Below are 72,089 nucleotides of genomic sequence, written 5' to 3' on the forward strand. Positions count from 1 at the left end.
ACACCCCTACAAATATTTCTACATAGCTATCATGTCTCCACTCAACTTTTTCTTCTGCAGGCTAAACATACCCAGTTCTCAGAGCCGTCCCTAGGCAATTTTCAAGAGTAGGCGAAGAGAATTTTTAGTAAAACTGGGGGGGGGAGCATGGGCGATGGACCTGTCAGCCTTCCTTTGGCATGGCGGCACCGTGCGCACACGGGGGCACCTCGACTGCATCCCCATTGTGTTGTGCCACAGGCAACTACCTAATTCACCTCGCTGGTGGACCACCTCTGCCAGTTCTTTAAGACTCTCTTCATAGGGCATGGTGTCCAGACCTTTGATTATTTTAATCACCCTTCCAGCTTGTCAATATGTCTTTTGAACTCTGGTGCCCAGAGTTGACACAGTACTCCAGGTGAGGTCTAGCCAAAGCAGAATAGAGAGGCACTATGACTTCCCTCCATCAACACTGTACTCTCATTTATGCAGGCCAAAATCCCATTGGCGTTTTTAATTGCTTCATCACACTGTTGGCTCATGTTCAACAACTCCCTCCCTAAGGAGATCAGGCTGGCACCTTCTCTGTCCATTTTTCGTAAGGACCTCAAAACATGGCTATTTCAAAATGCTTTTGACTGAATAGTCCCAGTTAGAGATGTAGTTGTCACAGCCTTCGCACCTTATCAATATTCCTCTTGTTGATTTTATTTTTAAATGAGATTACTCTTCCTGATCGCCCTATATTTTATCCTGAGCCTTACATTGAGCCTGTATAATTTTTGCCTCTCTCTCTCTCTCTCTCTCTCTCTCTCTCTCTATACATATATATATATATATATATATATATATATATATATATATGTATATTGCACTATGATCAGACTCATTGTTCTGATGTGATGTTTTATCCTGTTTTATGCTATTATATGGTTTTATTGTTTATATTGTTTATATTGGTTTTATTGTATGACTGTTTATTATATGTGACATTGGGCTTGTTCTCCATGTGAGCCGCCCCGAGTCCCCTTGTGGGAGATGGGAGCGGGATATAAAAATAAAGTATTAGTAGTAGTAGTAGTAGTAGTAGTAATAGTAGTAGTAGTATTGTCCATGAAGACTTCAATATCTTTTCTCATGGACTGTTGTCAAGTTAGGCATCACCCATTCTGTGTCTTTGCATTTTATTATTTCTAAGTGGAGTATCTTACATTTGTCCTTGTTGAAATTCATTTTGTTAGTTTTGGTCCAGCTCTCTAATCTGTTAAGATCATTTTGAATTCTGCTCCTGTCTTCTGGAGTATAGGCTATCCCTCCTAATTGGGTGTCATCTACAAACTTGATGATCATACCTTCTAACCCTTCATCTAAGTCAATAATAAAGATGTTAAACAGAACTGGGCCCAGGATGGAACCTTGCAGCACTCCACTCGTCACTTCTTTCCAGGATGAAGAGAAAGCATTGGTAAACACCCTCTGGGTTTGTTCACTTAACCAATTACAGATCCACCTAACCGTAGTTTTTCCTAGCCCACATTTGACTAGTTTCCTTGCAAGAAGATCATAGGGGACTTTGTTGAAGGTCACACTAAAATCAAGATTTGATATATCCACAGCATTCCCTGCATCTACCAAGCTTGTAACTCTATCAAAAAAAGAGATAAGATTAGTCTGGTATTACTTGTTTTTGAGAAATCCATGTTGACTTTTAGTAATCCCAGCATTCTTTTCTAAGTGATTGCAGACTATCTCCTTAATGATCTGCTCCAGAATCTTTCCTGGTATTGATGCCAGGCTAACTGGACGGTAATTGTTTGGGCTTTCTTTTTTCCCTTCTTGAAGATAGGGACAACATTTGCCCTCTTCCAGTCTGCTGGGACTTCTCCTGTTCTCCAAGAATTCTCAAAGTTTATTGCCAGTGGTTCTGAAATTACTTCTGCTAGTTCCTTCAATATTCTTGGATGTAATTACAATCTATCTGAATTAAGTGATATTTAGAATGGTTCATTTCTATCGGCTGTATCTTTGCCACCTAGAAGTAAATGAATAAGCAAACACAAAGATTCCTCATCTTGCAAAGACATTTCTTAGTATGGAAATCAACATATTAGGTCAGCAACTCCACTGCTGGGAGAGAGTTGGCAATAGAAGGAGAAGAAGGTTGTTTTTAGAAGACCTCACATTGCCTTAAATGAGAAACAGTCTGCTGCAAGCACCTTATACTGAACTATTGGCTCATTTAGTTTAGGATTGGCCAATAGCTGGAATCCTCCAGGCTTCCAGGTAAGGTTCTTCTCTGTATTGAGATACCAAGGATTAAACTTGGGTCCTATTTCATGCAAAGCAGATGTCCTGCTACTACACTGTGGCCCTTCCCAATTTACAGTATAGAGGATGGGGATTTTAGAAGTTCTGGTCCCCAAAAAAGTAATACTCCCAAGCTCAAGCCATATGGCATAGTATCTGAGCAGACCACAGGCCAAAAGCCACCATGGATGTGGTTTTTGTGGCCACAGAGATTATCAGCAATTTGGTTGATGGACATAAGAACAATAGTTAGACTTGGGACTGTTCAAGAACACTGAAATCAGTGGACAGAATTTTCAGTGCATGTTTCAGATCACCCGGGGCTGCTCTTTGATCAGCAACTATTTGAAGTAGCAGGAAATGCATTACCTCAACTGGCACAGCATAAGTGTGTCAGTTGGGGAGGCAGGTGTGTAAGTTTGCTCAGAGGCTTTTTTCTGTTGCTCCCCTCCACACTGTCATTGATTCAGGTAAGCACAGGCCAGGTTGGCCAAAGATGTTCTGTTGCCTGTGGCAAAGGACAAGATGTTAATATATATCAGTTTCACATACGGCTGACAGCTGAATTTTACTTCACACTGGGGACAGGAAAGGATTGTGCATTGTATCTGCTGCTAGGTCGTAGATCACCAGCCAGATTGCATGATACACAACAGATTGCACAGTACACAACACTGTGTCTTCCAACACCTTGCCACTGTTCTGCAATCCATCATTTGATGTCTGAGGAACTTGCCCTACTCTGTCTTATGGCTAGCACTGATCGTGAATATAACCATAATTCTAAAACTGCTCCAAGCGATTGGAAAGCAAGAAAAATCGCCAATCCAATTTAGGATTTCATTCACAAGTTACGTATTTTCTTCCTACCTCCCCCTTTCCCTTTTTGTTGGCATTTTGCTTTGACCGCTGTGTGCCTCTCCAAGCTCCCTTCTGTAGGGAAAGGTGATTGAGAATGCCACAAAGGAAATAAATAATGTCTCTGGTCAAAAAGAGGAAATGTGAAGATTGCAGGTGGCTTTTAAAGCCTCACAACCCCACCTGTCAGCACAAGCATCCGCTCTGCTACAGCACCAGAGAAATGTGTTGATTGACATTCTCAGAGTTCGATAATGGTGTGTGACCGAGGCTGTTTGTGTGGGTGCCTTGTGGGCAGAATTGCAGACACAACCTCCCTCTTCCGCAACGATTTCCTATTGACATTCAGTCTGCATTTCAGCAGATACTATGCTATGCCTAGCTAAAGCCACCTAGTCCAGTTTCTCTGTCTAATCATTGGCAAGGACAAAGCCTTTTGAAAGTCAGTAAGTGGCTTTTCAATTTCATGGCCAGAGGTTGTCAAGACAGTTTAGGAAAACCTGCCAATTATTTCTCTTGGACAAGTGGTTTTACCATTGATGTGGTAAGAAGGGATTCCAAAACGCATTTCCTTGTGTTTCAATAATAATAGTTATAGTATCTTATTCTTGTAAAATAAAATATAAATAAATAGATAACATCTTTAACAAGAAAATTTCCTCCATGCAGTTTCAATTAACTTGCTTAAAAAACAACAAACACAATGCCATACACTGGAGAAACCACATAGAAATTTAGAAATTAGAGAGGTGTTTTCTCTGGGGGGAAAAGGTGGATTGTGTTTATTTTTTTCTACTTTTGAGGGAGTCCTGTGCTCCTAATCCCAGAAAATGTGGATGACTGAATGTATAGTGTGGTTGGGAAGTGTAGAGACACACAAACGCACAGAAAGAAAGATATGGGACAGGGTGGCCCGATAACAGTAGTTGTGAGTGACAAGCTGTGTGATTCATAGGAAGAAAATGGAATATAAGTGGTTGCAAGCCATCCCTCCCTTTGAATTCCTTCTACAAAGTTGTTCAGCCATTCCACCTGTTATTTACTACACAACAAGTTGCAATAATATCAATATCATTCATGCTTTAATTACAGATGACAAATTCAACTTGTTTTGTGTCACGGAAACCATGGTGGGTCACCAGGATGGCATTGTTCTGGCGCAAATGGACCCATCTAGGAACTTAAGACAGCACCAATATAGGCAAGAGGGTGGGCAGTCAGGTGTGTACATGGATATGTCTTGGTGTGTGAGTAGCATTTCATAATCCATAGAGATACCACCTTCCTTACCAAAAATATTTTCTGTTCTAGATAGAGCATGCTTTGGTGGCCAGTACCATTGGCTTGATGGAAAAGGAAATCTGGGATTGCTCGGTATACCACCTAAATTACTGCTTCATATCATCCCCGTTTGAACTAGATGAAGTTGTTCCAACATAGCCAAGTCAAATGTTAGAGAACACTTGTACTGAAGCCAACTTGGGATTCTCTAGGCCAGTGGTTCTCAACTCACGGGTCCCCAGGTGTTTTGGCTTCAACTCCTAGAAATCCCAGCCAGTTTACCAGCTGTTAGGATTTCTGGGAGTTGAAAGGCAAAACATTTGTGCTAGGCCAATTCCAGTCTGGATTCATGCCTTTTTGGTCACTCCAATGGATGAGCTTTCTGGAGGGTTGAAAGAGATAGAAGAAGTACAACTGTTACTCTTACTCAGCTTTAAGAAGCTTTTGATATAATTAACTTGTGGTAACTTCCTGGATCGACACTATGGATTAGAATTTGATACTTTTTATTCTTTTTGCAGTATTTTTGGTCCTATCTATAAACTAAGGCCCCTTCTACACTGCCAGATAAAATCCAGATGATCTGCATTGAATTGGAATATCTAGCAGTATAGACTCATATAATCCAGTTCAAAGCAGATAATGTGGATTATCTGCTTTGATAATCTGGATGATATGGCAGTATAGAAGGGACCATAGCTTCTAGCATTCAAGGACTACATATTACTTTCACCACAGTCCCCAAGGCAGTCATGCTGAGGAGTACCTCAAGCTACCATCTTATGTCCAATTTTATTTAACATCCATATGAAACCAGGAATTTGGACATTTTAAGCCATGAATGGTAGAATCTATATATGTACAATCTCTAGATACAAAGGGCCAACTGTATGCTGGGTCTTTTCATCTGAATAATGTGAATTGTCAATGTAAATAGACTTTTTACTAAGGCCAAATTCAATGCTTTCCCCGGTATTGTTCCATTATCCAGGCGAAGGCCAAAAGGGAATGCTAAGCAGAGAAGGGCAGTCCATTTTAATGGGCGGGGGAGTTGAAGGAGGAAAACCATTTCCCCCATTTTCGCTGGTTATTCTCCCTTCCCACTTCCCATTTCATAAATGAGGGTTGTTTCCATGAAGACAACATGGGTGGGGGGAAGCACAGGAAAACAGGGAGAAATGGTTTTCCCTTCCTTCTACACTCCCCCCATCCTGTAAAATGGACTATCTTTCTCTGTCTAGAGCCCGTTTTTGGCCTCCGCCTGGATAATAGTACAGTACCCTTTCCCCTTTTAAATGCTCCAAAGTAGATTTTCTGGTGTCTTTTATACCACAAAGTTATGTTCCTGAAATAACCAGGAAGAAGAATCCATGAAGCACATTCCTTTGTTTTGTAGATTCTATAAGCAGGTTCAACAACACAGGATTAATCCATTAATGATGAATCAACCAGGAAGGTCAGCCCAACTTTATGGCAAGTCTTATCAAAAGACAAGAATCCCAGTGTGACTTTTGTCTGAGTGAGGGAGTCAGAACAAACCATTAACTTCTGGCAGAAGTTGGTCATATAATTGCTTCTGAGGCTGACAGAGTTCTCTAGACATGTTCTAGTTCCTCCAGGTCCTTCCATGATATTTACTAAAGCTTGGTATAGATAAAACCACATTAAATGAGTTGACATAATAAGTGGGCCTACTGTACTTAAAACAATAAAAATTAAAGACAATACAAAAACATTAATAAAAGTTTAGACATAGCATTTAAATTAAACCATTTATAAAGTTAAAACATTAATTTTTTTGAAATGCATTAAAGGCTATATACAAACCTTACAAACAGCATGGCACAGCATTAGGGTCAATGAAGTGGTACCCTTGCAGTGGGATAGTCCTGTCTCTGTGATTCTGTGTTGCTTACCCCCAGCCCTGAACTGTTTTAAATTCTCTCATATATTATAATATTGGCTTTTTATTAGGTTATTTTATGATGCTAGTGTGCAGGTGAGAAGCAATACAGAAACGAAATATAAATCAGAAAATAAAGTAAATAATAAATAATGAAATGCAGCAATACACCTCCCTTGTCACATTAAAGTAAACTTTGCTTTTAGATCAACCCACCTCTTCTTTTTTGTAGCATATAGGTTTATGTCTTGAAGCATGGGTATAATTTCCCCTCGTCTTTGCCAGATGGCATTGGGTAGGTTGCCCTGCTTCTCAGGGCAGCTGAATTTTAATCAGGCACTGAGAACTGTGCTTGCATGCAGAATTTTGTCTCTTGCCACCTGCTTCCATCCTCAGAAGAGATGCTACTCCTATAATTAAATGAATGCATTTGGACTAATGGTCTATCAGTCACAAGCAGAAATGGACATGGCTCCCCCAAAGAGCTTAGTCTAGCATTCCAGGGTGCTTGTTCTTGAATAGTGGTATTCTGGCCACCGTAATGAAAACTATTATCAACACAGGTACAAATGCATAGCTATAAGCACACAGTATAAAATAGAAATGACCCCTGCAGTTACAGTAGGAAATTGCATTGGCATGATAGCAGGAATTGCCACCAAGGAGCTGTGATGCTGTCCACAGACTGTTCTACATGATCCACCTGAATGAGCCCTGGGAAGAGCATCTCATGTGGGGAAATGTTTTGAATTCCTGAGCTGGCCCACAGGGAGTACAGATGGCACAAGTCAGACAATGCAACAACTCTTCTAGCTTGTCTTGTGAAATTCTGGAAAAATGTAACTATGGCAATACACACATGTTGTCTTAATTCTGTTTGCAACACTGCGTGCAATGGTGCATCAGCAGGTGAACATAACCTCCAACTGCAAAGTCTGTTCAAATTCTAAAAGTAGACTGAACTCAACTCAACTGGTAGGAAGGCGTTGAAAGGAGAAAGGGCATAATCCGGCCCTTTTTGGAAGGTTGAAACAAAAGGCAATTGCTGGAGCTTCTCCTGATTTGTATTTTCTTCCCTATAACTAATGTTTGCCATCTTGAACGCACTCTGAAGTTGCTTGGCCACACGGTTCCAGTTTGGACCACGTGGAGGCATGGGGAGAATCCATTCCCCAATAAACCAAAGTTCATAGCAACCAATGTTGACCAAGTTATTTTGGTACCTGAAGGAGAACAGTATCTGACATAAGATATGTATAAACAAACTTTTTCTTGTCTTTCGTTACTTAATGGTAGAACTGGCAATGATGGCATTGACTCCCTAGCAACTTATTTTGTAATAGATTTGGTTTTATTTAACCCAGGTTTTGGGCTAGCCAAACTGCTAGTCCTTGGTTCGTATCTTATATAAAAAAACCTTAACGGGAAGAAGCACCTAGTTGAATTAACTTTAGCACTGCAACTGTGATTTGTGTCTCCAAATTAATGGCATCATTCCAAGCCACTCCTAGTCCTATGTTTTAACCTAGAAACATCAGAGCTTGGGCAATTCTTAACCGACAACCCTAGCTCTCCCATATTCTTTGATAATATTCATTTTGTATCTTATGGTGGCCCATCATCTCTATCATGTCCTTTTCCCATCTGCTCCCCCCACAAATATTCCTAAAACGTTAGCAGTACATTAAAAACTCTCTTCTATTCTGCCAATCTTTTAATAGTAGTATATTATTACACATTAAAAAGTTCTTGATGAATTTGCAAGGTAAGAACCTTTACAGTTAGTTTTAAATGTGATGCCAGGAAGATGGAATGAATGCAGACATCCACTATAATAAAGGGAGAACCAGTGGAAGGCTAAAGCCCACATTAGTCTCTCAGTAGGCCTTGAAGGGCTACACACCCCAATGTAATAAGTAACTATATGTTTTAAGCTTGACTGTTGTATTTTATGGATTATTGTTAATGATTTTAGATGTGTTGCTGTTTTTATTGATTTGTTTGGCATTGAATTTTGCCAGTTGTTGTAAGCCGCCCTGAGTCCCCTTGGGTGAGAGCGGCGGGGTAGAAATGTTGCAAATAAATAAAAATGTTGCTTCCAAATACCTTCTAAGAAATATGGGAGCATTCTTGCATTATTGGGGGGGGGGGGGTCTTTGTCATATTCCATGCAGCTCACACCTGATATCCAGGCAGAGTTTAATGAAGCAAACACAGGATGAGCCAAAACCAGATTTACTAAAATGGAGAACTAATAGCTTGAGTCTTTTAAAGTCTGGGTAACAAAACAGAAATACAGCAAACAGCCGGGGTAACACAAATCAAGGTCAAACATCCAATTAACATCAAGAGTACTATAAAGCCAGATCAGGAGCAAGAACAATCTGTAGCCATGTTTGCAGTCCAAAAGTCAGGTGTTAAGAGTGCACTTAGAACAACATCCCAGAGTTCAAGTGTATAAAACCAGTCAGAACTCCAAATTCGAGCCAGACCATCAAGGGTCAAAGTAAAGTCCAAGTCTAAGTCCATAAGTCAAAGCCAGCAAGGTAGTCCAAGATTCAAATTTCAGGGTTCAGGAAACAAGATGGTCCAAAACAAGGTTACAAGAAAAGCAGAGTCTGTAACAGGCTTGCAAAAACAAGAGTTCTAACCCAGGCATAACAGTCAAGGTCTAAGACATTAGTACAAAGGTACAATGTTATCTGTTACAAGAGCTATCTTTTCCAGACCCCTTATTTATCCAAAGATTCTAGCTGCTACTCCTTTCTTGAAGCCTGTACAGATCATTACAGAAGCCTATGGTGCATTGTTCAAGGGGAAAGGTCAGCTTGACCCTTTCTAAGCAGTCCAGTCATATTAAGCCCTTCTAAGCACCTAGCAGCAGCCAAGCCAATCCAGACAAACTGCTGACCATGATAGTCTTCCTGGACCCTTACTAGACATTTTCATTAATTCTACAATGTTGATGTACCCTAAATAGTAAATACCTCTAATTGTAAATCACAGAATTCCATAGGATGAAGCAATAGCAATTAAAGTGATATGAAGCTGCTACACCTAATAACTAAATTTGCCATAAATTAATAAGTGCATCATTTGTTGGGAAATCCCATGTTCCCATTTTGCATTGTTTCAGTGTCTCATTCCAGGATGAATAATGGGTAGATTGTGCTCATGAGGTCATGCTTGAACTTTGCTTTGAAAGAAACCATCTGATTCAGTGGTTCTACAATACAGGCATGCCAGTTTTGTAAACTCAACATGTAACTTAGTCATATTATTTCCAGAAAACTTTATTGGCCATGAAGAAGCAGGGTGGCGTGAATGACAGAGAAGTTATTTTCAGATTATCATTTTATTGGGCTTTCAAACAGAATTAAATGCTCAAAGAACCAAATTTAAGAATGGTGAGATTGGATAGCCTTCTGTTTTAGACCTCTATCATGCCCTCCATAGGTTTTTATTTATAAATCCTCACTAAATCTCTGGCAGAAGTGTGCCACAGGATCAGGGGAAGTCAGTGTCCATTTTTACTGCATGGTGGTTCAGCTAAATGTTTCCATTTTAGGTCTCTTGTTCCTGCAGATTTGGAGGATTTGTTCTCATAGATTAGTTGCCATGCAACAAGTGCACATTCACATGACTGTCACGATCATCTGAGTATCCCTGTGATAATTGTGTATACTGCAGCCCAAAAGGCACAGTCAGGAGCAAATTGGCTTAATATTCTGTCAACATCAATTGATTGACTAATTGATTGTATTTCTGTATTGTTTCCCATCTCACAAAGGCTCCTGAGGAAAGGAGCAAATTAAAACATTACTAAGATAAAACATTTAAAAGCACATTAAAATATTATTTTTAAACCCCTTAAAGTAGTCTAAGAAAAACCCTATAATCTAATTTTGAAACAGCAGTTTCCAAACACTGGATGCCATGAAGAACAGCACTGCTTTTGCTGCCAGCCGGAAGCTTTAAAAAATTAAGTCAACTTTACGTCATTGAAGAGGGAGTTCACAGTGCTACAGAGATAGACCTGTTACTTGTACACACCATCCTAACTTCTGGAGATTTTAGGACACACAACAGAACCTTCTCCAAAGATCTGAAATTTCTGGCAGGCTCATATGAGAGTACGTGGTCTTTAGATCAGTCATCTAGGGCTTTGTACGTCAACACCAGCACCTTGAAAACTGTCCCTATTAATTGCTTACCTTAAGGATGCCAGATAATGCACACAATCAAATTTCAATATTTTTGAACCAATTCAAAAGGGCAGTTCAAAATAATCTTGATTCTCCTTTTTTCTTTCTTTCAACAGAATGGCACCCATTTATATCATAGGTTTACACTACCCTCTCCTGGTCAGTTTACATATTACACTTTGTGACTGATGCATATTGAAGTTAATCTTTGACATCTGCTAAGTTCCAAGTAGTGCTTGAGCTTATTTGAATTTTGCTTGGTATCAAAATGTATGTATGTGTACATTGTCATTACTCAAAGCTTATAAGTTAGAAGTGGATACATTAGGAATTTAAAGCGAGCCTTTTAAAACCAACTCACTTTAAAAGGAACCCATTTCACATGGGAGGCTGACAGGGATGAAGCTACAATGTGGATAAAATGAGGGTACTGCCCAACCAGTAATAATTCTGACCTCGAATTAATTTGTATTTCATCTGAAAATTTCAAGCATTTGGGGGGAGTGAGGAGTTTATCACATCAATCCTTTACTCTGCAACAGTTGTTAGGGTAGATAATGGATATATGCTGTGTTGAACACCTTTGATGCACCTCTCTGTAGTAGTGCAACTGTTAATCCGTGGTCCTACAATCAGACTTCTGCACACCATAATAATAATAACAACAATCACCAATTCTTTCTTTTCCATTTCTAAATTCAACTTTGTGGCATCCATTAATAATGCTACTCACAGAGGCGAGACTTATAATTGTAAGGAATTGGAAGATAGTAACCAATCTCACACTGGAAGCATGGTATGGGGAGGTATGGAATGTAGCCTTAAATGATAAATTATCAATGGAAATGAGGGTGTTCAGGAGGGAAACTAATAGATCTGATTTTGATTTATACTGGTCAGTTTTTATTAAATGTGTTCTAGAAAGTGAAAAAGGAAAACAATACAACCTTGTAATCCTTATTTATGCTGGGCTTGGTCCCCATGTAAGCTGCCCCGAGTCCCTTCGGGGAGATGGTGGCGGGACATAAGAAAAAAGGTGTTGCTGTTGTTATTATTATTGTTTTTAATATATAAATTAATTTTATTGCATACATTAACAACTTACAGTGAAACAGAACACAAAACAACGAACATTTTACAAACACATAACCTCGTCACCAAGGCCTGAGCAAGTATCATTTCCTTTACCATAAGATATATAAGTCAACCATTAAACAAATGTCATATCCAAAATTCCTGACCAACAAGTTTGTATTGTTTTGTAAAACACAATTAAAAACATATAACAAATAAACAATATAATTAAAACAATTAAAACCAGAAAAGTAAAAATATCATAAAAAATACATAATCTAGTGACATAACCATGTTTCCTTCCACTACTCCCTACCCAGTTTATCTTGTAGTTAATTTATATTATTATTATTATTAGATTTAACACAATGCAAATTTAAAATAAAAAGGCAAAGATATATACAAAGTAAAAACAAAGCAACTGCCTTGGGAATTGCAGTGTGGAGGAGGGGAGGAGGTGAATCCTGCCTTCTGACATCACATTACTGTTGGCAGGCCAGCACAGAAATGGAAGAGGACCATTGCACTAAGGTAGGCAATGAGAACATGCTGGGGTATCACCCGAGTATTTTAAATTGTTGATACACGTTGCATCTTCTGCCTATATTGCCTTAGCAATGTTAATAATTCATGTTTATCTTGTTTATTTCCCATGCTTTTTGAATTAGTAGTCATATCTAAGTTCATGGGCTATTCCCCCAAGCTGTTTATTTAAGGTTACTTTCACTCCCACTGTTGGGTTCTTGTACTATTCATCTGTTCTTCTCTATAGCAGATGGGCTATTATCTCCAGCACCAGATGACCATCTGTAATCAGAAAGATGATCTCCCTCCCCACCATAGCTCAATGCAAAGCCCTCCAGATCAGGTTTGTGAGTCTTTTGGTAAAAATGTTCCTGCAAGCTGCTATGATGTGCAACCCATTACTTGCCAGATGTCTACCTTCATAAAACTGCAGATCATGGTCCAAGAAGACACAGTCTGTGGAGCGAGCTTTTCGCCTTCAGTACTCTTCTCTTCCTGCTGGGCTCTGTCCTTCAACAGGGACAAGAGATTAAAGGACAACCTGTGCATCAAGGTCCTTCAGCTTGCTGACCAGAGCCTCATAATCCTATGCGACATCCTGAAGGCTATGCTTTGCAATGTCCTACATGGACCAAAAGAAGGGACAAGGCTTTGTGAGTATTGTCAACCTCTCTGTTACGTTACAGACTTTTGCCCAAAGGAGACAGCACACTTCTTGAGCTATCCTGTCAGGACCGCAAACCACTGCTCCTGTTCCCATCAGTAGGGAGTCCCAAACCATCAACACCACACATGTAGTTTGGAGATTAGCAAGAGCTATTCCATGTACTGACCTGCACATTCTCTGATGAGTGACACTGTTGCTCTTGTTGCTATTATTCATCATCCCTGATAAGGAAGAGAGCACACATCAATTCTGTAGCTCCAAATTGATTGAATGATCCCTGTTTTCCTTTTTCTGGGTCACATTGTTCCAAATGTTTATTTCCTGCATTTGGGAAGTGACCTCCTCAGTTCCTGTGAGTTCCTTATCCAGGCCAGTCTGCTCCACTCTATTCAAGAAAATACCATGCTTCCTAATATGCTGAAGACGAAATACACATGCCTCAATTTGCTGGACTAACTTGCATTTGCTGCAGATGTAGTGACCCATATTCTCTGGCAGGAAGTCCAACATACCACTGGTTTTGCAGGTGACCACAGCAGCTCCCTTGTCATCCATACAGAGTTGTCTTGAGTAAGTACTGAATCTAAGTTATATATTCTTACATGGCTGTGAGCCACACATAATATTCCTTCCAGTTGCTGCAGCCATAACTGGAAGATCTCTTTTATAATATGGGACAAAACACACCCAATTCAAAGAGACAGAAAGAACAGGGATACAGCTGGTAACACCACCTCTCTGCAATATTGTATCAAAAAGTACTGCCTACAGTACAGCCTGCTGAAAAACAAACTGTTTGCTGCGAATGTTCATTTATTTGACATCAGCATTCCCTGCGCTGTTTTAAGATACTATTTGTTCTAATGTTGAGAAATATTAGAAAACAGTATTGCCTGATAATGCATCAATGGTTCTTAGCCTTTTTTCCTGGAAAAAAATCTGAAATAATTTTCAGGTCTCAGAGACCTCTGCATAACAATTATATATGCAGCTCAGAAAGGTTTTCTCCTCCTTTTTCCTTTTTGAGTCATGAACTCTTGTGGAACCTCTATCAAGCCTCAAGGAACTGTAGGGCTCCAGGGAAACCTGATTGAGAAACTCTAGTTTAAAATATGATTCTATATTTGTAGTGTGAGGTTGACCATGCACAGCAAAATAGCAAGCCCTGGCAGGGTAACCTTAACAATGCAGCCATAGCTCGATTTGTACTTCTTGGGTTATTTAATGGGGAAGAGCAGCAATTCCCCTGCTATCGTGCATAAGGGACTATTAAGGTAGTTTTGCCTATTAGCTAGAATTGCTTTTCTTTTCTGGAATCCAGCAGCAGATGACTCAGGGAATGGTACTGTTCTGTATATTTGTTGCTGTGCCTTCAAGTCATTTTTGACTGATTGAAAGTTGTTGGTTCGAATCCACAAGACAGGGTGAGCTCCTGTCTGTCAGCTTTAGCTTGCAGGAACATGAGAGAAGCCTCCCAGCAGGATGGTAACACATCTGGCCGTCCCCTGGGCAACATCTCTGTAGACGGCCAATCCTCTCAGACCAGAAGTAACTTGCAATATGTTCTCAAGTCGCTTCTGACACGATAAAAATTGACTAATAAGACCTCAAAAGCAAATCTATCACAGGGTTTTCTGTAAGTGGCATGCTACCCTTCCCCCCCTCTGAGGCTGAGAGTGTGACTTGCTGAAGATTCCCACTGAGTTTCCATGGCTAAGAGAGGAATCAAACCCTTTTCTCCAGTCATAATCCAATGCTCAGAATCCACACTGGCCCTCACTCTATATGTACACAAAGGTAACATTGACTCCACACTGTGAACTAGCTTCAAGCTTAATTCTGTATAGTAGCCATTCCAACTGGGCAATCTCCAGATGTTTTATTCCAGGGGCCCGTAAACTTTAAGTTTAGGGATGTCCTCAGTCTGAGGCCCCTTCTACACTGACAGATAAAAACCAGATTATCTGTTTTAAACTGGATTATATAGCAGTGGTTTTTTTTATATTCATTCACTCGCTTCCGACTCTTCGTGACCTCATGGACTAGCCCATGCCAGAGCTCCCTGTCGGCCGTGGCCACCCCAGCTCCTTCAAGGTCAAACCAATCACTTCAAGGATACCATCCATCTTGCCCTTGGTTGGCCCCTCTTCCTTTTTCCTTCCATTTTCCCCAGCATCATTCTTTTCACCTATCTTTCCTGTCTTCTCATGATGTGGCCAAAGTACCTCATCTTTGCCTCTAATACCCTTTCCTCCAGTGAGCAGCCAGGCTTTATTTCCTGGAGTACAGACTGGTTGGATCTTCTTGTAGTCCAAAGCACTCTCAGGATTTTCCTCCAACGGCATCATTCAAAGGCGTCTATCTTCCTTCGCTCAGCCTTCATATGGCAGTGCAGACTCCAGTTCAAAGCCAATAATCTGGATTTTATCTGGCAGTGTAGATGGGGCCAGAAACAACTTGGAAGGCACATAACAACAATAATCCTAATGAACTTGACTATCTCGGCAGCCAAAAGCAGACCCACACTTCCTATTGAAATACTGATACGTTTGGCTTGAAACGGGTCTGGGCAAGGTTGGGCCCAGGTGTTTTGGACTTCAACTCCCGCTTATGCTTATGCGGCTGAGGGGGAAAAGGAAAGGGCCTGAGGCTGTTAGGAATGGCGGGAGTTGAAGTCCAAAACTCCTGGAGGGAAGGCCCAACTTGGCTGACTTAAAATGACTCGTTATTGCACTTGAACTCGGTTTCCCAGCATGCAGCGGGGAGGAATGACGCAAATTTACCGCGACTGCCACTTCCGCGCCGCCATCGCCGCCTCTTCCTCTTTCCCCGCTGCTCCCGGGGGCCTTCGCCCTCTTCCCCAGGGATGGCGGAGCCTGGCGGCAGCGGTGGTGGCGGCGGCTCGTCTTCCTCCTCCTCGTCGTCGTCCGCCACGGGCCTCGGGGGAGGCGGAGGCGGCGGCCCTGGCCCTGGCCCTGGCGGCTCGGACCCGGCCTCGCTGCCCCCGGGGGACGCCCAGCTCATCGCCCTCATCGTCGGGCAGCTCAAGAGCCGCGGCCTCTTCGACGCCTTTCGGAGGGACTGCCTCGCCGACGTCGACACCAAGGTCCGCCTCGGCTCCGCGACCCCTTCCCTCCCCAGAGTCCTGAGCCGGCCTTTTGCAGAGCCAGGTCTGAAGTATCCCTTTGGGGAGGAAGGGCTTCCCGCATTGCATCAGCCCTGCCCTCCCTCCTCCTTGTCCCTCTTGCAGGCAGTTGGGCTCGGGCTCCTGGTAGGGCTGGATCCTTGGTGGGTCAGTTCGTTCAGGGAACCAGACCACACTTTGGGGGAAAATAGAATCCATAGACTTGGAAGAGACCTCGTGGGCCATCCAGTTCAACCCCCTGCCAAGAAGCAGGAAAATCGCATTCAAAGCAGCCTCTGCTTAAAACAGTGGTTCTCAACTTGTGGGTCTACAGGTGTTTTGATCTACAGTTCCCAGAAATCCCTGCCAGTTTACCAGCTCTTACAATTTCTGGGAGGTGAAGGCCAAAACAGGTTAAGAACCAATGTCTTCAAAGCCTCCAAAGAAGGAGCCTCCACCACATTCCAGGGCAAAGAGTTCCATTGTTGAACAGCTGTCACAGTTAGGAAGCTCTTTCTTCCTAATGTTCAGGTGGAATCTCCTTTCCTATAGTTTGAAGCTATTGTTCCGTGCCCTAGTCTCCAGGGCTGCAAAAAACAAGCTTGCTCCCTCCTTCCTATGACTTTCCCTCACATATTTATACATGGCCTTCATCATGTCTCCTCTCAGCCTTCTCTTCGGCAGGCTAAACATACCCAACTCTTTAAGCCGCTCCTCATAGGGCCTGTTCTCCAGACCCTTGATAATTTTAGTCGCCCTCCTCTGGACACATTCCAGCTTGTCAACATCTCCCTTCAATTGTAGCACCCAGAATTGGACACAATATTATTTTTCCTTCGTTCTGTCTTCTTTTCTTTCTTTCTTTCCCCCGCCCCCTCTTCTTTCCCACAATATTAAGCCTGGTCTGAGCCAGGTCTGAAGTATCCTTGTGGAGGAAGGGCTTCCCCCTTTGCATCAGCCCTTCCCTCCCTCCCTCCCTCGCATTCCTCCTTGTCCCTCCTGCACTCACTTGAGCTTGGTCTCTGGACAGGACTGGATCCTTGGTGGGTCAGTTCGTTCAGGGGATCCAAACCACACTTTGAGGGAAGGTCATGGAAGATGAGTCACTGCTTTTCCTGCCCTAGCTCAATGCTATGGAATAATGGGAGTTACGATTTTACAAGGTCTTCCGCCTTCTCTGGCCAAGAGTGCTGCTGCCCTAAAAAACACCAACTTCCAAGCTCTGATAGCATAGAGTAGTAGTTCCCAACCTGTGGTCCACGGATCACCAGTGGCTCACAAGAACTAAACTGTTGCAACGCCTCATGCCTCCCTTCCTCATGGCCATGCGCCCATGGCAAGCAGGCGAGAGAAAGCTGTTGGGGACATTTTTTGGGGTCTTGTGGTCCGATCTTTGTATTTTTTTTCAACCATAGCCCCTCCCGTTATTTTTTTTTTACCTGACATTAACAAAATTCATAGATAATCACATAGCCCAACCAAAAAATGTTTTTTCTTCTTTGTGTCTTTGTTATTAGGCCTGTTCCTGGGGTTATTTGGGGTGCTGGTTCAAAAAATTGCATTGCATAGACCACATCAGCTCTAGATAATTAAATATGATTTTCTGTGGGCGAGCAGATGGTGACTACTGGATGGCATATGTTCTGTATCAGAAACTACAGCTGATGTGGCCTATCCAATACAATTTTCTGAATGAGACCCCAAAGAACCAAACCCAAATCTAAAGTTGACCAGAAACTGATTTGTAACCATTTTGGAGAGTGCTCCCTGGTCAAAGTGGTCCCTGTTAAGTGCTCCCTAGTCAAAAGGTTGGAAACCACTAACATAGAGCAGGAACATAGGAAACCACTAACATGGCAGCTAAAGAAGTGACAAACTGCATTAATTCTACAGTGTAGATGCACCCTCGGTTTTTTAGGTTAAAATCTAAGATGAACCTAAGCTATTAAGAGCTCTTTGAAACACTTTCAATGTGCCTGGAAACAGCTGATGTCTGAAGAGATTATTGAAATAAAGGAAATATTTGATTTCTGCATGGGTCATTTCAAAATCCATAATTTTGGTTAGAAAACCAAGGCAGGAGTTGTGTGATAGGCCTCAATACCTGATAGTGATCCGTCTGATCTTGGATGCTAGGAAGGGTCAGCTCTGATTAGTGCTTGGATGAGAGAGTGCCAATGAATACCAGGTGCTGTGGGCTATCGTATATTTCAGAGAAAGGAGCTGGCAAAACTGCATTTGAGTATCCCTTGTCTAAGAAAACCGTATAAAAATCATGCGATTGCCATACATTGACAGTTTAAAAGCAATACATACACAGCAATTGTGTTACCTGCATCTTTAGCTCTTTAGATTAGTTCATTCAGGAAAACAAACTTGGAGGTTGATGATTGTCAACAGGTTACTTGTTTTGACCCTGTATCGGAATACCTGTATTTCCACGTATATGCATAATGAGATATCTTGCATATGGGACCAAAGCCTAAAAACAAAATTCATGTAATGTTTCATATGCACTTAGCCTGAAGGTTGTTTTATGCATGGTATTTCCCATAATTTTGTGCACGAAGCTGGATGGCCATCTGTCGGGGATGCTTTGAATGTGATTTTCCTACTTCTTGGCAGGGAGTTGGACTGGATGGCCCATGAGGTCTCTTCCAATTCTATGATTCTATGAAAGCATTGCATTATTTCTTGTGTCCTCACAGTGGCTTTCTGTTTTCTCTGGAATCAAACATTGGTTCCTTATTCTTACCTTAGACATCCTCATGGCCTTCTCTGTTCTTACATCCATGTATATCCCATTGTGTGATATTTGTTTCTCTAGAAACCCATTATCTAATATATTTTCTAATCCCTCATTGTACATACGCAACACTTGATGCCTCAAATGATTGAAATTATCTCCCAGAACATCTATGATTTTCTGTCTGTCAATGCTGTCCTCAAAGCCCACTTTTTGTGAAACATTTGTTGCAATCACTAGTGACATGCAGTAATGGAGCCTGTATGCAGCAATGGATCCTGTAGAAAAGCCTGATTGTACATAGTTGAAATAGTTGCATGTTGCCTCCTTGTGTACTCTGCCTTCAGTTCTCTCTCCCTTTATGAAGTTTAGATTATAAGCTTCTTGGGGTATGAGGCAGGCCTCTTATCTTTTTCTGATGGTGCTACAAATACAGTAGAGTCTCACTTATCCAACATAAACGGGCCGGCAGAACATTTGATAAGCGAAAATGTTGGATAATAAGGAGGGATTAAGAAAAAAAACCTACTAAACATAAAATTGCATTATGATTTTACAAATTAAGCACCAAAACATCATGTTTTACAACAAATTGGCAGAAAAAGCAGTTCAATACACAGTAATGTTATGTAGTAATTACTGTATTTACAAATTTAGCACCAAAACATTGAAACATTTACTACAAAAACATTGACTACTAAAAGGCAGACCGCGTTGGATAATACAGAATATTGGATAAGTGACGCTTGGATAAGTGAGACTCTACTGTAATAGATATGACTGATGTTTCAAGAAGTTCAATGTTTCAAGTACTAGGTTTTCCCATACAGTTCTTCTAGCCATCAGTATCTTTGCTGTAGACTGTTTTAGTTTGTGTGTAGCTTAAATATTTCAACAGAACAATATCTAACTCAAAAGAGTCTCATAGCCAGTAATAAGCTAACATAACTGTTCTTCTTAGCATGCCTGGTGTAAGATTTTCCATTTACTTTCCTGCAACAACATTTGACATCCCATCTAATCATGAGCCATTGTTTCCTAGTAAAAATATGAACAATAGAGCAGAAAATTGTATTTCATAGAGATATCAAGGAAGGATTTCTCAAGAAACCCTTCCTGGTTGTATTAACTGGCCTATTTTGTTCAGCCAGCCTACCAGAATTTGAGACAGAAAGTGGACAACTTTGTGTCTACCCACCTGGATAAGCAGGATTGGAACCCAGCAATGAACAAAAACCAGCTGCGGACTGGCCTCAGGCAGAGTGTGATTCAGTAAGTAAATGCTACTTAAATAAAAGTGGCAGTAATGAATCATTTTTTGAATCCTTGAAAATAAAATTTTAGCTTGGTATGACACTTCTAAATTTAATGTGTTTTGTGTAAGAGGAATTCTGGGTATATTATGCCCTTACCTTTTGAAATGTTATAATCCCATTGCTAGTCAACGTCATAGCTCTGTTTGTGTAGTTAGTTCTCTGCAATTAAAATTATGCAAGGTAAAGTGGGAATAAGTTGGCTGGTCCATGCCCTTTGCCTACTGTCTTCAACTCTGTAAGTTATTCAGCAGAGATTCTCTTGTACTATGTAGGCTTCTCAAATGAACAGCTATGGCTCTCCAGCAGACACCTTTGCCTCATATCTCCTTAACTAGCATATCCAGTAGTGAGGGATTCTGGGAGTTTGTTTGAAAACATCAATAGTGCCACTTAGCCCACCATGAGTGAGAGTCATGATAACATATTTCATAAATAAAGCATTCATCCATCAACATGTGACAGATGGTCATAAATGGGGACATAATGGATCATAATGGCCAAGTATCTGATACATCGTACATTCTCTCAGAACAATTGTAGTGACATGAGGTTGGGAAGGAGAGGAGGTTCTGCTTATATGGGATTAGATTTTTGCCGAAGTGGAACTTGTGGGCAAATGTATAGGATGTACAAGCAGTCACAGTTTGGGGAAGGGCATATTATGGAACTGCAGTAGTTTAAGGCCATTTTTATCCACTTCCAACGTAGGGGGCAATAGCCTGTGCAGTTTACTATTATAAATTAGTTTTTTGTCCAGCAGAGTGCACTGGTAACCAGTTTTCTGAATTTGGCTACTTCAGTTATTGCTGCAAGTAATCTAGTTCAGTAACAAAGCATGTGTTTTCTTTAAATAGGCAGAAATCACTCCCCAATTTTGAAAAAGGTCATGTTTGTTTGTTTATTTGTGTGTATTATATGATATTAATTGCATCGGTATATAAAATGTATGAACATGCCAGCCTCCCAACCCTAAGTTAACTAATATATAGCAGCAGGATCCAAAGTTTCTGCACGTTTCTAATTTCATGTTAATATGATCATTAGTCCAAGAGCAACTAGAATTATCTTGGACCTGGAGCTTTTGGAGAAATAATGGATTCCAATTCATGATCAGAAAGGCACTAAGATTTCATTTCTGATGAGTGCTGAGAGTTTGGAGAATTTAATGTTTCTGTTGTTAACTATGCAAAATAATGAAGAGCTAACAATACCTAGAATAAGAAGGAGGTCCTCTTGACAATCCGGTGGCCTGAAGTGGCCTGTGAAGATTTGTCCTCGAGGCTGTGGAGGTCTTTAGGCAAGCCCCCCTCCAAATGTCCCAGACTCCAGTGTGCAAAACTTCCTCAGTCAGGGTGGGACTCATTTATTGACAGGGAATATTGTTCCTTTGTTCCTTCTCTGTCTTCCCAGGACAAAGAGACGACATGAAGATGACTACCTTCTCAGGTGGCCATTATAGGCAGCATATTTTTTTCACCCCACTTTTTCATGCTTGGAGATCCAGAAGGAGTGCCTACGTTGTGTTCCTGCTAATGGAAAAGTCCCATCTAGTATTTCAGTCTAATTCTTGTTTCCCATCCCAGTCTAGAACAGAGGTGGAATTTACTAACCCAATAAGATTTCCAGAAGGGACCTTTAGTACTTATTTAGAAACCATTCTACTCTGTCGTTGGAGTGCTTTCCTGTACAGTGTGATCCCATATTTTGTGGGGCTATCTTCCAAGACTCCTTGTGGATATCTGGAGCCATAGGTAATAGTGAACCCTAGATCTCTATTTTTATTATTTCTTTAAATATCATTTCCCAAAATCTTTGTATAATTTTACATGACCCCCATATATGAAGATATTACCCTATTTCGTGACAGCCTCTCCAACACTGATTCGTGTACTTTTTATCAATCTGAGTTAATCTAATGGGAGTTAGGTACCTCCTCCATACTATTTTGTAATTATTTTCCTTAATTATGAACATATTTTTAATAATCTCATACTCCATATCCTTTCCCATTCTTGATTATTCATTTTTCCCCAAATCTACTTCCCATGCTTCCTTCAAATGAACTTGTTTCTGTTCGTCCATTAATAGTAGTCTATTAATAGATATCACTTACTGTACCATTTAATGTTACATTCTCTTCTTTAATCTCCCTTTGAGTTATCGTCTTTTCTATTTTCATATATTCCTTACCCCATTATATTTTTTCCTAAAACCACTTGACCATTTCCCCAATTGTAAATACTTGCACCACTCTAAGTCTCTTCCTCTTAATTCATCTTTTATCTTTTCCATATTTACCATCTTCAGGTCCCAGTCTTTTACTTTCATTATACCTCTTCCATTAAATTCTGCTTCAAGTACTTTTTTCAAATTTGCTGGGAAGTTTTCTGTCATTAGAACTTACATGATAGGAGAAATACCTGGCATTAGAGGGTTTTTTTTTTAATCCCCCCCAAATCTCCAGAATATTTTTAAAGGGGTTGTTTAAATTATTATGCCATTTCTTTTTACCCTTTCCTCTATTATCCTTATTAAATATATTCTAATTTCCATTCTACTTTTTTAAAAAAAATATTATTAGAAGAAGATGATAAAAATTAGAATTGTATACCATCCTTGACATGCAGTTAGTTTTGATTTTTTGTTTAAATAGCAGTTCTTGATAAAATCTCTTTTAATCCCCAAAGACATGTAGTAGCAGATAGAATCAGAGCTGTCACATAATTTAACTTTATTGATTTCCCTGCAGGCATTGTTTGCAAAGTAACAGGAACCAAGAAAAAAATACTCTTTTTTTTTTTTGCATTGATTCTCAGACTCCAACATGCCTATTTATGAGAGCTTGGATTCCACAGTTCATTGGTTAAGAACTTGTGATTTAGAAGATATGTGTCCTTGGTTCCATTTCCAAGAGCCCAAAGCCAGCTTACAACAAATAGCATATTTATTTTCAGTCTAATAAAAATTATATTGCAATAAAACACAAAAGAACCGACTGTTAAAAACTGAGGCAACACTGAATGCCACTTGTATCAGTGGAATACAAAGTTAACAGTCCAGAAGCCTGATGAAATAACAATATTCTGATTGTTCTGTATAAAATGGAGAAAAGGAGCTGGCTGAGCTTTCAGAGAATGGCATCCCACAGCTTTTGTGCCAGTGCTAGAAAGGCCCTGCCCTATGTCCCAGCTGTCAGAGTGTCTAAAGGCAAAAAGACACAAAATAAGTGCTTTAATGATTTTGCCCTTCCAGAATCTCCTTTAAGGCATCCTTAAAGGAGATGATGTTCCTTCAAGCAGTCTGACAAAAAATTGTTTGGAAGACTTTGGAAAGAGTCACCAACACATTACATTATAACCACAAACAAATGAAAATCTAGTGAGGATTGTATTAGTGGAGGTAACATGCTCCACAAAGTCAATTCCAGACTACATCATTGCCACAGCCTTGTCTAAAAATGGAGGTGCCCAAACACTTTTAAAGGGCAACCCAACTAGTGCTTGTTTCAATTTTCCAGTCCATGCATGATCAAGCCATGTTGACTGTCCATGCATGACTTTTTCTTGGAAAGAGCACTTACAAAGAGAAGTTGTGCAAAGGCACTCCTGGGTATACCAATAACCTGAACATCCAGGAACAAAGTCTCAGGACTCCTCCCTACTCCTCGCCTTGTTTTCAGTAATATTGAATAGGATTCATAATCTCTGACAAACCTTCCTACTGATTGGCATCTTTTTCTTGGATGGATTACATTTCAGTTGATTTGCTGACCTCCCATCCATAATTGTTCTCAGGCAATGATCTTGGTTCTCTTTCCTTTAAAAAAATCTTAATCTCCTTACTTGGAAATGAGATGAGAGGCAAACCATGCATGGAATCTTTTTTGTTAACTTTTGTTAGCTTTTGTGAAGGCTCAGATGTTTTCTATATTACTGCTTCTGGTGCTGAAAGCTTAAACTCTGTAGCAATAGCTGCTCTGCTGCTGTGGAAAGCCAGCAGCCACCTTGCATGATGGCAAGGCTAGCAGCCCCCTTATACATTGCACATACTGCTACTTCTGTTCGTGGCATAGTGCATAAACTGCAGAAGTTGGAAGGGTATCAGAGAAGGTCCAGCCCTCGGTTTTTAGCCTGATGAGACCCACCCTTCTGAAAGCTCATCAAGTCCAAGTGCTGAAGAATACTGGTCTTTCTTAAGAGTCCACATCACCTCAAAACACCGTGTGCTCTTTATTTTCTGCCCAGGCTGGGTCACCTTAGGCTTGCAGCTGCTTTTCCACATGCTATTCAGTGTCTCTGTTATTCTGCCTCCCCAAGCCAGTTGCAGACATGACTTAACCCCGCCAGACAGCTGATGCCCTGGTCTCCTGATCCAACACAGCCTTAAAGCAATAAGTCATTTCTTAATTTCTGACATTCTGTTCCCCCAAAAAAGCTCTTTGTCCTGCATGTGTTTGTTTTTGTTTGCCTTGTAAAAAGTACTATGTGTCTAGACAGACAGAAGTGGGGAGCAAGTGATGGTGGTGGGTCCTGTGGCTTTTGTTAGTATACAAGCCAGAACTTTTTGTCCACATATCTCTTCCCATGTACATGTTTTTTCCTCCTGCCTGTGCAAAATACCTTGTGTTTGCTGATTGGTTTACCACCAGCATCCTATATCAGCTTTTATCCAGGGTGCCTTTTAATTGACTTGGGTGGCCAGGTCTCTGTAGTGAATCCTTTGGAGGCCTTGGGGAGTAGCAAGTTCAAAGCTTCCTGGTACTTCTTAACAGTGGGTGGAGTGCCACTCCTGTGCAGAAGTGACCAAAAGAGCTGTCGGTTTGCACCATGTTAATACTAATTGCAACTGACATGACGGCTGTGGAGAGCTCCTAGCGGGGCAGGAGTGATGTTTTTTGGGAGAAGCTGAATTACTCCTTTGTCTCTGCTCCAGGTCAGGGATGTTGGAAGCTGGAGTGGACAGAATTATTTCTCAGGTGGTGGATCCAAAACTAAACCACATCTTCAGGCCACAGATAGAGAAGGCAATTCATGATTTCCTGGCTGCACAGAAAAAAAAGGAATTGGTGCCAGTTCCTCCACCACCGCCCCCTCCTCCTCCTGAGCCTGAGAGTCAGGAGCCGTCCGCTCCATCACAAGATGCCTCGTAAGGTCTGGTATTGCTCACCTTCTCCTTTTGCGCACACTTGTGGCTCTTTTGCACTGTCATTCATGCAAGGAATAAACTTCACACTGGCCAATAGGCCAGAACAGTCAGGGGAAAGAATGAACTGTGAACTTGGAGGCCTAATGTAGTGGTTAGTAAGTTTACCATTACAATCTTAGCTGCTTAGTTTCTTAGCAGCAACAATACTTTTTATTAAGGTACTATTCCATTTTGATTACTAAGTCCCCACTGAGATGCAGAAAGAGCAAAAGGTGTCTGATGGAAACTAGCCCAGGAGATGTATGATTAGAAGTTGGCTCCTGTGAGAGGCTATTAATTCAGAGAGTGGGCAAAACTGTTGTTAGACAATGTAAAGAACTAAATGGATACATTTGCAGAGATCTGGTGTTTCATTTGAGTTCAAGTAACATACTGAGAACCAGTGTGGTATAATGGGTTGAGTACTGGACTCTAGAAGAAAGGATTCGAATCTTTACTTAACTACAGAATCCGTGGGAAAGTCACACAGACTCAGAAAAAGGCAATAGCCAAGCCTGACTGGGTCCCGTCCCCCCCCCCCCCAAGAAAACCCTTTGCAAGGTTCACCTTAAGGTTGTGAAGGCACATAACATATACACAGGCACACACCTTGTTGATCAACGGAAAAGTTGTATGGTTAATGAAAGATGCCGGTGGCTTTCTTTATTCTAAAATCCCACACTTCTGACTGCCCTACTGTCTCATGGCAACCAAGCAGGATGTTGTTGTTTTTCCTCCTTTCGGTACTTCAAGGATGGTCAACCTTTGGCATGTAAACTTCTATATTCAAAGCCCCTTCCTGCCCTAAGAAAGAGAAAAGTAAATCATACTTTGTGACCCTGTTCCATCATTTTGCTCTTCATTCACTTTTTCCTTTGTGGAAAAAAGACAGGTGAAAGGTTAGTAGCACCAGGCAAACTCAGCCGTTGTTGCTGTTATTATTATTATTTACATCCCATTTTTATCTCTTTATTGAGATGGAAAAGTCAGAGTATGTCCAACTCTTGAAGCATTGACTGAACATACTTTGTCCTGTTCTTCCTTCCCTGTGATTGGGGAGGAGGAATGCAGGGTTTCCATGTAAAGTGCCAGTTTAGCACATAAAGTTGGGTCTGTAGCCCAACTTCCTGATGTTATCCAATCTGCAAAGGTAGTTGGTGGTGGAGGAGAATCTACTTTCTCCCACAGGGTTTTTCTCCCTTGTATACAGGGTATTTGAAAAAGAACTCCCTATTCACAATTTAAATTAAATGGTAAATAGGGAGTTCTTTTTCAAACACTCTGTATCTTCTTCCTTATAAAACTCACCATTTTTCTTCAAGAAGTACTGCATTTTGCAGTGATTTCGTCTTTGTATTTAACTCTGTTAAATCATATCTTGTCTACATTAGGGATTATGGTAGTGCATGTATATCTGTGGGTGTTCATATACCACAAGAAGCTCTGCATGAGCAAGGAAATGAATAGTTAGTTTTTCGCCACCTGTTATAGAAACCCACCAACAGGTGCCCCTTGACTTTCACACCTAACTAACTTTCCTGTAAATAATTACCAGAGTTAGCATTAGCTTTGTCTGATATGCCAGCTCTTCCCCTTCCTGAAATTAGAAGATCTAAAGATGATAGTGCATGTATGTGCTGGTAACCTCAAGGTTGGACTTCTGCAATGCAATGTATATTGGACTACCTCTGTACCATGTTCAGACACTCTAGTTCAAAATATGACAGCCAAGTTGGTTACACATACATCTAGGAATGAATATATTTCACCTATACCAAAATCATTCCAGTAGCTGCCAATTGCATTCCAGGCAAAGTGAAAAGGTTGGCCATGGCTGTTAAAGTCCTACATGGTTTGGGACCTTCAGGATCACCTTCTCCCATACAGTCTGCCCCAGACACCTGTATCCTCTGGGGGTCACTTAGTCCAGCCAGCCAGAACCCAACTGACAACTGTTACCCAGAGGACATAGGTTGCCCCAAGACTGTGGAATGGAAGAGCTCCAGCAGCTAAATCAGCTGTCAGCATTGAAGACAAAATTGAAGACCTATCTCTTTTAGAAATAAATTTTAAACTCTGAATTTTAAATGCACATTTTATTAATATGCATGATTTTAATATTTTTAAAAGTTATGTGTTTTTAATTATGTTTTAATTATGTTGTACCCCACCTCAAGCCATAAGGTGAGGCAGTTAAATAATAATAATAATAATAATTATTATTATTATTATCCAATGATCAAGTCAACAGATCTTGTCACTGTGCTTTAACAAAAAGAGTTGTCCCCCTTTTGCAAGGATGCAAAATTGCAAAAGTGTAGTGAGCTTTCTCTCTGTCATGCAATGTGTGTCTCTGAAGTTCAACATGGGACTCGTTTAAGTAATTTTTATCCAGGATTCTCCTTAGCATTGCAGTGTGCATTAGAGGTATTCTGAAGTAGCAACTGCTGATGCTGTTGAGTGTCTCCTGAGCTCAGAACAGTACTGGAAGTGAGGCTCTGCCTCGAATGATAGGTCTAAACCTTGGAAAGGTATAAAGGAGAGCTGCATTCTGTAAAGCAGTGTGGTGTCTATTGCTCAGTCTGCTTTACTATCACTCCACAGTGAGGCATAGGACCAGGCAATGAACAGCAAGATTTAAGTTAAACCCAAAGCGCTTGCTCTTTCTGCCACTTTGTTTTTTGAGGTTTTTAAAACTGACTTGGCTTATTTTTCTTTACTATATGAGTTCTTCATGAACAAAAATTACAAAGCTCATGAGTTTTACAAACTGAGTTAAGTAATAATAATATACACAGTTGTGTTTAAAATACATTTAAGTCTTATTTTTGTCTTCTTTTTTCTTTTGCAGCTTTAAGGATGCTACAGTTACAAAACAGGCGGAAGATGGCAGTGGGCTGAATATCTGCAAGAGTGCAGTTTGTCAGCTAATATCAACTACAATTGAGCGCTCACAGAAATCCCAAATGGTTTCTGTGTGGTGTGGAGGAGTAGGCTAAATGTGAAACTATTGATATGGGCAAAGGTAGCAATTTTTGCTAATTGCATATTTCTGGGTGGATTGCTCCTTTGGGGGGAACCACTATGGGAAAAGGGGGTTCTGGTGTGATATTAGTGAAAGTGGTGGTATTTGGGATGTAGCAAATAGGGGCAAAGGGCTTTCTGGGCATGCTTGGTTTCCTGAGGAGACACTGCACCAGAAAGCCTTCTAGAGAGAGGTCTGGAAAAAAGAAGTATTCAGCACGCAAGCATGAAGCCGGTCATTTACCAGCAAGAGATCACTGAGTACTAGATGCTTATTCAGTCATAGCTCCCTTGCAGTGCCTGGTCATGTGTGATACAGTTGCAAAGGACTGTTGGCTTTCCAGGTGTATCCAGAAATGGGTTTCCGGGGGGAATGGTGTGTCTGACACACCTCTACAACTTAGCTCACTTTCCAAGCTGATCAAGGAGGTGAGTGTGAGCAAGAGTCGTCTTCTATGAACCTTGCAATGGAAGATGACATATGTTTCTCTCTTCTTCTTTTTTTTGTCTGTAAGATTCTTCAGGTGCCTGTTAGAAGCTTCTTGGAGAGGCATATAAGCTCTCAAGTAGGCATTTGTGCTCAACTACTCGGCTAGCAAATATCCAGATTTTTTTTTAAAAAAATAAACTATTAGAAATATTTTTGATGTCTGAGAACTTTTTTTGATTTAGTTGTTATTTTCATCTTTATCTATAGTGATATCCACTGAAAGATGCTACGGTTTCTGGATTTCATAGACCTGTGTCAGGGAGGAATGCTTCAAAAATCAAAATTCGTCACATCTGAATTCCTAATTCAAACATATTGTTCCTAAAAATAGCCTTCACTCTACGATACAGTGGAGCACTCTTTAGTTTGACTATATATACGAAATAGAACATGAGTGTTTTCAAGAGAAGTTGAATAAAGGATTTCTCTTCAGGGAAAAATGAAGCTATTCAATGTGCCCAGAGTGCAGTTGGCCTTTACAAGGTTGTTTCAGATGCAGTGCCAAACTGTTAGTTGATAGTACATGAAAGATCCAGGAATGAGGATTTAGCTTACTCCTGCCATGGTTTGTTCCAAATTATGACACACCATTACATCCAAACTGGAAAACCATGACATGCTTGTCAGCTAGTACTACTGAGGAAGATCCATTTGAGTTAAAACCTCTTTGGTATTTTAGCACCAGTCTTTAAAAAGGCATTATTCTTGGCATATTATTCTGTTGGATGGATAAGTTTATTATTAGTGTTGATCTCAGTTGTGCATTTAAAAAATAGCTTTGCAGACATAACAGCTGTCTCCTTAATTTTTTTTGTTTATAATTTTGGGGATAGTGAGAGAGGTTGTTAAAATCATCCTTTTTCACATACCTTTTGAGCTTTTCCAGTAAATCAGCCTGCATCCTAGCTTGCTGGCTGAGGTGCACCCATAACACCATCTAACAAAATTTGAAATAATTTCTGTTCCTGGTTTGAAAGTGTTATTTCCTGTTTAATTGTGTGGTACTTTGAAAGTAGTTGTTATACTCCAGAAACTTTGTTTTTGTGGTTGTCACAAACTATGTTAAATTGAGACTCTTGTAAGATAGTCATTAAAAAACTATAGCAAAATGTGCTGCAGGATGTTTCGCAAAAACAAGGTTTTTGCAGTTTAATGAACTTTTTGTGTTTTTATGATAGAACTAATTAGGAAATAACATTTATAACCCAGGAACAAAAATAATGTTATATACTGTTATTATTTGAGGGACAAAGAAGCATGAAATATATTCTTATATTGCAAGACTATGTTTTTACTTCTGAATTGTGTCTAAAATGAATAGCAACCACCCCCAATCTGGCAGTTTTGAAGTGCATTGGATTATAATTAACTATTAACTAGTACATTCAATGGAGATTATTTGAGTTATATTCCAACACATATAGAGAGCTGTGGATGATTCATGCTTATCATTGAAGTATTTAGAATAAGTTGAAGTTAATTTGATGATGACATACGCCAAAGTGCATCTGCAGATTCACAGATTTTAATCAACTTCACACAATGAACATTTCTGCAAGTATGCCATGATAGTGTTTGAAATGAAGTTTAAAGGTGAGTAACACACATATATCCTTAAACACTTGTGTACACGGGGGCTTTTTAGGGGGAGGATTCTGTCTGCACACTCTTAGCATATAAGCTAACCTTCACACATGAAGATGTCTCATACTTAGGATAACCATGCTATTTTTTGAGAGCTGAATCTAACCTATCTAGGCAGGAAGGATTTGGTTTGCTCCAAGGCCAAACCAGCTTGAATCGCTTCATGTGGTGGTGCCTCTTAGTGCCCTGTTCTCATCCATCTTCCAACTTATTCTCCGTTTTTTTAGCTGGCAATCTGCCTTGCACTCCGTGGGTCACTCATGTACAATCTGTGTTACAGGAGATATTTACCGGGTGTGTTGACACAGCCCTGCTGCCTATAACTTCAAATGTTTCTAAATGATGCCACTGTAAACAAATTTTAAGACATAGCCAATTAATAAAACAAGTGTCTGGGTAAGATGGAGATTACCTTATGTAATAGGCTAACTCCTTGAGTTACCATATAGCTGGGTAATACATATGTTGATCTTTCAGCAGACATAAAAACGTTGTAGGAGGTCTCACCCTGTACATGAATGACATCGTTTTTCTGGCACTTCTGGTAGAAAGTGAAGCCTAGGTGATTTTCCAGCTTGCCAAAGAAAACATGGATGCAAATTAAGCTTGAGGCTTAAATTAGATATATCCTTGGACAAGCAGTTATCATGACTAAAGTCCCCAAAGAGATTTCCAAGATTTGAATTCTGCATTACAACAGAATTGCAGATTTATGAGCTCCTTGCATGTGAAAGGTCTTGGCCATCTCAGGTTTTCCTCCATCAGTCAACACCTCTTGGTTTAGGATCATTTCTTACATTCTAGTAAGTATACAGTGGCTTCTTGTGGCTTGTGATAGGAAGGTTTTAAAGATCTTTAGTGTGACATTTTAGTAGTTTGGTCTGAACTGGACATTTAACCATACACCAGTGTGTTGGGCCTATGGTTGTCAAGATGCTAGTAGCCAAATCCCAGGCCAAATAAATTTAATTCTAAATAAATTTGGCTGGAAATAAATGTAGGTAGTAGCAATGGGAGGGTGGCAAAATACAGGCATGGCCCTAAATAAGAATTTCACCATATCAGCAAAAATTTCATTCAATTCCCAATTTTCTAGCATTGGAGAGGGCAGGTTCATGCTTGGAACTCTCTATGTTCACATTCATGTGTAACTTTGTCCCTTTTCTTTGAATGCATGACCTATACTTCTAAATGTTCAACTGCTAGAAATTTAAAGAGCATAAAAAAATCAAGAAGGGACTTTTATTTAAGGAGCAATGGAAGTTATTTTACCAAAAATAGTAGGAGAAGATCAATATGGTTTTGTGAAAGGGCGGAGAATTATTGAGCCAATAAGAAATGTTATCAATGCGATCTGTCATGCAAATTACAGAAAAGTATGGAAGAGAATGCCAAAACAAATGAGTAGTTGGAAGAATAAAACCCTAAGACGGATGTCTAGGATAAGAGCACTGAAAATGTTGATAATTCCGAAAATGATGTATCTATTCCAGGCACTTCCAGGAATTCCTCCCCCAGCAAAATTAAAAGAATGGGATAGGAAACTTAATTATTGGATTGAAAGGGGGGGGGGGGGAGACCAAGAGTAAGGAAAAAACTGTTAATTGCAAAAGAAATGAAAGGAGGATAGGGTTATCCAAGTCTAGAGTTTTATGGTGATGTCTTCCAAATCGAAAAACTAATAGAATTACAAGTGACAAATAAAAAATGGGTGAGATTTGAAAAGGAAATTAATGGAGTTGACTGTGAAGAAATAATCTACTGAAAATGGGATAAAAGGAATATTGATAAACTAACAGGACCAATGAAAGGAACAATTGGCAAGGGAGAATAGGCAGTTTGAAATCTAAAATAGCAACAGTATGGTCAATTAATAAAGAAAAAGAATCAAACTTGAATAGAAATATCCAGATATTAAAGGAAAAAGGAATAGACAGAGTAGAACAATTATTCAATAGGGAAGGGTAAGAGAGAACGAAATCAAACAATGGCTTGGACAGAAAAATTGGCTACAGATAAGAGCAATTTGTACCTATCTTAATACTAAAGAAAACATTAATAAAGTAAAAAGAGAAGACACCCCCTTTGAAAAGATAATAAGAGAAAAATGGAAGGAAATAACACATAGGCCAGTAAAATATATACAATGTTAATAGAGGCCTACGGGTGTACAATACAGGACTTGAAAAGTTTGCGGGAAACAGTTACAAATTACAGAACAAGATATGAGACAAGTGGTAGAGACAATAGGAACAACAAGGAATACAAAAGTAAGAGAAATGAGTAAAAATATTACATAAATGGTATCGTACACCCTGTCAATTAGCATATTATTATAAAACTAGCTGTGCCTGGCCACGCGTTGCTGTGGCGAAGTCTGGTGGTATGGGAAATAAAGTATTGAGGAATTGCTGGTAGTTAAGGTCAAGGGTAAAGGTTTTCCCCAGACATTAAGTCCAGTCGTGTCTTACTCTGGAGGTTGGTGCTCATCTCCATTTCTAAGCCGAAGAGCTGGCGTTGTCCGTAGACTCCTCCAAGGTCATGTGGGATGACTACATGGAGCGGCGTTACCTTCCCGCTGGAGCAGTACCTATTGATGCACTCACATTTGCATGTTTTCGAACTTCTGGGTTGGCAGAAGCTGGAGCTAACAGTGGGGGCTCTCTCCGCTCCCCCAATTCAAACCTGTGGCCTTTCGGTCCAGAAGTTCAGCAGCTCAGCGCTTTAACACGCTGCGCCATCAGGGGATATTATTTCCTAAAGGTTGTGAATATACAATATTTCTGATTGGTTTTTTTTTTGTTTGTTGGAGGCAAGTATGAATGCTGCAATTAGGAAAAATGATTAGGATGTAATGGCCTTGCAGCTTTAAAGCCTGGCTGTTTCCGCCCTGAGTGAATTTTTTGTTGGGAGGTGTTAGCTGGCCCTGATTGTTTCCTGTCTGGAATTCCCTTGTTTTCAGAGTGGTATTGTTTGCGATATTTTATGTGCTTCTACTGTCTGTGGCCCTGAGAAAACAGAGGATTTTCCAGACTTTGATGATGGGAATACTTTGTTGGGAGGTGTTAGCTGGCCCTGATTGTTTCCTGTCTGGAATTCCCTTGTTTTCAGAGTGGTATTGTTTGTGATATTTTATGTGCTTCTACTGTCTGTGGCCCTGAGAAAACAGAGGATTTTCCAGACTTTGATGATGGGAATACTTTGTTGGGAGGTGTTAGCTGGCCCCGATTGTTTCCTGTGTGGAATTCCCCTGTTTATTTACTGTCCTGGTTTTAGAGATTATATTGTTCTGCATTATTCTATCCCAGTAATTATTTCATATTAAAGAAGAATCTCACTTATCCAACATTCGCTTATACAATGTTCTGGATTATCCAACGCAGTCTGCCTTTTCATAATCAATGTTTTTGTAGTCAGTGTTTTAAATTCATTGTGATATTTTAGTGGTAAATTTGTAAATACAGTACAGTAGAGTCTCACTTATCCAACATAAACGGGCCGGCAGAACGTTGGATAAGCGAATATGTTGGATAATGAGGAATTAAGGATAACCCTATTAAACATCAAATTAAGTTATGATTTTACAAATTAAGCACCAAAACATCATGTTAGACAACAAATTTGTCAGAAAAAGTAGTTCAGTACACAGTAATGCTATATAGTAATTACTGTATTTATGAATTTAAGCACCAAAATATCACGATATATTGAAAACATTGACTACAAAAATGCATTGGATAATCCAGAACGTTGGATAAGCGAGTGTTGGATAAGTGAGGCTCTACTGTAAATACTACATAGCATTACTGCGCATTGAACTACTTTTTCTGTCAAATTTGTTGTATAATATGATGTTTTGGTGCTTAATTTGTATAACAATTACCTAATTTGATGTTTAATTGGCTTTTCCTGAATCCCTTCTTATTATCCAACATATTCACTTATCCTGCCGGCCTGTTTACGTTGGATAAGTGAGACTCTACTGTATATTGATAATCTTATATTATCTGCTCAGAACTGGATTATATGAGGCTCCTTCTTCACAGCTGTATAAAATGCATACTGAAGTGGATTATATGGCAGTGTGGAGTCAAGATAATCCAGTGCAAAGCAGATAATATAAGATTATAAATGGGTTATATAGCTGTGTGGAAGGGCCTTGAGTCTACACTGCCATATAATCCAGTGCAAATTAGATAATCTGTGGAAGAAGTCTAAGTGAGGCCTAAATCGGCCTGTCCCCTAACTGAAGCCTGGCTGTCCCTTGGCTGGTTGCTAGGCAACCAAGTGGGCAGAGATTAGCCCTCTAAACTGGCAGCAATTGGATAAAAAAAATTATTGCTCTCCCTCTAATTAGGACTTTATTTTTCTTTTCTTTTTGTTGTATCAACCTTGAGGCGTGGATGATGGGTCGTGTTGTCAAATTTTGAGGTTGGGGGGCCTGTACTTTTGTTGTTTTGTGAATTGCCGGGGAGCAGCCAGTGCTGGTATGGATGTCAACAGAAAGGGCATTTTATGCACATGATGTGGGAATGCAAACAAGTACAATACTTCTGGCAGACTATACAAAATGTGCCAAACCAAATATTAGGAACTGATTGGGTTATAACAAAAGAAATTGCGATCTTAGTCATTTGTGTGGACTCAGATAACTCAGTTCAAAGCAGATATTGTGGGTTATTCTGCCTTGATATTCTGGGTTATATGGCACACAGCCATATAACCCAGAATATCAAGGCAGATAATCCACATTATCTGCTTTGAACTGGATTATATGGCAGTGTGGACTCAGATAACCCAGTTCAATGCAGATATTGTGGGTTATTCTGCCTTGATATTCTGGTTATATGGCACACAGCTAGGGCTGACCCTAGGTAATTTTCAAGTGTAAGATAAAACAGTCCCCCCCCCCCCCCCAATGTAGTGAGAGTGGAAGAAGAGAGCCATGGAGATAAATAGCAAAGATAATAGGCTTCTTGTTGAAGAAGAATCACCCAATTTGTTGTATCCAGAACAGAATAATAGAGTTGGAAGATATAGATATGTGTATTAATGAAATAAAAGTAAATATCTTGTTTGCACTTGTGTGTCTTGTACCATTAATCTGTGTTGGGTAATGTTTCATGTATTTTAAATTTGTTTTAATGGTTCCTTTGTAGGTTTAATTCTATTTTAATGCTTACAGTCTGCTTTGGAATATTTTAAGAGGGAAAAAGTGGTATACATACAGTATACATTAATAGTAATATCAAAAATAAAATATAGTATCCTAACAATAATGCTAATATAGCACAACTTCTAGTTTTTAACACATTTTCTATTTTAATGCTTATGGTCTGCTTTGGAGCATTTTTAGAGAGGAAAAGGTGACATACAGAATAAATAAATAAATATAAGTAAAAGGTAAAGGTTTTCCCCTGATATTAAGTCTAGTTGTGTCCAACTCTGTGGGTTGGTGCTTATCTCCATTTCTAAGCTGTGTTGTCCATAGACACCTCCAAGGTCATGTGGCTGGCATGACTGCATGGATCACCATTACCTTCCTGCCAGAGCAGTACCTATTCATCTACTCACATTTGCATGTATTCAAACTGCTAGGAAACCCGATAGGTTTCCAAAGGAGTCATAGGATCCTAGTATGGGAAAAAGCTGCACTCTAGGATCCACACAGTGAACAGGTGGCCATCCGTCTTTTGCTTTAAAGCAGGCATGGGCAAACTTGGGCCTTCCCTCCAGGTGTTTTGGACTTCAACTCCCACAATTTCTAACAGCCTACAGTATAGCATTTTAGTATTATATATTATAGTGTACTAAACCACTATACTGCAATATTATTAGTAATATTACATGTAATATATAATATACCAATATAATAGTGTATTATTAGTATATTGTATTACATTATAATATTATTATCACTATTATATACATATATAATATATTATCAGTATCATATTAGTATTATATATTATTATATTGTATTACATTATAATATAATAATAATACATTACAAAAATCACAAAAATATTAGAAAATTGGGAGGGCCTAAGTTTGCCCATGCCTGCTTTAAAGCCTCCAGAGAAGGAGGCCCCATCGTCAACTCAGCCCAATATAGTTTGCCCCTTCTCTCCCTGGAATCAGAAAGAAGTACCTTCACAGCCCCCAAGGCTCGCCTTAAATGCTTGGCCTTCCTGGGGCGAAGAACATGGAGCCTTCGGAGGCGAAGGGCAGCCGGCCGCATGGTCAGGGCTGCGCAGGAGGCAAGAAGGAAGAGGCGGGACATGAAGGCAGCGCCAAAGAGGTCCAGAGGGAGAGAGAGAGGAGAGCTGGGAGGGAGCCTTGCAGAGGGCTCAGCCGGGAAGGGAAGGGGGCAGAGCAGGATGCCCGGGGCAGGGAAAGTGGCGCCAAATTGCCTCAGATCCTGTGTGTAGATGCCCCTGAGGAGCACCAGGCAGTGGGAGGGGGCCTGGATCAGGAGGGAATGGGAAAGTGAGGCAGGAGCAGAGCGGGAGCCCAAGGCGTCACTGTCGCCTGACGCTTTCAGTTTTCCTGGAGGCTCTTGGTTACTGTTTAACCTCCCCACCGATCCAATGTGTCCGGGGCCCAGTTCTCCTGCCCGGCAGCCATTGAGCCCAGGGGCTGCCTTCCTCTTCCCTTGGGGCAGAAGTCGAGGGGAAATGGCCTCTTCTATAGACTCCTTTCCCAGCTCAGGACTTTGCCTTCTCCTCTCCCAAGAGGGAAGGAAGCGGTGCGGGGGTTTCCTTAAGCCACAAAAGCCTTGCCTGAAGCACAGAAGGGGCCACCAGACCCTGCTAATAACAGCGCCAGGCTCTCGCTTTGCATTGGAAAGGAGCTTCCAAGTGCGCCAGGCAGGAGGCGGTGGTTGGCACGGGAGCACCCTGACGTCTCTCTCCACCAGCCCCTGGCCTTCTGAGAGGTTTCGGCTTGTGGCGGGGGCACCTAGGCTGCCTTTATCACCCCTCTGCCTGCTTTTCCTCCCCGTCTCCCCCACTGGAAGGGAGTTGGGAGACTTTGGTGGCGGGATGCCCCTTCTTGGCCCGCGCTACCCCTCCGCCTCTTACCTTCACTCTGGCTCCAGTTGGCGTACAAGGCGAAGAAAGAGGCAGCACCAAAGCAGGCCAGGGTGCAAGGCCTCGGCCTGCTGAGCGGGCGCAGACCAAAGCCGAGAGGAGGCACTCGTGAGCGCCTCAACTGCACCTCCTACAGAATGGCACCACAGGCAAGCGCCTAGTTGGCCTTGCTGTTGAACCGCCTCTGGTCTTAGTACAAAGAGAGGGAATGGGCAATTACAGGGGAATAAAGGAAGCAATAATTGAGTGCACACAAGCGGTGATAGTATTGGGATGGAAAGATAAATCAATGTGGACAGTAAACAAATGGTATCAGTATATGGTGGACCATATGGAATTTGAAATTATGGATATAAAATTAAATGATTCAAAAGGTAATGAAAATAGAATGCAAGACGTTGAAATAAAATGGAACCGGGTCAAGGATTATATTATGAATAAGTCTAGAGATCAGGCCATAAGAAATAGGATACAAATGTTATATAGTATGTAAATCTAGAAGGATTGTCTCAAACAGGATTAATATGTAAAAGAAAATAATCCTCGTGGTGGTGGTGGGAATTGTAAATGTTGTGTATGTGTATGTCTTAAAATAATAATAATAATAATAATAATAATAATATAATAATAATAATAATAATAATAATAATAATATAATAAAAATTTAAAGGAGCTATGTTCCATTTCCCCACCCACATCCCCCATATCACTCCAACCTCTGCTGAGCCTGTGCATAGATTTCTGATGGATTTCCAAATAAGCATGCTAAAATCTACACAAGGATATCTATTACTTACACAATATTTCTAGGACAGAAGACGCATACAGACAAAGCAATTGAAACTGCAGCAGAATGAACACTGCTGAGTCTATAAATATCTCTCAAGTTCTTCACTTTTTCTTTTTTTCAATCTAGAACTCAGGAGTAGAAAAGGTTTCTCTTTCTTGGAGTATTATATGGGAAACTGGTGAATCTGCCAGTGAGGCTGGCTTTTAGCAGCGGCCGACATAAGTGAAAGGACTGCAGTGGTTTATTAAGATGAATGAATCTTATCAAACTTGTAATTCAAGTAGTAATTGGTTGCTTTCCTTGGAAAAGGTATCAGAGGGGATGTATTAAGGAGATGTGGGCTGACAAGATCTATTGAACCTTTTCTTCCCAGTATATTTCATAGTTAATTGAAACTGTTCCTGACTCCTCGAGTAGTCATTTAATACCTTGAATGTACTCCCTCGGAAGAGTGTGCTAATGCCTTTAATAGGCCTCAGGAAATTGCAGCATTTTTTCATCTGATACATTCATAATGTGAAAGGGTTTAAGAGATTTTCTGCCTTCTCAGCTTTCTCCTATCCTGGCCATATATATTAACCAGCCAAGTCACAAGAGACCATCTGTAATATATTTATTTATATATTTAAAGTTCTGGCCAGGGAATGGGAATTTATATTTTGGAAAAGCAGCAGAATTCCTTCAGTGGATTTATCTGTACTCAAAGAATGGTTGATTGTAAGCCTTGAAGTCATCTTCTGGTACATGTCGCTGGAAACGTCTCAGTAAACTAGGCAGAAAATGCAGTGCCTTAGAAATCATTTCTTTCCCCCCTCCTTCCTTCATTCTTTTAGGAAATAGTTTTGGTCTTTTGTCTCTTTTTCTCGATTTGTTTAATATGGCAAGTGATACAAACGTATATTTAAAAGTTCTGGAAATAATAAATATATAAGATACTTTTACGCCCTTAGTTGAATTCTGCTGCTTTCCATTTGCAAGCCTTAAATATTTTTGTTTCAGAGAAGGAATGTGTTGAAAGGTCTACATACCAGACTGTTATAATGCTGTGATCCAACTGACAAGCAAAGCATCCCAAATATTAAGATATATAACTATTTGGATTAATTTTTGTGGGTAATTATGTCCTTCTCTTAGCCAGAAAAAAAGAAGCCAATCATACAGATCGAAGATGTGAGAATAGCTAATGTGAGAATAGCTAAACGATCATTCCAGGGCTTTGGCTTGAGATATAGAAGCTGGAAAATAAACTTGCCACACTTGTTTGTTTTCTGCTTTTTAAAAGAAAAATCTACATGTATGGACACAATTCATTTGAGAAGCAAACTGAGATTATATGAAGGTGGGATTTAAGGAAAACCTGATGAGTTCAGGTCACAGATATTCTAGCCTATCCTATAATCTTTATACAACTGTCCACAGAGAAACAGGGAGTTAGAATTGCATTGCTAGCCAGCCGGTGATTCCAGCATTTGTCACAGATTCTGCTGATGAAAGAGGAAAATCCATATTCAATGTTTGCGCCATAAGCAATGTCAGTTATTTCTTAAGTCCTGTATCTTGACACAGTTATAAGCAGTGGGGTCAGCCCAGGGTCTGCAGTGTCATCTGAAATAGATTGGCAAAAATTTCTGGTTCCTAATAGTTTAGCAGAGGAACAAACTAAGAACATTCCCTAGCAAGCCCTTGATCCCTGTTTACTGAGAATTCAATGGGTGTCTTGTGGTTATGATGGCCCTTAGGCAATGGAACTTCAACTGAACTTGGCCACTTCTTCCTCCTGGCCACTTCTCTGCTAAGTGGGTCACTGGGAGCAGCTCCTTCAAACCAGCCAGTCAGCTGGCTTTATTAATTTGAGGTGTGGACTCAGTGAAATGGGCTGTAGACTTTTCAAGGCCCCCACCTGAGTATAAAAGGGAGAGCAGACAAGGATCTACAGCCCATTATGGACATCCTGATCTACTCTTTCCTCATAAATAATTGGCTTACCCCATAAAATATAAAAGGAACAGTACCCTGGCTGTAATGAACCACCAGTTGATGGGGCTGTCGAGGAAATCTTACAGGATTTTGCTTCCTTCATGGCAACAGATACCTTTTTCAAATTGAACCATTCATATTGTAGAACTTATCTGAAGTGGAGTTGGGTATTAGACTAGCTTCAGTTTCAAGGTGCTCCACCTACAAAGTGAAGGATCCTGTAAAGGATCTTGGGACATGTTCTTGAGGCATTGGCTCATCTTGGGGGATCCAGAGGGCAGCCTATCAGGTGGCAAGTAGGAAAGCAACCCAACAGTTCGCCCTGCCTATTATCCCTGCCATTTCCATGGTTCTTCCCAGCAAGCAGGCTGAGTATAGTATTGGTTAGGAGACGAGTCAGCCCTTTTCTGGAATCTGGTTCCTATGCATTTCCCTGGAAGTATAACCAATAAAGTTGTGGCAGTTTCAACCCAACAATGTGCATAGTGGGGGTTTTTTGTTCATGCCTTTTACACACACAGGTACAAGCACTCCACAAGTCATAATTCACTGAGTCCCTTCGGGTGAGAAGGGCGGGATATAAATGTTGGAAATAAATAAATAATTCACTGCTAGGGATACAAATTATACTTCTACAATTAAAGTGTGGGGATTGATGTTTGGGTGAATGATTTGCAAATTCATTTCAGTCACAAAATTCAGAATAAATCCTGGTCTCAAAATGTTTAGGTTTTTAATGTCTTTTTGCACTAGGATATTATAGTTCTATGAATCTCAAGATTCTAATTAAAAGTAGAAATGGTACATAATAGATTCTACAAGCTTAAAGTCTACCCAGTCATGATTTAATACACTTTTAACAGAAACCAGTGGAAAACACATTTCTAAGACCAAAGAGACAAAACCAGCCTCTTTCTTTGGGTCTTCAATAGGATCACTGTGTTCATCTGCAACAGCAAAATCTCTGAATTTATTAGAGCAGGACATTTTATGTAGCCTACAGTCCACAAAAACCATGCTCTAATAAATTGCTTAGTCTTAAAGGTTCGAATGAACTCTTTGTTGTCTTTGTCTGAGAGCTTATGTCAAATCTTGTGTTGTTCTTTTCCCCTTCTCGATCCCTCACATGTTACAGTATTAAGGATGGGATCCTATTGATTAGACCCAGTTAGAGAAGACATGTTGAATCAACTGTTAGATGATGAGTAAACCATAAGTAATTCTAATGAATGTATTAAGTTTATGGTATGAGACTGGCAATAAGATTTAGTCCTTAAGTCTTTTAATATATATATATAATTGTTATTTTGAAAATTTCATCTTACATTTTAAATTAGTGGGGAAATGTGTAAAGAGCCAGCATAGCATAGCAGTTTGTGCATTGGGCTATGACTTGAGACCAAAGCCCAAAGCCCAACTTGGCTAGTGTGACCTAGGACAACTCACCCTCTTTTAGACTCAGGGGAAAGCAAAGACAAACCCCTCTGAACAAATCCTGCCAGGAAAATCCCACAATTGTTTATTTCCTAAGGCTGCCATGTTAGAAATAACATGAAAGCGCACGACAATAATGTGTGCAAAGTAGTATTATTGACAGAAAGACATCCATGTTCAGTACACAACCAGGGTTGGGACTCGGGAGTGAAGTCCAAAGCCCCATGGCCACGAATCCACATATGACTGCCAGGAGATGGTGGCAATCAGTACAAATAGGTCAGACATCTCCTGGGTTGACATAGGTCACGCCACAGCATGCTTTTAACTCAGAAAACAAAATGTGTTACAATTATAAGGGTTGGGTGTATTGTTTTTACATTTCTCCAACAAAATAATGATTATACTCAAGTAAATGTGTTTCACATCAGGGCAGCAGAAGCCAACTCCATTTTATAGTCCGGATGGTGCTATGGTTTGAGTTTGAAATGAGAATCTGCAAGTGCTCAAATTATTCCTTTTAGCAAGGGTTGGAAAGCTGTATTTTCATTTTTGCAACGTATGAGGAATGTGGGAAAAGTTATAAAGTACTGAATAGATGGATCAGAGGGTGTTCTTGTGCATTACAAGAAAGTCACACACTGACCATCTAAAGGGGAGCCCTTGTACATCCACTGTATGCAAAGTCTCATATGAGGTTGGAATCGTGTGGATGTCTGGATGTTGCAGAATAGCAACTCCCAGCATTGGGTGTGCTGCTCAAGGCTGATGGTAGTTGTAGTTGGACAACATTTGGCAGGTTGCATGATTTGTACCCTGTACCTGGTTTCACACAGAAGTTGTTGTTGGGAAAAAGCACACCACATAGTGTGCATATGTCTGATGCCTACTTGATAAGACAGCTTTCTGGAAGTTTTTGACACAATGAGGACTTCCTATGCTACTGTCACCGATGTGGGCTTTGAGTAGGCATTGCATTTTCAGCAATAAGTTCTCCTCATGCAAAAAAGAAACCAGATCTAAGAATGTATATGTATGTGCATATGTGTGTGTGTGTTTTTTTTTTCCCCAGCATATAAGCTTGATGGCAATTGAGCCATGAAATATTTGTATGGTCTTCTTCTAGGAAAGCAGTTTGAAAACCAACCTGCAGGGATTTCTAAAGGTTTGTCCTTGGAGCTTGTGCTTTTGCAGTACTTTCTTAGCCATGAAGCCATTAGGTTAGGCTGTAGGCAAACCTCCCTTTGCCTTAAACTAGCATCTGTAGTTGCAGGATAATATTGATGTTGAAAGAAATTGTGTGTGTGTGTGTGTGTGTGTGTGTAGTGCTTAGACCACTATAGAAGTTGTGTATATGGGTATATGAATTAAATTATTAAAGATGGATAGAATCAAAATGTCACTAGAAGAGGGGCCATTCAGTTTCCATCTTCTCCATCAAGGTGTGCTGATGTAGGAGGCTGCTGGGGTATCCCACAACAGGGCTGATGCTTCATGCTCTCAAAGCCCTTCCAGTGGTGTAGCAGTGGCTTTATTCCAGACACAATTTCAATCTTGAAGCAAAATGGCAGTGACCAGACTCTCATCCATTTTTATTTATTGATAGATGCACAGTCAAGAGGTAAGAAATGTTAGCCTATCTGGAATCTGCTCCCTGAAGGAACTGTTTCTTGATATTTTAGGATGAAGTTGGCCCTGGATAAGGGCAGATTAGACTGCCTTTAGTGCTACTACAGAGCTCATAAGTATGTGTGTGTGTGTATGCTTAATTTGTCATCCGGGAGAAAAAAGGTCCTTGCAATAACATGTGCTGACTCAGCTGCAGCATCGGCTCAGCTGGAGGGAGGCACATTCTAGCATCCCACAGTGGTTCACGCGTTGGTCAAGGGTGTCACAGTGATAGCTAGTAGGTTATGCTAATTAACTTTCTCCAGCTGGCTCTGCTGGCAAGTGCATCGCTTAAAGAAATGAGTCAGCTGGACTCCAAGCATTTGACCCACATTTTTGTGGCTTTTTTGCTGAGCTGGGGATCCAGAAGTCAATTCCCCCATTACCCCTCCCCCTGATAATATATCTCTCCTCGTTGTTTCAGGCTCCAATTAATTCAAGATCACTTAATCCCTGGAGTGCATTTCAGTTGTCGACTATACATATGCAGCTGAGTGCAGCCTATCATGAATCGGTGAATGCAGCAACTGACTTGACAGCTAGCCAAAGTAAATATTAAAAACCCACAGTGAGCAAATGTGCTACAACAAAAGCTTTAATAACACAGATATGGGAAAGAAGGGAAACACGGCTGAGGTTGTAATCATCAGAGTATCTCAGGTTAAAATGACTGCAATAATGGCCTACAGCAACTATTAGTCCTAGAGAGGACAGGCTGAATCAGTGGGAATTTGCTCAATCAACATTGATGTTACATTGATTTCATGAGTCTATTCAAGTTACAAGAGCTGAATTTAAGCTAGAGTCCTGTTAATCCCAGAGCTTTAGTTAAGATAGTAAGCTTGCTGTGTCAGAACTGTCACCTTTCCTTCAAAATGCTCAATCCGCTTCAATAACAGGGTAGCCCAAAATATTAAGTTGCCTGAGGCATTGCATTAGATGGTAGATCTCATTCCAAAGTTACGATTCATAGTCCCAGGGACAAAAAGTCCACATGCCCTTTTTCCTGACCCTTAAAATGCATAACAAATTCTAGTAATTTGTTACCTTATAATGACATTGAAAATCTGCTACCAGAATATGTTTCCCAGTCAGGTCAGAAGCTTCCCGTTCCCAGAAATTTTAGGTCCAAAACCTGAGACTGGGGGAAAATCCTTGTATAGCACAACTGTTGTCTTTGACAATTCAGTTCGGTCAGCAATTCAGTTAGGACAGCATTTCTCTTTTTTAAAAAAATATTGATGTAATTTCTAATATGCTACAGTTTAAAATTCTAAAGGGAAGATGGGGAGGGACGGTCAGATAGGTGAAGAGAAAAGGACAGATTGGGAAAAATGGGTAAGCTAGGGGGGGGAGGGATGTGGGGTTTGGGGAGAAATTGGATTGAGAGGGAGGAACAGACTTTGGTAGCTCCTGGGAAAGGAAAGGAAAAGGGGGAGGGGGAAATCTGGTTACACACCAGGGGAAAGCAAACTAAAACGGGGGAAAGGGGAGGGGGCTGATTTCTGTTCATTCTTCCATTTTCTTCTTCTTTCTTTATTTGTATTCCTTTTTAAAATAGTCTTCAAAAACTGTCCAGTCTGTTTCTTTCATGGGTCTGCCGGTGTTTCTCTTAATTAAAAATGTTAGTTTGTCCATATCTTTTATTTTTATAATTTCATCTATCCATAGATCTTTAGTAGGTATATTTTCCGATTTCCCAAATTTGGCTAGTACAATCCTAGCAGCAGTAATAAAAAGGGTAAAGAGTTTATCTTTATTTAAGCCAATAGTAACCTGAGGATCATAAAGCTCTAATAGGAGAAGTTCCGGTTTCATTTCCAACTCTAATTCTAGAATTTTATTGCATTCTGCATGGATCATTTACCAATACTTCCTTATTTTTTTACAATTCCACCACATGTGGAAGTAAGAGCCTACTTGTTCTTTACACTTCCAACATTTGTTATTTACATTTTTGTACGTTAGGCCCAATTTTTTAGGGGCCAGATACCATCTATGTAACAACTTGAGCCACTTTTCTTTAAGGTCTGTAGCATATGTGTATTTAATTTTGTTCATCCAAATTATCTCCCATTCGTATATTTTTATCGATCTTCCTATATTTTTCACCCATTGTAACATTGAATTTTTAATTTCCTCAGTTTCCGATGCCCATTCTAATAATTTATTATATAAAATTGTTATATTATTTTTCTCTGTATGTAGTAACTTATCCCAAAATCCTTTATTCAAGTCAAAACCCACTATTTTATCCTTTTAATAGGATTCTTTAATTTGTATATATTGGAACCAAGAAACATTTTTATTATTTTCCTGTATTTTTGTCTAGTTCTCTCATTTGGGGTGTATTCTGATTTATGTTTGATCTATTTAGAATTTTTTTATAGGTCAGCCAATTTGTCCAATCAAGTTACCTTCTTTGAATGGCTTCCAAAGGAGATAGCCAAATTGGTGTTTTTATATGGAAATATCTCTTTTATTTCTCCCAAACTTTAATCAGGGCTGATCTAATGAAGTGATTACCAAAAATTTTCTCACCTTTAGTTCTTCCATACCACATATATCCATGCCACCCCCTTCTTAAATCACGCCCTTCTAAGGAAAGAATTTTTATTAAATTTGGTTATCTTTTTGTTCCATTCCTTAAATATTTTTGTGTTTCTTATTATTGGAATATTTTTGAAAAGATAAGAGTAATTTAGGTAGGATACTCATTTTACTGTTGCTACTCGTCCCATTAGAGACAGGTTTAGATTTTTCCCATTTTCAAAGATTCTTTTTTATTTCATTTCATTTTGCTGTGTAATTTAATTTAAGGAGCTGGTTATTCTTTGCTGATATCCAGATCTGCAGATATTTAATTTTAGAGGGTGTTTCCAGTCCCGATATTCTCCTTAATTCTTCCTGGCTGCTCTTTGCCATATTTTTTGTTAATATCATTGTTTTCTTTTTATTTATTTTGAAACCTGCCAATCGGTCAAATTCTTCAATTTTGGTAAGCCATTTTCTTATATTTTGTTTCGGGCCTTTTATTATGCCGATCACGTCATCTGCAAAGGCTCTAATCTTGAATTTTTGTTTATCTATTTTGATCCCCTGCAAGCTCTTGTCTTTCCTACTGACTCAGAGTAAAATTTCCAGAGCAAAGATAAATATTAAGTGGGAGAAAGGGCATCCTTGCCTCGTGCCCTTATTTATGGTGAATTCTTCAGTTTCTTGCCCATTGATCCGTATTTTTGCTTTTTGGCATTCAAAAATAGCGTTAATTCCATTCTGAAACTACAATCCTATATCAAATTCTTGAAATAATAATTTAAAGAAATCCCAATTATTGAAGGCCTTCTCTGCATCTAGCGATAGTAGGCCTACTTCTTTTTGATAGTTAAACTCATAATATTTTATTGTATCTAATATTATTCTTACATTATCCTTAATACTTCGATTTGGCAGAAAGCCCATTTGCTCTTCTCCTACCCAATCATTTCAAAAAAATTAAATCCATTTGTCATTATTTTTGTAAAAATGTTATAGTCAGTATTGAGGAGTGATATGAGTCAATAATTTCAAACCTCTTTTGGATCTGATCCCTCTTTATGTATCATAGTTATTGCCGCCTCTTTCCAAGAGTCAGGAATAATCTTGTCTTTTAAAGCTTGATTCATTATTTTTTTCAAGAAATTGATTGTTTCCTCTTGTGTTATTTTGTAGAACCCTTCTATAAAACTATCTGGTCCAGGGGACTTGTTAGTCTCTAAATTTTTTATCACCTTTTCGATTTCTTCCTCCATAATTTCCTTGTTTAATTTTAATCTTTGTTCATCCATAATCTTTTGAAGCCCTTGTCCGCCTAAGTATTGTACTATCTCTTCTAGATTTATGGGGTCTTTTGTGTATAATTTCTTGTAGTATTTCTTACATTTTATTTCCTCATCTCTTACTACTTCTTTGTCCTATGTTTTAATTTTTAAATTTTGTTGACTCTGCTTTTTCTTTCTTATTAGCTTCACGAGCCACTGACCTGGTTTATCAGCATTTTTGAAGGTATATTGTTTCACCCATTTTAATTGTTTTGCAATGTTGTCCAATTCCCAAGTACTTTTTTGCTTGTTTAATATTTCTAAATTTCTTTTTATTTTCTGATTCCTTGGGTTTGCTTTTAGTTCCTTTTCCTTTGCCTCAATTTCTTTCTTTAATTTATTTACTTCAAAGTCTCTTTGTTTATTTTTGATTGAATTTTATTGAATAAGAAAACCTCTTGCCACCGCTTTATAAGCATCCCAAATAACTTGTGGTTTAATTTCGGGAGTATCATTTATTTTTAAAAATTTCTTTTGTCATAACTTTTATCTTTTCTATATCCTTCTCTTGTTTTATCATATTATCATTTAATCGCCATTTCCTATTGTTATTTCTATGATTAATTTCTATAATTATATAGCAGTGGTCTGAGAGATCTCTTGCCAGGATCTGAATTTTATTTATTCTTGTTGTTATTGTCTTTGAAGTCGAGATCATGTTGATCTTGGACCAAGTCTGATGTCTGTTCAGGAAGAACATATAATTCTTTTGATTTGGATTATGTTCTCTCCATGCATCTCGCATATCATACTCCTCTTTTAATAGTAAAAAGTTTCTGGGTAAAGAGCTCATTTCTTTCTTCCTTTTTTGTTTAGTTGTTTTATCCCATTTCTTATCTAACACACCATTAAAGACCCAAAAATATGAACAAATTCCTTCTGATTTATATTTTCTTGTGATAGTTTGATAAATTTAGTTTTTGGGTCATTCGGTATGTATATATTGCATAGGAGGATTTTTCAGAACCAATTTCTATCTTTACTGCTATTAGTCTGCCTTCCCGATCTTTAAATTGTTCCTCTGACTTAATCTTTTTGTCTATATATAGCACCATCCCTCTTTTTTTACATCAGACGAATAATACTCTTTCCCTAAATATTCATTTGTTAAATATTTCACATGGTTTTGGGCTATATGTGTTTCCTGCAAGGCTATAATTGTCGAGACACAGAGGCTTTAAAGAGCCACACACGCTTTTAGTCCAACAAAAGGTTTATTATAAACCAACAAAAATACGCTCAAAGACACTTAACTTCAGTGTCTCTAGCCAAAACTCAAGGGTTTGCCCAAACTGGGTTTCAAAAAGCAACCAGAAAATAACCCGGCTTAAACAGAAAGAAAATCCGGATTAAACAGAAAGAAAACCCAGATTAAAACTCAGTTCAAAATAAACAGCAAGCAAACAGCGCTGTAACAAAGAGTTCCACTAGACAGCGCTGTACCCAAAGAGTCAGTTGCAAATAGGCATTGCCAAAGCCAGCCGAAGTCCAGAGTCACCGTAAAAGGATTCCAAACAAAGTGTCATTTCCCAGGTGGTCAAACAGAGCCGTAGTTGAGATAATCCAAGGATCCAGGAAGGGAGAGAGCCACACTCACGATAAGCCAGTCCAAACGTCATCACCAAGGTGGTCAAACAGAGTCGTTGTCGAATCAATCCAAGAGTCCAGGAAGGGAGAAAGCCACACTCATGATAAGCCAGTCCAAGCATCAAGAATTCTCAGGAAACAGAACTCCAAGCTGCAGAACCCAAACCCAAAACCCAACACCAGAACAGGCAGCGACAAATAGACACAATACGAAACCGACACTTTGCCTTCTGCAAGGATTCCCTATTTCAGAGCCTACTTTTAACATTATCCGATGATGAGCTGGCCTCCACCCCATCATCATCTCTAGCAGCTGTCCTTGTCTCCACACTTAAACCCCTGTTTCCATCTCTCCAGTTCCTCCATCTCCCATCAAGACTTAGGTTTCCCCATGACTCGGATGTATCTCCCGTTTGCCAATCCCCATGTCCCGAAAACCTCACAAACGTATCGCCAGAAACTAGTTCTGCACATATGTTCCCAATCTCTTGAACCCTAGTCCAATCCATTGTGTTCTCCCCATCCTCATCACTCTCAGACCCATCACTCCCAGAGAAACCCATAAACGATTCATCATCTGTGGGAGCAGTAAATATATCCCTGAGCTTCTTCCTCTCCCGTTCATCTGATTCCTGCTCCTGAGTAACCCTTTTTGTGCCTCTATTCCCATCCATCATATTTCCTTCCTTGCTCATCGACTCCCCGCCACTTGAAAACCCTTCGAATGTGTCTTCATCAGTAGGTGCCATAAGTATATCCTAGATTCGTTCCCTTTGCTGTTCCTCATCTGACACCTGCTCGTGATTACCCCTTCTTCCCCTACTGGTACTGCTACTACTGCTTGCAACATTACTTACTGACTCAACTACAACAATAATACTATAGTTCCCTTTCATTAATTGGTTAAATAGTCTTTTTCCTTTATTTGGAGAGTTCAGGCCATTTGTATTGTTTGAAAAACATTTCATTGATTGCATGAAATCACTCATCTTTTGGGCTTTCATCTTTCTCTTCTTCGCCGTCCTCTTCCAAAAATTCATCTTGTTCCTCATCCATAACAGGTTGGCCTGATACTTCCTCTTCTTCCTTTGGCGAGTCAAATCTTTTTTTTCTTTGGGTTTTTTGGAGGGTTTTCCCCCCTTCCTGGCATGAATACTCAATATACCCAAATGTGAACACTGGTTGCCATGATCTTGGTTTTCTTGACGTTTAACTGCAACCCAGCTTTTGCACTTTCTTCTTTCACCTTGGTGATAAGGCTCCTCAGCTCCTCCTCACTTTCAGCCATCAGAGTGGTATCATCTGCATATCTAAGGTTGTTAATGTTATCTTACCTACAAATAAACATCAGATTTCAATGTTTTTCAGCAGATGTCATCTTTTTTCCAAAAGCAAATATGGTTACTACCACAGGAATTTACAAACACATTATTATAATTCAGGATAGATCAATATTCTTGTCCTGTGTTAATGAGAGTATCCAGACATAGCTTTACTTTTACAAAGTTCTTAAGGTTCTATAAACTTGGAGAATTTTACTAGATGAAAATGTTATTTTTCTGTTTTTTAAAATAGTATTTCATTTCATTGGAAATGATTTTTCCACTATTAAAATGTTCTTTTTTCACCAGGGAGTGGCAGATAATGTCTGTAAAGTTTTATGGTCTACTTGTACTAAAAGAGGCCTCCCAAACTGGCTAAGGCTGAAGTCTCTCTCCAGTCTTACTTGGGAGTAAATCTCATTGCTGTCATAAGATTGCTGAATAAACACATTTAAATTTGGGCTGGGAATAATTTAACCTTGAGTTGACTGTGACATCAAATTTGATTGTGCAATACAAGCCTCAGGTTAAACTAGTCTTGCCCAGCCTGGTGCCATCTGACTCTGCCAGCTTCTAGCTCTCAAAATCTTTTAGCCAGCACAACATCTGGAGGGCAACAGGCCCATGAAAGTTAAATTAGTGGAATATTGAACCACAGCAATGTTTTAGTGCTTAACACTTTTGACCTTCCACACAAGCTGGAGGAAACACTATTTTTAATTTTTTTTTAATGCTGGAAATGGAGCTTGCCACAAGGAACAATTTAACATGATTCCCCAACTTTGGAAACAAAATGTGGTCTTGGAAATTATTGGTAGGTAAGGATTGTTTTTCTGGGTGGAGGGACTGGCTATTTTACATTCTTGGTGCAGGGTCAATCCTTTATAGTAGATTCATGTGTTTGTCACTTTGAAATCCAGGAATATACTTTTTTTTCCAATCCAGATATAGCTGTTTAATGAGTTTTAATCCCAGGATTTGACAGTGGTAAGGTAAAGTTCCTTTTTATTGTAGTTTTCAGTCATGTCCTTCTGACACTTTCTATTCCTATCAGTGGCTGATGTAGATAGGAAGAAAAAAATATAGTTCGGTGCTTTCCAAACTATTTAATGGGGGATGGATGGCAATTATGGCAATGTGCCAGGGCCTGGCACCCTATTTCTGCCTATCTGCTACAGGGTTTCCTCTTCTTTCTTCCCAGTAACTCACCAAATACTAGCAGCCAATGCCTTCTGAACCAGGGCAGAGTAACAGGTGTTTGTGCGTCTGTGTGGAACTATGGAGTTCTAGAAAAATGTTCAGTTCATGTTATTAACTCATCATATAATGTTGATATAAAATGGGAGATTAAGGAAATAATAAAATCCGCTTTATTTCCTGGTAGTCTGTGGATCATCCGTTCTCCTTCGGGGACACTGGTGGACAGTAGAATGGGTAGGCGATTTACTGATGTAAGCAACAGTGCCAGACTGATGGGAGAGATCTTAGTTCATCTGCACTGATGAAACAGTTATGGAATTAGTCTCACATTTTGTGCTACAAATGCTCATAAGGTGAAAGACCTTTACTGTTAGGGATAACATTGAAAGGAGTCTCCATTCTACTAATTCTTATTTACGTCCTGACAGTGTCTTCTGGGGCCAAGCTCCCAAGTGCATTTGCAGGCTGAGATATGATAATTCACTACTTGAAGGAGAGGCTTTATGGTGACATCCCCCAGCTAAGGAATATAACTTCCCAGAGAAGTCTACCTTGTGCCAATATCTCTCCATATCATCACACTCTGATCCTGAGATTCTCAAAAGAGGTCCTTCTTTCAGTTCTACCTCTTTTATAAGTACGGTTGGTGGGTATACAAGACAGCGTCTTCTCTGTGGCTGTCCTTCAGCTTGGAAGACCCTCCTTAGTATGGGTAGCATTGCTCCCTCTTAGGGCCCTTCCAGACAGGATCTGATCCCAGGTTTTTTGTTGTTGTTGTTGTTGTTTTTGCTTTAAACTGGATTATATGAGTCCTCATTGCCAGATAACCTGGGATCAGACCCTGGAATATAGGGCCTCTCTGGAAGACCCCTTACTATCCTTATTTATTCTGAGAGGCTTTTAGAGCTGAAGGATTTTGTGAAAAGGACTTTTAATAAGATGCTATATAATTTCAAAATAGTCAGCCACAATCTGTTTTCACTTCTGTGGATTGATTATTTGTGGACTAAATCGTTATGTTATCTCTAGGAATCTCTAGGTATTCAAACATGAGTCCATGATTAACTTCCATCAAAGAAGATCTAGAGATTCAAGAACATTTATTTAGACATTTATAGGTTGTCCGGTGTGTTTCTATGGTCAACTCCTGAGAGAAATTGAGAATAAAGTTGCACTATAGGACCTAGAGATTCCTTGAGAAGTGTTTTTCATTCATCGTTTATCCACTTTTGTAGGGTGATTCTATGCCCCTAACCCCAGTCATTGGTCAGGGGTACTTTTCCTGCATGGCAGGAGGGTTGACTAGATGGCCCATCTGATCTCTTCCAACTCTGTGATTCTATGATTCTCTGAATGTGGAGGACTGATTGTATACTGTTTTGACTACTTTTTATCATGTTAAAGATATGTTTAATGGTTTAAATATTGTTAATAGTTTAATGTCATTTTAATGTTACTTTTTATTGGTTGTAACTATACTGTGATCAATTAAATTTTAGTTCCCATCTCAGAGAAAAGTGGGGCATAAATAAAGTGAATAATAACAATAACAATGCTAACTCTGTTACCTTTTTAGTGACATAGAAAGACAGCTTTATTTTCTCAGGCTTTTAAAATCCTGTTTAATTTTATTTTTGATATTTTTAGATCTTCATGTGATGTCTGGTTTTGCTTCTGCTACGTTTCATTGACCAGTGCTTTGAACGGAACATTTTATTATCCTGTTTCCATTTTCATGTGGATCTTGGATTTTATTTTTGTTTTTATTTTATGGTCCCTGAGAGCCTTTGTCACCAGGGCAAAACAGGGAAGAGAGAAAATTTGGGGGTACAGGATTATAACACTGCAGAACTGCAAGTTTGGCAAGAACCTCCAAGGGTAATCTGGTCCAACCCACGGTGGAAACAAGAAATCCACAGGTAAAAGACTCTTTAAAAGATGGACCATTTAACCTTTGTTTGAAGCCTCCAGTGAGATGTTCTGCAGTCTGTATTAGGCTTGAGCAAATTTTTCGTTAGTTCATTAAATTCGTTTAAAATTCCTTTCATAATTACTTTTGAATTGATATTGAACCATCTGCTCACTGCCTTACAAATATTACGAATTTGAATAATAAAAGTACCTTTTTTTCGTTTGTTTCTGATGTCTTCGGATGTAGCTGTAGCCCCTCTGAGAGGAGAAGCCATGTTGGCATGCCTCTCAGCCAATCAGAGCAGAAGAGGGAGGGAGGGAGAGGGATGGCCATCGATTTTAAAAGAAAAAGCTTATCTATAACTGGATCAGCCAATCAATTAAAAAGAAACTTGCAGGTGACATGGCTCGTTGGTTGTTGCAAACCACAGTCTGTCACGTCTCCTGACAAAATTTCACAATGCACAGTTGCAATGCAACACACTCTATCACAGGCATGGACAAACCTGGGACTTCCCTATGGGTGTTTTGGACTCCAACTCCCACCATTCCTAACAGCCTCAGGCCCTTTCCTTTTGCCCCTCAGCAAAAGGGGCGTCACGGGCTCAGCCAATGGGAGGGGGCGAGGGGGAAGGAGGTCGAGGAGGAGGAGGAAGACGGAGGGGGAAAATGGCCGCCGCCGCCGCCGCCTCGCCTCAGCTCAGGCCTGGTGTCTCTCTGTGAGGCGGGAAGGCGGCGGATGGAGCCGGGAATGGAGAGACCGAGAGAGACAGAGGTCTGTATAGAGACACGCAGAGATGGAGGCTGGCGCGGGGCCCGGCGGTGAGGAGGAAGAGGCCCGGGATGCGAGGGGGTGTGGGCCAGGCCCGTCCTCGGCTGCTCCCGGGGAGGGAGGGAGGGAGGGAGGACTACGACTCCCAGGGGCCCAGATTCGCACCCTCCCTCCCCCCAATACAGGTCTCCATACGACGCCACATGAACTTGAATGGATACTGTGGTTGTGTTGTCGAAAGCTTTCATGGCCGGGATCACACTGTTGTGGTATGTATTCCGGGCTCTATGGCCATGTGCCAGAAGCATTCTCTCCTGACGTTTCACCCACATCTGTGGCAGACATACTCAGAGGTTTTGACGTCTGTGCGAAGCTAGGCAAGTGGAGTTTATATATCTGTGGAAGGTCCAGGGTGGGAGAAAGAACTCTTGTCTGTGGGAGGCAAGTGTGAATGTTGCAATTGGTCACCTTGATTAGCATTAAATAGCCTTGCAGCTTCAAAGCCTGGCTGCTTCCTACCTGGGGGAATCCTTTGTTGGGAGGTATTAGCTGGCCCTGATTGTTTCCTGTCTGGAATTCCCATTTTCTGGGTGTTGTTCTTTTACTGTCCTGATTTTAGCTTTTCTGTAGCTAAAAATGCATATAAAATTGATTCTATAGGGAGGATAAATGATTGGATTTCAACTCCTACAGCTTAGCTTTCTCTGCCAATAATGGTACCATACCAAACTAAAGCTCCCAAGATTCTGTAGCAGTGAGCCATCTTGGATATTGTAAGGGATTTATTATTATTATTATTATTATTATTATTATTATTATTATTATTATTAGACCTTGCTCCCAGGAAGGTGCCTTCGCTGTGGCTCCCAACTTATCTATCTACCTTTCCACATATTCTCCACATTGTGTGTATGTGTATGTATATTATATATACATGAGCCCCGATGGCGAAGTGTGTTAAAGCACTGAGCTGCTGAACTTGCAGACCGAAAGGTCCCAGGTTCAAATCCCGGGAGCAGAGTGAGTGCCCGCTGTTAGCTCCAGCTTCTGCCAACCTAGCAGCTTGAAAACATGCCAATGTGAGTAGATCAATAGGTACCGCTCTGGCGGGAAGGTAATGGCACTCCATGTAGTCATGCCGGCCACATGACCTTGGAGGTGTCTATGGACAACACTGGCTCTTGGGCTTAGAAATGGAGATGAGCACCAACCCCCAGAGTCAGACATGACTGAACTTAACGTCAAGGGATACCTTTACCTATACACACACACACACATGCAGGGACTATATATATATATATATATATATATATCACACACACCAATTTAACAAAGTTTCAGCCACAAAAACAAAGTTTCTGAAGTAGAACAATGACTTTCACAGTAAAGGCAACCCAATTTAACAGGAAATAAGACTTTCAAACCAGGAACAGATTTCTGCAATTATTAAAAAATTGTTTATTATAAAAGCTATGAAAATTCGCCAAAAATCGGAGGATAAGGGAAACGTTCCAAATTTTGGTGAGCTATCAGTGTTAAATGTGTTCTACCACTGTACCAAGTTTGAAGAAGATCACTCAAAAAATGAGGGCGGGAGAGTCCTGTAAAATCTCCCCTCGTGCTGTTTTTTTTTCCACTGCGCATGCGCGTGCGCCATTAACGAATTACTTTTGAAACTAACGAATTTTCGTTAATTTCGAATTTTTGGGGGGGGCAAAATTCGGAAATGACATCAGAAACAAAACGCTGGCGCCCCCTACTTTTGAAACGAGTTTAGAATCAATTTTTTCATGGATCGCTCAAGCCTAGTCTGTATACATGTTGTGTTCATGCTATGTGAATTATAGTATGAGTTAATGTTATTCAATGTTGAAAATATACACATATTAGGTAGTTTAAAGTAGATGGCTTATTGAGCGAGACTGGGAGAGATAGCTAAAGATTAGGATAAAGTTTGAAAACTGATTGTTGTCAGTTGAGAGGAGCTATTAGAACAAGAACAGTGTAGAGATTTCAGTGAGATCCATGCCTGGTGAGCTTCTGTTAAACCAGATCAGCCAAGATTAAGGACAAGCACTCCAAATTGAAAGCAAAGCTACAGAGGTTTATTATGATTTGGCCAAAAAGGATGCAAGTACAAGCAGCATGCTTCAAAAGGTACAAGCACAAATTCATAGTAAAACACAAGGCATTTTATTCAGTTCTGACAGTTTTTCAGACTTCCCGCTTTCTCTCCTGACTGGCTGAAAAGTGTGGCCAGTTAGGATCCACACAGGAATTCCCCAAGGGAATGGAGATCATGGAGATCACCATGGTAGGAAGGAGAACAGCTGATATCTGATCAGTTCAAAGAACCAGTCCACTGCAGAGACACCCACGTGGAGTGTGTGAGACAAAGGAAAGTGGTGACGTGGGTATGCAGATGATATCTTGATTAACTTAAGTAGTCAGTTTAGTGGAGACCTAAAAGGGTGACAATACTAAACAATCAGGCGTTCGGCTGCCAATTCAGATGACTAATGTATTCATGTTTATTTAGCATTTTCTTGCCATGTCTAAGTAGTAAAACATCTTAAGTTCATCTTGGTGGCAAATCGCAGTCTGGTTTCAGACCTGGGTACAGTACCGAGACGGTTTTGGTTGCCTTGGTGGATGACCTCCGCAGAGAACTGGACAGGGGAAGTGTGACCCAGCTAGTTCTCTTGGACATCTCAGCAGATTTTGATACCATCGATCATGGTATCCTTTTGGGGCGGCTCTCTGGAATGGACCTTCTGGGCATGGCCCTGCTGTGGGCCCAGTCCTTCCTGGAGGGCTGTTCTCAGTTGGTGAAGCTGGGGAACACCTGCTCGAACCCCTGGCCATTGACCTGTGGGGTCCCGCAAGGTTCCATTCTGTCCCTCATGCTTTTTAACATCCACATAAAACTGCTGGGTGAGGTCATCCGGAGTTTTGGAGCTCGGTGTCATCTCTATACAGATGACATTCAACTCTACTACTCTTTTCCACCGAAATCCAAGGAAGCCCCTCGGATACTGGACCAGTGTCTGGCCGCTGGGTTGGGCTCGATGAGAGCGAACAAGCTGAAGCTTAATCTTGATAAGACAGAGGTCCTCCAGGTCAGTCAAATGTCTCATCGGGGTATAGGGTGGCATCCTGTGCTTGACGGGGTCACACTCCCCTTGAAGACACAGGTCTACAGTTTGGGGGTCCTCCTGGACTCAGCGCTGACACTTGATGCTCAGGTGTCAGCGATGACTGCAAGAGCCGTTGCACAATTAAAACTTGTTCGCCAGCTGCAACCACACCTCGTGAAGTCTGATCTGGCTGTGGTGGTCCATGCCTTGGTTACCTCTAGATTGGACTATTGCAACACTCTCTATGTGGGGCTGCCCTTGAAGATGGCTCAGAAACTCCAATTGGTCCAGCGTTAGACAGCCAGACTACTAACTGGAGAGAATTACAAGGAGTGGTCAACCCCCCCCGTTTAAGGAGCTTCATTGGCTGCTGTTTATTTTCCGAGCCCAATTCAAGGTTTATTTTCTGAGCCCTAAACAGTTCGGGACCTGCCTACCTTTGTGACCACATCTCCCCCTTTGAACCTGCACAACCCTTCGATCATCGGGGGAGTCACTCCTGCCACCATCACAATTACGGTTGGTGGGGACGAGGGAGAGGACCTTCTCTGTATAAAAATAAATTTTATTATTATTATTATTATTATTATTATTATTATTATTATTATTATTATTCAAATGATAATCTGGTCCACCTCTGTATACAAAGGGTTTGACTTTATCTATCTTGGAAGATTTCTAGAAAGAGCTTTCATTATTCTTGTGTAGTGAGCTCTGTTCCCAGGAACTTATACAAACAGGAGACATGGAGACTACTGATGCCATCAAGATACATTTGATACAAGTTTATACATTTGAAATTGATACAGTATACAAGCAATACAAGTTACACAAAAAGTATCAGTTTTATACATTTATTAAAGGGTTTAGATTTGATAGAGTTCAAGGTACAGCTGCTGCTAGGTCCTTCCAGAGCCTCTGGTGGCTTTGACATTTTGAAACTTTGAAACTGTAGAAAATGTTTAAAAATAAATAAATAATCATATTTTTTGCTTGAAGTCCTCTTCTTGTTCTTAAACTTTGGGGGAGGGGGTGTTGTGCCTCAACAACAACAGGAGCTCAATTATGTTGCTATAGGGCAGCTCTAATCAACTCTAGACATGTTTTCCTCCCGACCATAGGCTGAAATGAAGTAAAGTTACTTCCAGTTATGGTTTTTTGACCTAATAGTGTTTGATCATTTTCTTTTCCCAAACTTTCCCTGGACTTAGAGGACTGGAAATGGAATACTTTTATGGGGTTTGGGTGGATGGAGTGCATTCCCTTGCCAGATAAATCAATAAAATGTTTAAAAGGGGACTAGATCTCCAGGAGTCTCCAATCATCACAAATTGGAGGTCCAAAGGCTGCACTTTCCCTTCCCCTGTTATCAGGAGGGGAAATTGAAACAGGATTATCATATTCTAACACCTCTAATCTGCCAGCAAATTTGCATATTGTGCAGATTATTTTAATTGAGCATATTAATTTTCATTCTAATTACAAAATATTAATTGCATATTTTTCCAACTATGGTACCATTTATAAAGCAACAATTTGCATAAAGCAATTTTTATCATTCAAAACATGGAACAAGTTCAGGCCCATGTTTGATCATGGAATTTACTGTGTTACATTGGGTTATAGCCATCTGTCATTCTATCTCCTTTACGGAGCTCTTGTTTGGAATAATAGTACAACGGGAATCATAAAGTGACTGTAGATCTTCCCAATGTGGAAAACAACAAGAGCAAGAGCCTTTCATTATGTACTGTGTTCTCATCAGATCATTACAATTTTCCCCCTATTAGTTTTCTTGTTGATGGCAAAAGGGCAAATATCAATGAAAATAATCTTGGGACTTTTGTCATATTCCCCTCCCTTGTGCTGCATGCATCTTCCACCTTCATTTGCTTTCTTACCTCAACTTGGGTTACTATTCCTCCCTATCTCCCATCATTTCAAACCTGCCTCTTTTGCTCCTAGCACCGTACTCTGCCTTCTTTTCTCACCGCTTGCCTCATTTAATATTTTTGCTAGGCCTCCCTCCCTTGCTTTCCACAGTGCTTTTAAACAGAGGTCCGGACAGCAGGCAACTAAGCACTGTTGTGCTTTTATTGCTGCAAGAGGAAAACAGGTAAATGAAGTGTGGAGAGTTGGTATAAGAAGTTTGGTAAGGAAGGAAGCAAAGTGAGGTGGAGAGAACATCGCAACAATACATATGATTCTGGAAGTGAATAAAAGCCTGAACTGAATGGGATGCAACAGGTCATTTCCCAGAAAGATTAACTTTCCAAGTCATTTCCCACAGTATAGATTGTGCCAGGAGACAGATCAGTAGCCTCTACACAAATTTTCTGGCTTGTTGCATCACTCCCATCTAGTCTTCTGCAAGTGCTGAATCAAATGAGTGTTTCCTCATCCTAATCGTTTTGGTACTACTCTTTCTCAAAAATGTACTGTTATGCCTGTTCATTTCATTTGTGTTTGGAGGTAGTGGGAGAACCCTATGTCTCATAAAACGGAACATTATTTTTCCCCTGAACATCTACTAAAAGTTATATTATTGCTACATCAAACAAGTAATAAAAAATAACAGGCTCAAAGAAACTTTAAATACTAATCAGCATATTCCAGATTTTGTCATGCCTTATGGCATCCTACTTCACTCCAATTTCTTCCTGTGTAGAATTTGCAATAAGTTTTGCAAAACAAATTTTAGCTGAACTTTTCCTTTAAAAAGTAGATTTTTTGAAGACTTACTGATTGACCTAACACATTCAATCGCTTATTGATTTTACCTGCAATTGAGGGAGTGGTGAACATGAAAAACAGTTATTTTTGGTTTGGGCACTTCAGTATATTACACGTATCATGAAAGCATTTTACTAAAAATAGATTTTCTATCTTGTTGATATATAAATGAGATTCCAGAATGATCTTGTGCTCAGATTTGAAGCTACAGGATAATGGGGTGTTTTTTGTTCCAAAATAGCATTACCGTAACATGTTTCCTAGGAAAAGTCTCAATGTGGCTAACTGCATAGAACATATGAGCAATGCCTTTTTTGGTGATTGCTTTGAAATAGGAAACATGGGAAATGCTACCAAAATGAAACTTCTGAGATTCAAACGGTGTAGGTTGTAATATGATGGAAGAACAAATGACGAAGTTCCAAAGTTCTCTGGTAAGTTATAAGCGAATATTATGTTGTTGGGGGTATCAAAGCTGTAACATGAGTGACATCATGTTCTGTGTTGGTTTCCAAAACCATGAGGTAAGTAGAAAGTCTAGAGCATTTATGGGCCAAGTTGTCCTTGGCTCCCACTCACCAGATGTCCTGCCCTGATCTTGTAGTGGTGATACGGCTAACAGCTTAGTTTGGCCCATTTTGAGGATCTGCTGAGCATACCAAGTCTGTCAGTGCAGGGGGACATAAGCGCCATGCTGTGAGCGCCACTTGATCCATCTCAATATTGAGTTTCATCATGAGATCTCAGCTATGTGCCAAAGATATTTGGCCTGCTGTCAGGACACAGGAGGGCACTGGGCCTATGGAGCTTTTGGATTGAGACTCCTTGTCCTTGTGTTGCTACTGGAACCTGATTCACTTTCTGAAATATGTGAGAATTTTCAGCTGTCCCAGTTCCATGAGAAACAGTGAGATAAGTCTGGTTCCAAGTTTCAGCTAACAATATCCTTGCTGCTATTGTCATGCATCAAAGGTGTGATCCATATTTACTTTCCAGTTCTTTATTTCTGAGCCCTGGGTGGTGCAATGGGTTAAACCCTTGGGCCAGCAGGACTACTGACTTGAAGTTGGGTTGCTGACCTGAAGGTTGCTGGTTTGAATCCAATCCAGGGAGAATGCAGATGAGCTCCCTCTGTCAGCTCCAGCTCCATGTGGGGACATGAGAGAAGCTTCCCTCAAGGATGGTAAAACATCAAAAAACATCTGGGCATCTTCAGATGGCCAATTCTCTCACAACAGAAGCGACACAAAAAATCCCTAATGACCAACAGAAGCATTTCAGGTAACACTATACAATCTACCTTTAAAACTGATGCACCGACAATGGAAGAATGTATTGCTAAGGCCACTGAGTGAGTCCAAATTGCTATATTAATATGGTTTCTAAAGGATAATATAATAATAATAATAATAATAATAATAATAATAATAATAATAATATAATCTTTATTTGTATTCCGTCCTATCTCCCCAAGGGGACTCAGGGTGGATTCGAACATACAATGGCAAACATTCAATGCCTCTGTAAACAAACAATACTGACATAAGGTCCCAGAGAAACTTCAATTGATGATCCAATTGAAGTCTTTCTGAAAGATTTTGAAAGACCATTTATGGACTTTTGGAGCAATAAGGAATCTAATGATGTAATAATCTGTGGTTATGATTATTAGTAATTGAAAGAAATATTTATTTTGGATCTATAATAGTATAATCATATTTTTTCTTCTCATTACAGTTAGGATGGAGGGATCAGGGCCCTACTGTATTTAAGTTATATGTCTTTATCCCCCTTTCCCCTTTTCTTTTCTTTTCTTTTCTTTTCTTTTCTTTTCTTGTCTCTTCTTTTCTTCTTTTTTTCTGTATATTTATGTATTTATTTATGTACTGAATTAGATTGTTTGTATTAAAATCAATGAATATTAATAAAAAGATACAGTAACATTAGAATCATGGATATATTATATGTATATTATAGAAAATGATACAATCTACAACTCCAAGATTCTGTGCACATTTACAGGGCCGTAGCCAGAAAAAAATTTCGGGAGGGGTTTTGAAATTTTCGGGGGGGGGGGGGAGTTGAACCCCTAGCACACACCTCTCCCCGCTACAAACCTGTCAATATCTGCTTGAAATAGTGCCTGGAGGGACTCTTAATGTTTTGTGTCTCATAGACTTAGCATGGGGATTTGGTTAACCAGTTAAAATTCATGAGTAAACCAGGTTTTTTTTATAACCTGAAAAATTTCGGGGGGGGGGGGGTTGAAACCCTAAAACCGCCCCCTCGCTACAGGCCTGCACATTTAACATTGTGTGAATGTATAATAGCGTTGGTATGATGAATTCCACAGAGAACAGATACCTTTAGCTCACCTGTTTCACAAAAATGGATTACCTCTCCAAACACCAAATCAAAAGTGAGGGCGCTGTCTGTATGCTAGTGGAACCATTGGATAAAGAACCATACTTACTCAAGCTCTGGGAAAAGGCAAATACTGGCCCAACTATTTTCATGCTGACATCACACAAGATTCTGCACTAAGTTTTACAAGAAACCCTTGCAAATGTACTAGTACAGTAAACCAATGGCTAGCAATAAAGGCCTGTGAAATGAAAGGTCATATAAACTTTTTAAAATATGTATGCTGGTTTCATAGGAATTTGGTTTTTTAAATCCAAAAATGGCCTCAGATTTGCTCCATCATGTGCAATTTTTTCACAACTTATTTTGATGTTTCTGTGTTATAAGTAATTGAATGAAATTAGTAAAGTTGTGAAACAACTCCATGTGGTGCCACATTTGTTTTCAAATGTCTTTTTCAAATTTAGTACCCCAAAAATACATTAACAGCTACCATATTGGAAAAAAAAAATTAGAAACACGCAACACAAATCAGATGAAAGCTGTGATAAAATAATCTTGGGATAGCCAGTGGCTCTTTGGCTAATGAGATCTGTACTCTAGCCTGGGCTGTAGCTAGAGGGAGGGGTTTTTTAAAAGTTCAACCACCCTCCTAAATGTGTCAGGTGAAAAAAAATCTGGTATACTCATAAATTGGTTAACTAGTTAAAATTCATGTGTAAACTAGGTTTGGGGGGTGGATGGACCTTTCAGCGGGGTTGAACCCTTAACCCCAACCCCCTCTGGCTACGTCCTTGACATCGGCAGCAGCCAATGTATAGAAAATAGAAACATCCCAGAAACTCACATTGCTAATGCTATCTTTATATCTTACTGGGCAACATGGCTATAGAGTCAAAAATATGCATCTATAGTTATTTCCCCCATATTTCTCCAATACCCTACATCACCCACACTTTCAATAGTACTTTGCCTCCAACTCCTAATCAGAAGCTAGTAATCTTTGGTCAAAGTCATGTCAGGGAATTACGGGTACATAATTATGATTAATTATGATGCTGCTCTGTGAATCCCATCCTGATTCTCTGAATCCTCACTTACTGGGAAGCAGCTGCTATGATCATTGGAGGTCTGTTTCCCTGTTGACCAGGAAGCAACTGACTGATGGTCATTTCCTGTGAGCGATCTCTGCTGTGACAGGAAAACGCAGGACCTAAGTCACAATTTCCCCTTGCACCCAGATCACCTGTGCAAGGTGGAGTGGGAACATCCACCAGTTGCTCCCCAAGCAACAGGGAATTGGACCCCCATTGATCTCAGACTTTGAATCCCTGATCACCATAAGAACCCACTGAGTGACTCTGAAAAATTCATATTCCTTCCCAGAAAACCCTGGCCTGAGGGATACATTCATCAGAAGTAACTTGAAGGCACATAATTTATTATTTATTTCATACATTTATATCCCATCCTCACACACACACACACCTCCTGGGGTGCAGGGTGGGGGACAACTCAGGAGGGTCTCACAATCGGCAACCATTAGATGCCAAACACAACAATTCTAATAACAGTTACAATTAAAACAAATAGTTAAAGCATCAATTATAAAAACATCCATTTAAAATTACATCAATTCAAAGTCATAATCCGAGGTCTGTCCATTGTCAGTCACATAAATCCTTTTCATTATTATTGCTGCATCTGCAGCTCGAATGCCTGGTCCCACAACCATGTTTTAAGTTTTTCCTAAAGAATAGGAGGGAGGGGGCCAACCTGATTTCATTATGGAGGGCATTCCACAGACAGGGGACCACCACTGAGAAGGCCCTGTCTCTTGTCCCTATCAATCGCGCCTGAGGAGATGGTGGGATCAAGAACAGGGCCTCCCCCGACAATCTTAACCTCTGAGGTGGATCATAGAGGGAGACACGTTTGGACAAGTAAGCTGGGCCGGAACAACCACAAAACTTAACATGAGCCCACAAAGACTGGAAAGGGTTCCTGATGCCTGTTGCATGAACTTCTAAATGTCAACATATTCATTCCTATTTTAAAAAATTTAACCTTTGCACTCACACTACATAAATCTCTCCTATCCATTACCTATGTGCACCATCCTACACTTTCATTGTCTATTTTGTGCATTGGATGTAATGTTTTCCTATGAAAGCTTTTTCCAAATAAACCATAGTTTTTTAATTGTTTATCAAACCAATCTTCCTAACAATAGCCCTGTCAGCCAAAGGAATGTATCATCTGAAAAGTAGATGGATCCAGGTGTGCATTCAGCCCTGGAAGAAGGGTGGGGGCTTGATGGCAATTTTTGAAAGACATGGCTAAAAGGAGACACAGTGCAGAAGGATAGCAAGTTTAATTTATGAAGAAGGAGAAAGTCTCATATTCGCCAACCCTGCATGTAGATGGGAACATGGGAAGAACCATTCTAGACAAATCCAAAGCTCTGTCTATAGCAGCATTTTCTTCATATGGTAGCCAGTAAGCTCCCTCTATGCAACACTGAAATGGGAGCTCTTTTTCTCAATTGTGTTTCCCAGCAACTGGTACAGAGAGGAATATTGCTTCTGATGCTAGAGATAAATAAATCATGGATAATTATATCCATCTTGACTGGTAGCCACAGATAGTCTCATCCTTCATGAATTTGCTTACTCCTCTTTCAGAGCCATCCAAACTGGCAGTCATCACTACATCTCGCGGTACCAAATTCTATAGTTTAACAGCTTAAATATATGTTCGTGGATGGCATGAATGTGAGTGTGCAAGAGGGCAGTCCAATATGATTTGTTCATGTCAGAAGGTACAAAAAAATTGTCTTTTTAGACTTCGAATGAAAATATAAGCTGGACATTATGTGATTAGTGGTTTCCCCCCTGTATGTCCTGAGATTCTCTTGCTCTATTTACTTTGTTTACTTGGTGGGCATGCAGAGTTCTGTGGCTGTTGGACAGAGCATGGAAACACTGGTCAGCTTTGACTATTGATGTACTGGAAGCAATAGTTTTTTTAAAAAAAGAAACCTGCACATGCCTTGGAGGACTAGGTTCAGGAGAAACATGAGTATAGTTCCCCAGAAAACGAACAATTTGTATACAAATCTGACAAACACTTGCAGTTTGAAGTGGCTTGCATTGGAAAACTTGACATTTCAGTAAAACCCGGGGTTGGTTTGTGACAATAGTCTGCCAAATGAGACCTGGAAAAATTAAGAATGTTAATTGTTTGTTTTTAAAAAAAGAATATGGGTGCTTCTAGATGGGCAGCTCATACAACTTAAGTTCAATTCTATTAAAGTCATTGCTTTTTGTTATAAGGCATGGGGAACTTTTTACCTTCCAGATATTTTGCCATCCAATTTCCATGCAGTAGTGCTGTAAGCAACAGCGATCATAGGAAATAGTTAAGAACTATGGGAGCTGTAATCCAAAACAGCTTTTAGACCCAAATGTCTCAGCGTCTGCTCTGTAAGGCCTTTAATATGTTCAGAAATGTTCTTCAAATACATTGAGCAGGATCCAAGTTCAAATCAATGGGACTGATTTTCACATTAATTTCAATGGGACATAGTTTCTACTAAGTATGGACTAAATGCATTGATGGAAGTCTTCATAACATCTTTATAAAGTAGATCCATATGAGCATCATCATATTATAAATAAGAACTTGACATTGAGTTCTTGGCATGCATACAGGGAGAATGAATTCAGAGCAGAGGTAATATTCAATCCAGGGACTTCTTCACTTATAGCACAGTATCTTATTAACTTTGTTACACAAGGGTGGGGAAACCATGGCCCTAAAACTCAACTTTGCCTTGGCTAATTGCAGTAGATGGAAACTGTAGTCCAAGAATATATGAAGGGCTGCACACTTCTACTCCTTATGCTGCAGAGGCATTAGCAGGACTACAATAGGCCATTAAATCATAGTAAGCATGGTTGGCCATTTAAGTAGCCTATTTTTAATCAACGTGATGTGATGTTTTCAGTTTTCAGTGGCTTTTCTTAGAACTGGTGAGAGGCAGACAAACATGTTATTTATCTAACTAAATAGAACATTGGCATAAATAACTAGATGTCACTCTGAAAAGCACCGCAAGTTGGTGATATCATTTAAAAACAACATGATGGAGTCAATGCTAATTTAAGGACCCTGGACAATCTCTAGGCTATAAAAACCACTCTTGGGAGAGTTCATTACATCAAAGGCCAGCCAATTTCAAGGCATACCCCTTGAGGCAGATTTATGTGGAATTAAGCCCTGACAAATTCTTTTGTGGGAGGTGTTTAAGGGGGCTGGAATACAATTCCCCTGCAGATAACCAAGGCAGTGGAGGGATCCATTTTTTGAGATCTCATAAGCCCTACAAAAATAGTCTTTTACAGGAAGGAAGAGAGAAATTCTTTCCAAGCCAAAGAAACATCTTTCATAACTATATCTATCCTCTTATGTCATCAGAGTTGCTACATCCCTTGTTCTTTGCTTAGAAAGCTTCCAGAGGTGAAACTGGGGTGGAACATTACATCAGCAATATCAAGACATGACAGCACCACCATGTCCTGATATAAGCTGCAGGTCTCGGAAAGGGCAGGATGGAAGGAAACATCTTGCCATGCAGTACTAGATATCTGACTTTAGCTGATTCCATATAAGCAATGAACTAGGAGTTCAACTTAATCCATCACTCATTAACTGAGTCAATTGGACCTCAAAGAGAACTTACAAGTATTCTCATACATATGTGGTTTCTATTATGCTCATACAAGTCTGTCTCACATGCAGGCTTTGATAATACAGACTTTTCTTTATTTTATACTGGCTATATAGCCCTCTTGGTATATTTGATACTTTTTGTATTTCTTGATATCATTAACTATCAGCATTGCATAAACTGTGTTCCCAAAGATTTATCATTATAGTGCATCTTACCCTGGGGTGGTATTTTGTTTGTGTTTCAAATACGTATTTCTGCATTATTCTATGAATAAACCCAGGCCCCTTCTACACAGCTGTATAAAATCCCCCATTCTGTGCTTTGAACTGTGTTATATGGCAGTGTGGACTCAGATAACCCAGTTCAAAGCAGATATTGTGGATTATCTGCCTTGATATTCTTTGTTATATGGCTATGTGGAAGGACCCCCAGAGAACTTAATTTGTGCATCATTTGTCTACAAGTGTTAGATTATTTCTTTGTAGTACAGTTATATTTCTGAGCAGTTAATATGGTTCAGTGGCCTTCAGCTCTCAGATAGCCCAGACAAAATAGCTAATAGGGACTCTGAGAGGTGTAGTCCCGTATAATCTCAAGTCAACTTGGTTAGTAATCACTGTGGTAAGCTATAAAAATGAAATGCCTGTTGATGTGTGGACAGCCATGTTCTCCCCTCCCCCTGTGTGAGTACAGCATGTACAGACATAATGGGAAAATATTAGTGATTGTTATAAATAATGGCAGAGTACATTGAAGCCTTGCAGAATGATGAGAAATGTTTCAGAGAAACATCTCAGAGACTTTAAAAAATCTCTCGTGTCATCCACCCCAGGGTCAGCAGTAGATTGATTATAATATAGTGGGTAGACTCTAGATATATGATGATAGGAGGTGCAGTGATGAAGCTATTCCATTGAAATTTTCTGCAAGACATGTACAAGAGTCCAGCAGTCACAGAACCCAGTAAACTGAATCAGAGCTGTTACATTTGCTGAGCCACATTGAGTGACAGTAATGTTCTGCTCTGTGTTTGCAGAATATAGCTTCCAACTGCGTGGGATAAATTCTGGTTACAATCTTTTATTTATTTATTTTTGTAATCGTACATCAGGATCAAACTAATAGTCTACCTAGACTTGATGGCTTGTTCACATATTTCCTGTTAACATCTTTATTCTTCATCTTTGTTACTAGTATTTCATACAACCTTTTTTCTTCTTTTGTTTTATAAAAATAAATTAGTTTGGCCTTCTAACACTGGCTTCTGCCGCCCACTGGAGGGCACCCACATCTGGCTTTATGGCAACATTTATGACAAATGCTTTGATTCAGAATAAAGCAAGAAGCCAAGCTGGAAAGGTGATAATGCCTTTGGTCGAACTTACTTTTGCTGGTCAGAATGCATGAGGTTTTAAAAGGTTCAAATCATGGAATCAAAATTGTACTTTAGACTCTGGATTAAATGGTCATACCAGGGTGCTCTTTAGTTGATAGTGTGATTACATCATTTACTTCAAAATTAATGTCAGATATGCTGCCACCAATAGCACTACCTTTCTGCATTGGTGGGACTGCATGATCCTGTGAGGCAAGAGGCTGTTATTAGCCCTGCTGGTAGGGTCTCCCTCGCTGAAGCTTTTGTCAAGGAGCCAGACTAATTGGCCCAAACAGCTAATGTGCAGCAGCTATAGCAAAGAGTGATACTGGCAGAAGGTCTCCAAAACAATGGCAGTGGCAACAAAACTGGTGCTTGTTAGTTAACACAGAGGGAGGCACATAAAACCTTTCCAATGTCTTTTATTATGAAACCCTTTAATGAGACAATCCAAAATGAAACAAAAGAGAGTCCTTGAGGTCATGAACTCACAGGCCCAAAGGCACTCAACAAGCTGTATCACAATAGTAGTACAGTAGAGGACAACTGTAGCTAATGATGCACCAGGACTCAAGTCAAAAAGGATGTTCAGCTATTGACATTCTCAGGGCCCTTCCACACTCCCCTTTATCCCAGGATCTGATCCCAGATTATCTGGGATTCTCTCACCATATTTTACACTGAAGCACACTGACATCTTATATGCTCTATTTCAGAGTATCCCCTCACTTTGCTTATCCCAGTTCAAAGTCCTTTAAGTGCACTACTGTGCACATTTGTGGCATGCAGCATTTGAACACCACACTCTCAAGCTACCTTCAGACATCAGTGTAGATGTGCCCTTGATCCTCAAACTCACCCACTTGTCCAATCCTGATAGAGACACCTCTAACACACTCTCCTTGCTAAACCTAAAGAGAGTCCTGTCATTTTAGTTGGCGGCTTCAGAAAATGTAATCTTAGATGGAAAACATGGTCAAAACGGTCACTGAAGCCCACAGGAGTTTTCCCCTAATTAAAAAACGTTGAATTTGGCGTCCCAAAAACAAAGCAGTCCCCTAATCTCTCTGACTCTGTGGTTTGTCTGACATAAAATACATGCTGTACTTTTTTTGGTGCCAAGGCACAATGCTTAAGTCCTTATTATGTGATAAAAATTGAAAACTTCTTGGAAAAGGCTTTCAGAAGGAACATTTTGGTGTAAGCAAAGGAACTCCTTCACTCCACATACTACAGGGTTTTTTTTCTCAGAGGTGGATGTACAGCTCAGGTGACTTGCACAGCAAGGTGTTGGGCAGCTGGACAGCATGTCTTGGGTAGTTTGGGCAAAAGCATAACTTAGGAACAGCTGTGTACAAATTCTGCCTGCTGACACTGTTACATTAGACTGCCTTTACAGTTTCTCCTCCCAGAGATCTGATCTCAGTAGTATTACTTTTTACGTGCATTTTTTAGGGACAAAGAATGCAGAAGAATGTCATGTGTGCATTCTGTCTTTACAAGCTGTGCATCTTCTTCTACAGCTGTCTGGGACCACATGTGAGACAGGGACTGGCCAGAAGGGAATTCATTTCAGGATTCTGGGCCTCTCCCAGTTGTTGTGGCAAGGTAATCCAAAAACACACCCAGCAAAGCTTAGCCATTCAGTCTCAGAGCATTAGGATATATATGTTGTCGAAGGCTTTCATGGCCAGGATCACAGGGTTGTTGTATGTCTTTCAGGCTGTGCGGCCATGTTCCAGAAGTATTCTCTCCTGACGTTTCACCCACATCTATGGCAGGCATCCTCAGAGGCTGTGAGGCATGGATAAACAAGGCAAGGAAAGGAAAAAAATATATATCTGTGGAGATTCCAGGGTGTGGCAAGAGTCCTTTGTCACTGGGAAGCCAGCATTAATGTTTCAGTTAATCACCCTAATTAGCATTGGAAAGGTTTTGTCTCTTGCCTGGAGGGCATCCTTTGTTCAGTCATTAGCCATCCTTGGGGCTCCTCTGCCCTCAGAGTGTTGGTTCCCATCTACTGTTTTGATTTTAGAGTTTTTTTAATACTGGTAGCCAGATTTTGTTCATTTTCATGGTTTTCTCCTTTCTGTTGAAGTTGTCCACATGCTTGTGGATTTCAATGGCTTCTCTGTGTAGTCTGACATGATAGTTGTTGGAGTGGTCCAGCATTTCTGTGTTCTCAAATAATATACTGTGTCCAGGCTGGTTCATCAAGTGCTCTGCTATGGCTGATTTCTCTAGTTGAATTAGTCTGCAGTGCCTTTCATGTTCTTTGACTCTTCTTTGGGCGCTGCGTTTGGTGGTCCCTATGTAGACATGTCCACAGCTGCATGGTATCTGGTAGACTCCTGCAGAGGAGAGAGGATCCCTCTTGTCTTTCGCTGACCGTAGCATTTGTTGGATTTTCTTTGTGGGTCTGTAGATAGTTTGTAGGTTGTGCTTCTTCATCAGTTTGCCTATGCGGTCAGTGGTTCCCTCGATGTATGATAAGAACACCTTTCCTCGGGGCGGATCTTTGTCTTGACTCTCATGGCTTGTTCTTGGCCTTGCAGCTCTTCTGGTGTCTATGGTGGAATATCCATTGGCCTGTAGAGCCCAGTTGAGGTGGTTTAGTTCACCTTGGAGGAGGTGAGGTTCGCAGATTCTTTGTGCACAGTCTGTCAGGGCTTTGATTGTGCTTCTTTTTGACTTGGGTGATGCTTGGAGTTTTTATGAAGGTATCTATCTGTGTGTGTAGGTTTTCTGTAAACTGTGTGGCCCAATTGTTGATTGAGTTTGCGGATGACCAGAACATCTAGAAATGGCAGTTTTTCTTCCTTTTCTTTTTCCATGGTGAATTGGATGTTTGGGTGGATGCTGTTAAGGTGGTCCAGGAACTTGCTGAGTTCTTCCTCTCCATGGTTCCAAATTGTGAAGGTGTCATCTACGTATCTGAACCAAACAGTTGGCTTTTTTGGTGCTGTTTCTAGGGCTTATTTTTCAAAGTGTTCCATATAGAAATTTGCTACTACTGGGCTGAGAGGACTCCCCATGGCCACTCCATCTTTCTGTTCATAGAATCCAGTGTCCCACTGAAAGTAGCTAGTGGTGAGGGAATGGTGAAACAGGGCTGTGATGTCTTTTGGGAAGTTTTGTTTGATTAGTGTGAGGGTGTCAGCTACCGGGACCTTGGTAAATAGGGACACCACATCGAAGCTGATCAGGATGTCCTTGGTGCTTAGCTTGAGGTTGCTGATCTTTTCTATGAAGTGTGTTGAGTCCTTGATATAGTGTGCAGTGAGCCCAATGTGGGTTTGTAGCTGTGTAGCCAGACATTTTGCCAGGTTGTAAGTTGGCGATCCAATGGCACTTACAATGGGTCTGAGTGGGATGGAGTCCTCTAAAATGTTACTTTTGAGACTGTTGTGTTGTTGTCATTGTTACAACATCTAGTTGTCTCCCACATTTCTCCCAAAATTGAGGCTCAAGGCAGCATAAAATTTAAAAAGAACAATACAGCTAATCACATACCAAAATAAACATTAAAATGGAATTAAACTAACCACAGTATTAAAACAGTTCACAATGATGCTTAATAAAATACTAATAAAAAGATAAAAATATTTAAAACAGTTGAGTTTAAAACAATCTTTCATCTTTAAACTGATTTTTTAAACTTTCTATATTAAAAGCCTATCAAAATAAAATATGTCTTGCCTGCTGATGGGAAGATAGCAAGGAATAGGGCATGTTGGCCTCCTGAGAAAGGGGTTCCTGAGTCAAGGGGAAGCTCCTGAAAAGGCCCTCTCTCACATCCCAGC

General features: G+C 40.1%; 1 protein-coding gene across 2 annotated transcripts; it reads left to right on the forward strand.

Moving 5' to 3' along the window:
• The first annotated feature begins 15,577 nt into the window (after positions 1 to 15,577).
• On the forward strand, positions 15,578 to 28,836 carry bod1 (biorientation of chromosomes in cell division 1). 2 transcript variants are annotated; one of them, XM_003217433.4, is made up of 4 exons: positions 15,580 to 15,908; positions 19,820 to 19,944; positions 24,921 to 25,138; positions 28,024 to 28,163. In XM_003217433.4, exons 1-3 carry the CDS (start codon positions 15,669 to 15,671, stop codon positions 25,135 to 25,137), a joined length of 582 nt encoding a protein of 193 aa, XP_003217481.1. In that variant the 5' UTR covers positions 15,580 to 15,668; the 3' UTR covers position 25,138; positions 28,024 to 28,163. The 2 variants fall into 2 exon arrangements, with proteins under 2 accessions (XP_008102993.1, XP_003217481.1); XM_008104786.3 differs by lacking the exon at positions 24,921 to 25,138 and having other exon boundaries at positions 15,578 to 15,908; positions 28,024 to 28,836.
• The last annotated feature ends 43,253 nt before the right edge of the window (positions 28,837 to 72,089 follow it).

Source organism: Anolis carolinensis, chromosome 2 (assembly GCF_035594765.1).
Source record: "Anolis carolinensis isolate JA03-04 chromosome 2, rAnoCar3.1.pri, whole genome shotgun sequence".
Classification (NCBI taxonomy): Eukaryota; Metazoa; Chordata; class Lepidosauria; order Squamata; family Dactyloidae; genus Anolis; species Anolis carolinensis.

Excerpts from the sequence above, each read along its gene's own strand:
- bod1 (XM_003217433.4), top strand. The coding sequence starts at position 15,669 with ATGGCGGAGCCTGGCGGCAGCGGTGGTGGCGGCGGCTCGTCTTCCTCC. Across the intron at positions 15,909-19,819 it reads TCGCCGACGTCGACACCAAG|CCAGCCTACCAGAATTTGAG; the intron begins GTCCGCCTCGGC and ends TATTTTGTTCAG. Across the intron at positions 19,945-24,920 it reads CTCAGGCAGAGTGTGATTCA|GTCAGGGATGTTGGAAGCTG; the intron begins GTAAGTAAATGC and ends TCTCTGCTCCAG.